The following is a 72,089-nucleotide window of genomic DNA, read 5'->3' as shown; positions in this document are numbered from 1 at the left end:
TTTTAAGCGATTGGATACAAAAAGAGAATGATTATAAGTGTTACTGCATAATTATATGTACAACTGCAAAAAATAGCCTAAACATACCTCTCGGAACAGTGGTTATAAGGATAAATGAAGAACAAGAAGAAGTATATAAAACAATAATGTCATTAATGATGTTTGGAACTGAATGCTCAAGACCTCTACATCTAACAGTGTCAATCATGCCACAGAAGACTTCGTCGTTCTTTGATACGATATGTCTAAGATGACTGTAAGTGACTAAAATCACGGTAGTAACACTCTATGAAATACCAAAGTGAGGAGAGCCTGAGAGAACAAAAATTCTAAGTTACCGCAATGCTGAAAATTGATTGAAGCTAATCAGTTAAATCAAACGCTGAAATACCATTAATACTTACAAGAACGAGGTTTGGAATTGAAAGAAGTCCTCAATCTCAACTCCCCTAGCCCCTAGGGGAGAATCTCTTTCACCTTTCCAGTTTACGGTCAGATTAAGTAGCTGGGATCCATTGGGTAGAATTTGGTACTTCTTCTTTGGGATACTCTCTTTTATACAAAAGTGGTACAAGGATGTCGTCGGCACATATATTTAAGAAGTGGAAAAGATGAGGTTTTACCATTTGATTTAACGGAATACCTTTGAAAAATATCAAAGGCAGTGATCCTCCTAGAATCATCACTTGCTTCACGTTTATGATCTACAACCGCCTTAATGAAAGCATATAAATTATGATTCATTTGACCGGGAGGGAAATCAACGAGTAAAAAATATTCAGGAATTATAGATGAAAGAGAAAGAAGAACAAAAGAAAGATGAGACTCAATGATAATAAGCTTTGAAACATTCTTTATTTCAGATATATTAGAAAGATATGGATAAGGACGACGAACTAGAAAAGAATTTTCTCTAAGAAAAGGATGGTTATCATATATAAGTGATTTATTGCGGGAATATCATATTCAATGATTTCCGTTTCTTCACGGAAGAGGGAACAAAATTTTAAAACTCTAAAAAAGTTATGGGAAGAAAAAGTATAGAGATCTGAAAGGTTTTTCCCTAAAATTTTACAGATCTTTTCTTGTAAGCTATGTAAAAGATAAAATAATAGGAAAGGGTAATAGTTGGTAAAACACCGAATAACTCCCGCGTCTCTCAACGCATCGAAGACAGGTGTAGTAGTAACCCACTACGACAAGTTAATAAAGTGCGCGACTAAGAAAGGGTGAAGAGAACTATTTAATTTACCAAAATAGTGGTATTCCGAAGAGGTGAACAACACTCCAATAAATTTAAAATTGTGCCAATAATTATCAACAATATAGAAGAATATTTGAATATCATGAGATTGATTAGCTCGATTACAGAGCAAAAACAACTCAATAGAGAGCAGTGCGGAAAGTAACTAAGTTTTTAAGGAGGTATACCACCCACTCTAACATGAGAAGATAAGACAAATATACTAGATGATTAATATGATCTGATTTGTAATATCTTTGAAAAGATACTTAACTTTTGGGAATGAAGAGGGGCGGGTGTATAACCCGGAAAAACCCATAATAGCCATAAATAATTAAGAGAAAAAAACATTCGAGTAAGACACTCATGTATCACGTTAAACGTCAACAAGGAATTAACTGACTGACTGGCTAGATCACGAAAAGAAGATTCGCTCACCGAAGCGAAAAAGCCAGTTTACAACCTATCACTAGGGTGGGTCGCTAAGATTGAATCCACGGTTATAATGGCCGACACAAATAAAGCTTATGAGCTATTAAAGAAAAAGAAAAATGAACTAAAATTAATAAAAAAAAGTATAAAGACTTACTTCAATTAAACTAGGGGATGTGTGTAGATGACAAAATATAACAATTACCCAAGAATTGACAGTTAAAGAATATAACTGAGACGTGAAATAAGACTCAAGGTAAAATGTCGAAGACCTGAACTAGATATTGAGGACCAGAACCACAAGTTGCCAAATAGATTAGAGATACGAATATAGACGCGGAAGACCAGAGCCCAATATCGGGAGTTGAGAAAAACCTCGATGCTGTCATCCAAGTGAATACCTAGATTACGAATAGTAATGAGGAAGAGCTATCACAGTTCCGAAAAATTTCAAGACATAAAATTTATTTAGGTCCCACGTTGCGTGTTTACTTAAGATGAAAGTCATTTATATGTAATCCCCATGTTCATATAATGTATAAATATCCATAAATGCTGATAATGCAAACAAAAATATTTCACTATATTAACCTGTAAAAAAATATTTTTTAAAGCCTCGCCTTAGGCACTAAGGTTTTATGATTTGAAGGAACTATACATATGATATATGCAGTATAATAAATACATAATATGTACGTTGGTGTTATAGGGTGAAGATTGGCGATACAAAATTTTAAAAGTAAAAAGATGAAATAGAGAATAATAATTTAGTGATGACGCGGCAAAATAAAATACAGATCTTATAGTTGGGTAATTCCCAAATACACATATAATTCGTTGTATACACATATTCTTGCAGCCAACCACGTGTCAAAGGAAGTACACGTCTGACGCATGAAGAACACAGATATCAAGCCTTGATGCCACAACACCACACTCAAGGTAGGGCCTTATCATCTCATGCCATGTGGACACCATTGTACAGATCTAACATCAACAATCCCAGGGACTACCTAACGTATAAGTACCTGAAAAGTACCATAGAGGATCCAAAGTCCACTTTTCCCCATCCCGAGATAGAACTGGAATGAACGAACGAGATGAATCACTCTGACAAGGAATTGACAGCTGCAGGGGCAGCTGTCTGAAGCGTGCATTCTGTCCCAACCACCCGCATTGAATGCTACACAGTTGGATTACGTGTCACCTTCTCTATGGGAGGAACATAGGTGGATCATCGAAAACAGGGGGATACCGCTGCATATCATCGGGACATGACGAAGATGATAAGATACAGCTGTATCTGAAAGAAGGGCCCCACAAGACGAGTCTATAAATACCCAACTTCACTATGAGAGAAGGGGTCGACCATTTTTAGGAAGAAAGAACAATAGTTCAAGAGAGAGAAATTGTAAGAGTAAGTATGAGTTTTGTTTGTAACCCCTCTAGCGTCGTTCCCTACTCAGACTCATTCGACTATCCATTGTAACCTCATATAATACATAGTGAAAAACCAACTCAGTGGATGTAGGCCTTAGTCCTGAACCACGTAAATCATCATCTTATTTACATTCCGCATTTATAATCTTCTAGTTTATTCGTTATGCAACGTATAATTCATCATAGATACTTCTATGATGCGAGACAAGGACGAGCCCGAAGGCTCGGAGTCTCCCGTGAATCTATTATATGTTGTTTTACATGTGTTCTAACCATTCCATTGATTTTACTCGTAACGCGAATATTTTTTGTGGACACGAAGATACCATCGTTATTTCGGTGTTCACAATCTAGCGCTAGAAACATGGACACTTAGGTCCCGGTAAAAATATTTATTTTCTCCTGTGAATCAATTTTATCACCCTACGCCATTTCTCCATATGGACGTTGGGTGGAAAACCAACAAGAAAAACCAGATTTAAAAGATTTTCAACGGACTCAAACCTTTTCATTGCAAAATTCGACAGATCTTTGGATTTGAGGTTCATACTTGGGGATCTTCGGATTTAACGCCTTTCGGATTTAGAGTGAAAAATCTTCATAAAAAGTTTTGACCCCATGAAAATCTTGGGATCCACACTTTTAAGTGGCTTCGAGCCCATGTTTTCATTAATAAAAACCTGTGGATCTGTTTCTTTTAGATTCAATTTTTATTTCAAAAACGGTCCTCAGATCTATCTCCGGATCTATGCTTTCCTCTTGAAAACCCTTTGGGTCTGTTTTATTTCAGTCCAAAATAATCTTCATCACGTCAGATCCATATTATCTTCGTTAAAAGTACACTTTCGGTTTTCTCTGCATCATGATTACACGTTTGACTAACGAAACTCCCTGGATTTCTTCTTCCTGCCAAACCTCCTATTTTTGAAGATCATGGGTAAATCGAAAGACGTTGGAAAAACTAAAGCATCGTCGAATGAAACACCAAGGACCACACCGGTTGTAACACGCAGTAAGAAAAAGGGTTAAAAACTGAAAGAGGCAAACCAAAAGCAAGATCCAGCGGAAATCACATCACCGCTGGATGCCAATACAATAGCAGTAGCGGCACTCAAAGCTGTAGCAGCCAAAGCCGATGCAGCAAAGGCAGCAACAACCGCCCGGACCCAGGAGCAGCGGGAAGGATTTGCGGAATCAACGATGCAACAACCAGCCTACGGGATGCCACCAACAAACGACCAAAACCAAGCCCTGCCAACCACCCAGCCCTTACTGACGATGAACCAGCCAGCACCCCTACATGGAGAACTGCAAGTTGTGACCACTAATCCGCCAATCCCTCTAATTCAAACAGTTGATGAAGATCATACTGTAGCTGTTGGGGGACAAGCGCGGATCGTAACTCCAAACCAAGGATCGAATTATTCCCCCCAATTAATGGCAGAACTTGAGGAATTGAGGAAGAACCAGAGGGTATATGCAGATGCAGTAGCATTACTAGCCCGAGAGAATCAAGAACTCAAAGATAATATCGCCCAAAGCATGGAAGCGAATCATCAGCATGACAAGGAAAATTCCAAAGCACCAGATCCAAATCATGACCGAAGGATGATCTTAAAAAACGCTAAAAATCCAGAACCTTTGAATTACCAAGCTACTGGAGGAAATAGATCAGAAGATCCCGAGTGTAGGCCCGAGGATTCAGACTATTTTGATAGTGATACCCGAAGATCAAGACGATCGGCCTTAAGAGACGAGCATTTCCTCGCAATTAAGAATCTTCATGCAGAAATGATGTCAGAAATCAAGCAATTGAATTCGAGGTAAGGAGGAGGAAGATTAGAAGAGGTGATGAGAGAATCCGCCACTACACCACTGACTGCGCATCTGGAAAGATCCCCCATCCCCCAAAAGTGTCCCATACCCAGCGTTCGAATGTTACGACGGATCCAGCGACCCCGCAGATCATCTTCGTTATTATAACCGAATCCTAGCATGGTGGGACCAAGACGATGTAGTCCTCTGCAGACATTTACCTTCAAGCTTGAAAGGATCTGCATTATCCTGGTTTGAAAATATACCGCCTAACTCCATCGACTCCTACAGTCAGCTCACTGAGAAATTCTTGAGAACGTACATGCACAACAAAACCGTCAACGCAGGAATTGACAAGCTCTTCTCGTTATCGGTCGCCTAAAAAGAAACGATCAGAGAGTATACCGATAGATGGCACAAGATGTGTCAAGCAATATGAAATGTAGACCCTGTGGTTAGCATCAATTGCTACAAGTGGGGACTAGATATGATGAGCCCATTATTCGTTGAGATTCACGGAAGTATTCTTACGACCGAAAGAGATCTTCAAGTAATCATTGAAAAGCACGCCAGGCTAGAGGAAATACAACCGACAACCCCAGGGAACAAGTTCAAAAATTTAATCGTACGAACTCAGTAGAGCAAACCAGCGGATCGAAGAGGACCAACTCGACCGAACACGTCAATGAATACAAAATAGGACGAAGAGATGATCATCGGCGCAATGATAAGAAGTTCGAAGATCAGGTCTACACAAAGCTTAACACCATCTACGTCCGCATGTTGAGGGAAATTAAAGACCGAACCAATATCGAGTGGCTATGGCCCAAGGGGAAGTAACCACCAAGATCTGAGAAATCAAGGGACTACTGCGAGTACCATTGCTTCAATGGCCACCAAACAGAGAAGTGTAAAAATCTCAAGATAATGATCTAGAAAATGATTGATGCCGGAGATCTCAAACAGTATGTTCAACAGGCAGAAACCAAAGATAGGGCTCGAAGAAGCAAACAAGTCTGACTTCCTGAGAACAACTGGACTATGAACACCATTTCCTGTTCAGAACCCAGCGGTCCCTCACTAACTGACTAAATAGGAAAGAGGTTGAGAAAGCAATTTGAAGACTACTGTGAGCTCTACAAGATCGACAGAGCCAAAGTAGATGAACACGAAAAATGGATGAACGCGCCCATGACATTCGACGCTGAGGATGTCGGAGAAGACATGGAGGACCACAACGACCCCTTGGTACTCACATTACCAATATCAGGGTGCAACATAAGGAAGGTTATGATCGATGAAGGAAGCTCAGTCAAAGTCCTATTCTATGACACGTTTAAACGAATGGACTTGAACGATGAACAACTAATGACTTCTTACTACACCATCTGCGGATTCAACGGTGCCCCAACGAAGCCGTTAGGAGACATCATCTTAGAAGTCAAGGCAGGACCGATGAAGGTCAGTCGTCGATTCAGTGTGGTGGACGCACCATCCCCTTATAACGCCATCATCGGACGAAGATGGGTGCACAAACTCAAAGGGGTAGCAGCAACATACCACCAATACCTGCGGTTCCCAACACCTGAAGGGGTAATGGAAATCAAGGGAGACCAAGTCACCGCACGAGAATGTCAGGATCTACAAAATCAACTCAACAGTGAACAAAAAGAGTAGCGCAAAGCCCAAAGGGGCAAAAACAAAGCTGCCGCCGAAGACAAGGCGATCGATCTATATCTCGAAGAAATCTCGGGGAAAAGTCTAACGAAGGGTAACACCTTTTTAACTACCGAAGATGGTGCCTCAGGGACAAAGGGGGTTGAAGAGCCTACCAAATAGAAATTAAAGAACGTTCCTCTAGGGGAACCCAAGCCTACGTTCACATCAGTTGAACCCACCAAAGAAATAAACATAGGATCAGAAAAGGATCCAAAGATGATCAAGATAGGAACTTTGATGGATGAAGATCGAGAAAGAGCACTGATAGAGCTACTCAAAGAGTATGCGTACATCTTCGCGTGGAAACTAGGTTATATGCCCGGGATCGATCCCAAGATCATACAACACAAGCTTCAGATAAAACAAGGTACAAGCCCTGTCAGGCAGAAGTTACGTAAAGTAGCACCATAGTATCACCGAGCGGTCGAGAATGAGCTAACCAAACTGCTTGGAAGCAGGATTCATAAAGGAAGTGAGATACCCCACGTGGATCTCGAACATGGTCATCGTACCCAAGAAGAACGACGGAGTAAGGATATGCATCGAGTTCACCAATCTCAACAAAGCGTGCCCGAAGGATAGCTACCCGCTCCCAAGCAACGATCAATTGGTGGAAGCCGTGGAAGGACATGAAGAAATTTTTATGGACGGATACTCCGGTTACAACCAGATAGCCCTGGAAGAAGAAGATCAACAACATACAATATTCTTCACCCCGCACGGCCTCTACTGTTACACCCGCATGCCCTTCGAACCGAGGAATGCAGGGGAAACATACCCGAGGATGGTTGATGCTGTCTTCAAACCATGGATAGGAAAAACCTTGGAAGTTTATGTCGATGATATGCTAGTCAAAAGCAAGTTGCGCAAGGACCACCATCAGAACTTGAGAGATATCTTCGGTGCAATGAGGAAATACAACATGAAAGTAAACCCGGAAAAGTGCACCTTCGGTGTCACATAAGGGAAGTTTCTCGGATATCTGGTAACGAAGAGGGGAATCAAAGTAGATCCCGTCAAAATCCAGGCCATCGTGGAAATGCCATCCCCAAGAAATTTGAAAGAAGTCCAGAAACTCAACGGCTCCATAGCGACATTAGGAAGGTTTATTGCCAGGTCATCAGACAAATGTAAACATTTCTTCAATATTCTCAAGAAGGGAACCAAGTTTGCATGGACCACAGAGTGCGAAGAAGCTTTCCAGAAGATTAAAGAATACTGGCAACGATCCCGATACTCCAGAAACCCGATCCCGATGAAGTGTTGGCCCTTTATATAGCAGCTACCGAAGATGCAGTCAGCGCAGTACTAGTCAATACCAATACGAAGGTTGAACAACCGATCTATTACGTCAGTAAGACCCTCAACACGGCAGAAAAAAACTACACGAAGATTGAACAACTCATATTGGCATTAGTTTGGTAAACCCAGAAGTTGAGAACTTACTTCCTGACTCATTATGTTCGTGTACCATGCAAAGCACCGCTAGAAGTTGTTCTCAAAAACGCCGAAAAAGTAGGAAGATTAGCAAAATGGAATACTCAATTGGAGCAATTCAACATTATCCACGAGATCCAAACTACACAAAATTCACAAGTCTTAGCAGATTTCTTGGCAGACTTACCTCTGGATAAAAACGAAGAAGTGAAGGACATACCAAGAGTTGAGGAAGATGGAAAGGATCTGAAGGATGTACTCGATCCCTCAAGCCAAAGGAGATGGGAAGTTTTCGTCGATGGGTACAGGAATAGGGAAGGTAAAAGCATAGGGATCGTAATCACGACACCCACCAGGTACAGAATCATGCATGCACTAAGATTGGAATTTGAGGGGAACACCAACAACATTGTGGAATATGAAGCCGTGATGCATGCTCATCGATTGATCATAGAAATGGGAATAACCGACATACGCCTAAGAAGCGACTCGCAGCTTGTCATTCGACAAATAGAGTTGGAGTATAACACCTACGACGAGACTCTATCAGTAGGGCTGGACAAAACCGAACCACAACCTGAACCGAAACCGACGTTTTAAAATCGAACCGAACCGAAATCATAAAACAATGGTTTGATTGTGGTTGTCAGTTCTAGAAAACCGACATGAGTGGTTTCGGTTTCGGTTGGTGCCAAAAACCGAACCGATAACCATAAGTTTTAACCGATTTGTATATGACGTAGATTTTAAGAAGTAAGAAGCGTCGGTTCTCTTTTCTCCTCAGTTCTTATTCTCAGTTTTCTCTCTTCACTTCTTCGGTTCTTTTCCATGACTCCATTAGCAGTCGAGCTCGAGCACCAGCGACACCAGTCACCACTCTAAAATTAACTAGTAACTAATAAAGACTGTAAAGTACCACAACTTCCTTTTATGCTCTTCTTCTTCAAGTTTAATCAAGCAAGAAACGAAGATTCGAAGTTACTTCAGGTATTGAATGTTTCATTCGATCTTATTTTCTTCAAAGATTATGATACTATGACTATGATCATTAGGTTTGAATAGATTTTGATATTATGAGGAAGATTTGATTTTACAAATTTGCAAATTATGGTTTTGTGATGTTAAATTCTTTTGGGGATGTTTCAAAATTAGGGTTCATTTTTGCTGATTTTACATAGCAATATGAACTGGGTTGTGCTTAATTGGGTCAATTTATTTAGTAAATACGCAACTAAGTCAATTTATTGGAATCAATTGGCTTCTGGGTTACTGAATCTAGGTAATTGATATTCGTATATTAATGGGCGTAACTTAACCTTTTTCTGCTCACAAACTTAAAATGGATAAATGCAAAACCCCGTACTGTTTCTTATGTGATTCGATATTCCAATATGAGTTGAGGAAGACACTAAGTCTCCTGTAAATAAGTAATTCAAGAAATATTGTGTGTCACAGAAATTAGTCTGCGAAGTGCTAACTTGAACATGCCAAGTCTTTAGATCATCCCAGTTGGAAGCATTGGTGATTCTTTCAGTGTTGCGTCATTGAAAGCTTACTTAGCTGAATTCATTGCCACCCTCCTTTATGTTTTTGCTGGTGTTGGTTCTGCCATCGCTTACAGTAAGTGTTGACCCTTTTTTTTTGAAGGCAGATATCTATATGCACACTCAAATTGTCAGATGAGAAATGATTTTCTTTTACTCAATCTTACCTATACATTTGAGAATACCCATATGAAGAGACAAATTTGGTTCCAAATTTGTGATCGATGTTCCACATGATACTGACTAATTAGTCGCTTTTGACTTTATCTATTTGGATGAGTGTATTTGTAAGGCGTACTTAATTTGATAGTTTACTGGCCATACTTTTTTTTTGTAGCATCACTATTCTGTTTCAAAATTTCTAGCTTCCGGGGTTACGTTTATGTTGTCTCCGTCCGCAGCTGTTTACAATTCCAGCAAAACTGCCCCTGTTGTCAGGTCATTTCCCTTATTGACCTGCAAATAACATAAGTTAGTGCCCCCGGGGCCAAATACCCTTTACTGCAAGATAATTACTTGACTAGAGCATAGGAGAAAGAGAGGAAGTGACGCTGTGACGGCATGTTAACCCTTCGCTTTCTAAAAAGAGAGACAATATTTTAGTTCTATGGATTTCCTTGATTTCTAAATCATAAGATTAGATACTAGATACATGTTAATCGCTGCTAAGCCAACCCCAAACAAGTTTGGCATTAGCCAATAGTTATGTATTCCTTTATAAATTAGTTTCCTCAGATTTGTTTCACAAACAATATTTGTTTCGGTATCTCTTAATGAAAATCAGATCAATACCAATTATATTTCTGATTTTTGTGCGTACATGTATGAAGTTTAAACTATGGGTTGCTAGATCTATGCTTTCTGTTTTAAGTGGTATAGTTTTGAACTCCACCATGACTGTAGGTTACATTATGTACCATTATATTGATTTGGTTGAGCAGTTCATATTTAACCCGAGTTTGCGTATGTGCAGGTACCATTACAACCTCCTACGGAATACAGAACAATCGATTTTTTGCTGACGCTCTCAGGAATGGTACCTCTAAGTTGATTGTCCATCTAAAGTCTAAAAATATGTAGCCACTTAAGAAGGAACAATCAGTTATAATTATGAATTTGAAACTAGACTCTTTAAAATTTAATGTTTCTGTTAATAGTTAATATGTATTGGGAGTTGAACATCTGATGTATTTGAAACTTTAATGGTAGGATCTGAAATTTGCATGTTAGTTTCTTGGGACTGACAGATATAAAAAAATTCATGTGACCTAAGGCGGTTAACCAAAAACTGAATGGTTTTATACAAAACCGAGTAGAAACCGAACCGAGTGAAACCGAATAAGGTTAATGGTTTCATTGGTTTTTAATATTGAAAAACCGAGTATTATGGTTTCGGTTTTGGTTTTACCAAAAACCGATAAATACCGAACCATGTGCAGCCCTATCTATCAGCGTACATGGCCCTGGTTCAAACTCTAGCATCACAAATACCAAACATCAAATTTCGACATCTATGCAAGAAAGATCTAAGACATGTCGACGCCTTAGCCTACACTTCGTCAATTTTGAAAGATGAGAACGTCAAAGCCATAAAGATAGCAAGAGTATATGAACCCGATCTCTCCACAGCTAGTCTTCGCTACGACCAATTGTGAAGACGATGTAGGAGAATACATAACAGAAGACGACGCATGAGAAGATATTGCCAAAGACTTTGCCGAAGATGACATCATGAAAAGAGCAAATGAAGACGAAGTCTTCAGCAACTAAGAAGATTAGAGAGCCGGAATTCATCTTTTTCTTAAGGAAGGAACGTTGCCTACCGACGTGAAGCAAGCCCGAAAAGTGCAATCGAAGGCAGGAAGATATGAGATTCGTGACGAAACCTTGTACAAAAAGTCTTTCCTAGGACCTCTGTTACGCTGTTTATCCAGACACGAGGGGCATCTTATCTTAAAGGACATCCACTACGGAGACGCCGACAACCACAGCGGAATGAGATCGTTGGCCGACAAGGCCAAAATACAAGGATACTACTGGCCGCAGATGATACATGACGCAGCTAAGATATCCCGGAGGTGCGAAGTATGTCAAAGGTTCGCTAAAAGAATTCATGCTCCAACAACAGAGTTAAATTCAGTAGGAAGCCCATGGCCATTCGCGAAATGGGGAGTGGACATCATTGGTCCGCTGATCGAAGGGACATGAAAGAGACGATTCTTGATAGTAGCTACTGATTACTTCAGCAAATGGGTGGAAGCAAAAGCTCTAGCAAGAATCAGAGATGTAGACGTATTCACTGCCATTTTTCAAAACATCATTTGCAGGTTTGGCATCCCCGCAGAAATTTTCTCTGACAACGACAGGCAATTGCAAGGAAAGAACATAGATATGCTCTTTGACACATTCAAGATCAGGAAAAACAAATCTACTCTCATCTATCCATGGAGAAATGGCCAAGCACAAGCCACAAATAAGACCCTCGCTCTTATCCTCAAGAAATCGCTGGATGAACATAAAGGCCGATGGTGCGAACAATTACACAATGCATTATGGTCATACCGAACCACCAGGAGATCATCGACCGGTGAGTCCCCGTTCCTCCTTACCTATGGGATCGAAGAAGTTATCCCTACAGAGATCATCATGCCTACTACAAAGACAGAAGCATGGGAGAAGAACCTCACAGCAGACATGATGCTAGAAAGGCTCGATGATCTAGAAGAAAGAAGGGAAGCAGCGTTACAAAGAATGGAAAACTACCAACGAAGATTAGCTAGGGAGTACAATAAAAATGTTAAGCTTAGAAACTTTGTAGAAGGACAGTATGTGCTAAGAATTATACCGCAATATCAACGAGAGAAGAAGTGGGGTAAACTAGCACCAACATCTGGAGGGCCATATGTGATAAACGACATCGCAGGAAATGGATCTTACTACCTGCGTAATTTAAAAGGGGAAATCCTCAGGCATCCCTGAAATGCAAAATACCTCAAGCCATACTATTCATGAAGCAACGCAGTTTTGCATATGCGTGAAGAGTACCAGAAGAAGAAGACGGCGTACCCGCTCGATATGTTTCTATCTCTGGTCGAGGAATAGCAGACCTCACCACATCAATCGAATAGGAATCTTCTGCCTTAATCTTGACCATCAGCGAATACCGAAGAATCTACAAACGATCCTTCGTGTACTTTAACATTGGGGAAAGTACCTGAGTACAATCTCTCCGGACTCCCCTATCAGTGTCTATGAGTGTATGACCATGGGGAAGGATTCCAGCAGAAAGAGATACCCAACCAAACTCAAAGCAGAGGTTCGACGGAATGGGTGCATGTAAATAATCTAATAAAGGTATCACATTATCGAGAACAATGCTTCGACCCCACCATTCGGTAATCCTCTGGCCCAGGATTGGACGACGGGGTGACAGGTCCAAAAAAATAAATAACGAAGGTACATGCCTTTGTTATTTCCCAAACACTTCCTCCTTTTCATTGTTACGTTTTACCAGATAAAGAACTAAAATGTGAAAAGTTGCATTGCAGAAAAACTACTACTGTACATAATGAAAACAAACGATGATCCATTTCATGAAAGTTGATTACAAGTCTGAAAAGGTAAGCAATAAATACAGAATATATACAAAAAATGGCCCGAAGCCAAGTAATCAACAAATATCAATTTTCTATTCTAATCACATAGGTATACTTCCCTCCTGAAGACTTTGTGCGGTCGACTGGATGCTTCTTTTGAGAAGAAGGGACACTTCCCCCGGAAGAAGGATCTGAAGTGTAAGTGAAAGGCTCAGGAACATGACGATGGTTGTATTTCTTAACAATGCCATGATGCTTCAGAAGGCCTTGCTCTATCCTGGTCAAGGTCTTGTTGATCTCCTCAGCAAGTTGACAACGAGCCTTATGCGCAATGACAGCGACCTTGAGCTCGGACTGTGATATGTTGTAGATAACATCTATACGGAGAGAATGGTATATAAATCATCCTCAGATTCCTTGTAGATTTCTCCAAGTTCGTCGTCTTGTACATGGCAGGGTAAAATCTCTTCAGATGAGCTTGCCGCAAAATGTGTTTCATGACTTTCACGCTATTTGTTCGTGTCTTGAGTGCATAATGATGATGTTGGACTGCTAGTATATTTTATTTTATGATCTCATTTGGTTTCCATGTTTAGATTGCTCTAACCTCATGTAATCTTCGTATTAGGTGCCGAATACTGAAGTTGAGGATACTGAAACCAATGAGGATAATTCAAGCAGCCTTGGAGTTAGTGATGAAGAGACAACCATCCCTGCACTTCAAGGCCATGAGAGAGTTGTCACTGAAGTTATGAAAACTTCAATTGTTGCCACTCTAGTAATAGAAGAAACCGAGCCACAAGCAGAGGAGACTGAAGAAACTGTTGCCATGACCGTAGAAGTTGCTCCAGTAATTGAGAATCGCATAGTGGTGCATGAATATCCAAGTTCAGGAGTTGATTTTGATCCTCCATTTGATGTATCACTCCCATATCATGAACTAGTTGGTGGATTCAGCGTTCCTATTGGATATGCAGGCTTGTACGAGAAGATGTGGAGAAAGTTTGGTCACATCATCGTTACTAGAGATCCTGGACGTGCTTATGCTTTAACAATGCAAGTAAGTGTCATCTTTCGTGCTGTAAGTGATATATGCGCTAGGGCCAGGAATACTGTGACTCCAGATGTACTCTTTGATTGGGAGTTCAACTTGGAGAATTCTGAAAGACTTGGCTTCAACGTGAAGTGGCTTCGTAAGAAAATAAATGCTATCAAGGACTCATGTGAGAATAACATACCCTTTCCCAATAATGATGTGATGGAGAAGGAGGAAAAGATTGCTAAGCTGACTAAGGCGCTGAACCTGGAGAAGGCGGCTTTGCAAATCTTGAAGGATGCAGAGGAGCAAAAGTCTTTTTTTGCTGACTTTCTTTGATTTCTTTTTCGTAATCTCTTGAAATTTTGAACTTCTAAGAGATGTGAGGTTTTATTTTGGTTTTGATATTGATTGGTTTTGGATTGGTAGATAATTGAGGATTTTCTTTTGGATTTGATGGAGATTTTCTTTAAGTAAAATGAACTGAATTTTGATAAATTGCTGAATTCAAATATTAAATGCAAGTATTACAAACGTTTTGGAGAGATTGAAATACAATGAAGGAAAATCCTAAATGCCAAATCCCAGACATCATAAATGCTCAAACGCCCAGTACCTCAAATGCCCAATAATTTCAAGCGTCGAACGCCTTAAGCCAATTCTCGTGGATCACTGGAAGGGTCATGCCATCTGTGTTGATCATCCTGTAGTATCCTCCGTTTATGGACTTAGCAACCATAAATGGTCCTTCACAATTAGAGTTCCTTGCGGAGTGGAGGTAGCACTGAGTTGCTTTGAGAACTAGATATCCTTCACAGAATTTGTTAGGATTGGTTGTCCGCGCCTTGAATATCTTCTGTTGATTCGGAATTCCTCGCATGATGGGATTCCATGGGTGCGGCACATATGGACACTCGTGCAGAGGGGATTATCCAGTGTACTGTCGGTCGTGCTTAGCCATGTCTTCAGCAATAAATTTTTTGATAGAATAATCAATTTGAAGAGGCTCTGTACTCAACCATTTGGTGTAATATTGTCGTGGTGAGGCTATCCACTCATAATACTTTGCGATGGCTGAGTTGTCAGTGGGAAGAAGTCCCCGAACCAGGGCAACATGATTAAACATTGGTAGTATAGGTGCATGAAGGGGAATCAAACTTGCCAGAGTACAAAACCTTTTGATGAAAGAGTGTGCACTTTCTCCAGGTTTCTGTGCTAATTCCACCAAGGATTTAACTTCTTCCAGATGCTTGAATGATGGGATATCTTCTATTTCTTCTGAGTTAGATCTTTCTTCAATCGAAGGCATTAGAGCCACTTTTCCAGCATGAATCTAAGGTCGTCCAAGAATCATGTTATATCCTGGATCTTCCCGGATTATATAAAACTTGGTCTCAGTGCAGACCGAGTTTTCACTGACCTTGATGGTGATGTGGCCGTATGCATCCCTGAGTGTCCCTTCGTGACCTCTGATTGACATGGAAGCATGTGTAGCTTCTTGTCGAGTAATGCCAGCGGCTCTGAGAGTTTTCAAAGGAATGATGTTGATGGCTGTGCCAACATCAACGAACACTCTTCTGAATTCATTTCCTTTGAGATGTACTGTGGTGAGCAGTCCCCCAGTCATACATTTCTTTGTCAGTGGCTGGAGGTTCAGGAGGCGCCTATGGGATCCGTAGACGTTTCCCAGATACTATGTGGTTCAAAGCCATGAACATGTCTCCCCTTTGAGCCTTCGACAGATAGAGCATTTCGCAGACATGCTCGATCAATGAATGAACTGCTTCTTTGACTGGTTGTTCAGAGATGGAGAAAGTCCTGACTGGGAGAGGGTCTCTGTGTAATCCTTCAGTCCCTAAGTTAAGCTCTCCTGATTCAACCTTTTTCCTGAATATACGCTTCAAAACTCTGCAGTCGCTTGTGGGATGATTGATGAACCTATGGAAGCGTCAATAACGAGGGATTTCCATGTCTTCCTCAGTTGGTTCTTTCTTTATATATGGCAACTTTATTGCACCATCTTGGATCCAGGCATCCAGGAGTTCGATCACCTCTTCAACGGAAAGGGTAAAGTCAGGTGCCTCTTGATCAGGGACTCATGTGCGTTGGTCAGGGGTTTGTGCATCTTGCTTATCCTTCATTTGTGCTTTCGAAGGAGCTAAGGTATGCTTGCGTGGAGGTTCAGATTTCCGTTTTCTCCCTTCTGCAACAGTGTTTGTGGAAGGCTGAAGGTTGTACTTCTTGTTGATCAGACGTCTGCTACCTCGAGTGTCTCGCGGTTCTTCAGCCTTTGTAGCTTTTGTTCTTTCCAGTAAAGCGGGTGCAGTAGTTGCCGATCTCTTCGCCGCTTCATGAAGCTCTGAGAAGGTATGGAAACGAAGATTTTCCAATAAAGCTCTGTAGACCGGGATCATGCCATTGATACACAAGTCTACCAGTTGTTGCTCCGTGACGTTTGGATCATGACAGTCTAGGGCATGGACTCTGAATCTTTTTATGTAGTCATTGGGGTGTTCATTGCTCCTCTGAAACATTCTTCCAAGATCAAAGAGAGTAATTTGCTCTGACACAAAGAAGTACTTTCTGTAGAAGGCATTAATCATTTCTCCCTAATTGTTGATAGTTCCTGGTGCGATGTTGTTGTACCAGGTGTATGCTCTGCCTTTCAAGGATTTTGAAAATTCTTTGAGGCGGACAACATGGTTATGTTCATGTTCACCCAAGGCTTCCAGGAACCGAGAAACATGTTCCCGAGCATTGCCTGTTCCGTCATACAAAGTGAAGGTTGGAGAGGTATAGCCTTTTGGAAGAGGAATCCTTTGAGTAGCAGCAGGGTACATAGGTTGGTGACGATGGAAATGTGATGTCTTGTCTTTTCCACGATTCTCCAAGAGGCGTTCCAAATCTTCCCGAGTAATGAAATTCGATGATTCCTTTGCTAATGGATCGTCTGCAGCTTTGCGGACTTCGCTGTTATCCACTGTATGAATTGGAATTACTTCGGGATCAGCATCTGAGGATGTTTCTTTTTCTTTTCCCTTTTCTTGAGTCTTATCTGACATTTTGTCAGTGAGAGTTTTGAGATAATTGCACAGCTCCTTCTGTGTTGCATCCATGTCAGTCTGATTATTGGCAAGAGTCTCTTGCACCTTCATGACATCAGCTATGATAGGTGGGTTTTCTATGATTTCCTCAGGCAAATGACCAAACAGGGGATGTGCTCCAGTATCGGTCTGATGAGGAGTGACGCCACCGCCATTGTTGGAAGCAGGAATAGTTTCTGGAATATCATCATTAGTGTCGTTGCTAGTGTTAGCATCATTTGTGTTAGGATCTGCGATCGTGCGTGACCTAAGATCAACCATCTTGTGAAAGCTTGAGATTACAACCGAGAGATTAATCTCCCACTGTGGTCGCCAATCTGTAGATGAGGAAAAACGATTTGCTGGTTTTTACGGGATTGAGGAGATGACCGTGCGGAGGAGTCTCCTTGAACCTAGCGAAATGTTTAACCTCACACAGATGCACTGCAAGAAGGGAGTGCTTTAAGTTCGAGAGATCAATCTGTAGGACTCCGGCCTAAACCAAGACAATGGCCGTTCCAGAGTCAATTCGGTCACAAGAGAGGATGGGTTGATCTGTAGGAGGGAAGCTGAGAAATGTGTGAGATCAATGGTGATCAGAGATTGTAGCTGTGTTGTGTATTCTGCGTGAAGAAAATAAAATAAGTTCTGATTGATTGAATTTGCTCTGTTGAGAGTAATTGCTCAGATGTTGAGTTATTAATCTCTTGTTGTCTGCTTGACGAGAGATTGTTCTTGTTTTTTCAATCATGATTCAGAGACTTATTTATATTCCCAGAATTGTAAACACCTTGATCCCATGAAGTGAGATAGTTGCTGGAGTCAAAGAGTGGGGAAGTGGGAAATCGTGTCAAAACCAGTTGCTCATCGTGCGGAGACTTGGTTAATTTTCCACCCACTACTTCGCTAACTCCTCCAACTGATTGCACGAATTGCTCACATTCTTATCGTGTGTATGAACACACATGCCGTAGACCGCCTGACCAAAACCCTAGTTAATATCCCCCCATATGACATGATTGACATCTCGTGATTGCGGAGTCAGTTGCTGACTTTATGGGACGATGAGTACTTGTATTGTTGAGTCGTGATTTGCACATGTTCCGAGACTCACGAATTGAACATGTCTGCTGAGACAAAGGTATAATTATGTTGATTGTTAAGGTGAGCAAATATTGCTCGTTTGATAAACTGTTGAATATTGATAGTCAATATTCATGGACTGAGCAAGTATTGCTCATCTGAGCAAATATTGCTCATTTGATGAATTATTGAATATTGATAGTCAAACCAATATTCATGGACTGAGAAAATGTTGCTCATTTGATGAATTATTGAATATTGATAGTTGAACCAATATTCATGGACTAATCAAATGTTGCTCATTTTATGAATTATTGAATATTGATAGTTGAACCAATATTCATGGTCTGAGCAAATATTGCTCATCTGAGCAAATGTTGCTCATTTGATGAATTATTGAATATTGATAGTTGAACCAATATTCATGGACTGAGAAAATGTTGCTTATTTGATGAATTATTGAATATTGATAGTTGAACCAATATTCATGGACTGAGCAAATGTTGTTCATTTGATGAATTATTTAATATTGATAGTTGAACCAATATTCATGGTCTGACCAAATATTGCTCATCTGATGAATTATTGAATATTGATAGTTAAACCAATATTCATGGACTGAGCAAATGTTGCTCATTTGATGACCCATTGAATATTGATAGTTGAACCAATATTCATGGTCTGAGAAAATATTGCTCATCTGAGAAAATGTTTCTCATTTGATGAATTATTGAATATTGATAGTTGAACCAATATTCGTGGTCTGAGCAAATGTTGCTCATTTGATGAATTATTGGTAGCAGGACCAAATAAAATATTAATTTAAGATAATGACAACTAGTCCAAGCATATTGATGGAAGTGTTGATCACGGGATCAGTATAAAATTATTGGTGTTTGAATCTGCTCAGGATTATGTTTCTGCAGAGCTCTGGATTCGAAACCCTAATTTTTGATTAATTGATGATTTATTGAAAATCAACCATAGAGTGAAGGAGGGACCGTCTAGGATGACGAGTCGACCATGTAACACCCAGATGCTCAAATAAGCAAAATACCAAAGTCTCCTGAAGACCAGTTGGTGAAAGGATGATTAAATGCTGGTTTAATCATTTATTAAAATAATGCTCGTGTGAGCGTTAGGTAGCTAGTAAAACCTGATTATGGAGAGATGAGGGACCGACCAAGGGGTCATGGTACCAGGCTCTTGGTGGTCATGGGACCAACTGATGGTCGTTTGAGCAAACTCCCAGTTGTTTGAGAAGAGTTTGGACCCAATATGAGCAATTGAGCAAATTATGTCAAAATTATTAAAACATGTGGGACCGGCTATTTGCAAGCCCTAGGGCCAGCCTTGGTCAGTCAAGGAGACATGCCCGCATCACCATAATGTCCGTGTCTTAGTCCTGTGAGTTTCAATATTTTCTGGTGTGTGTTTGAGCAACATTTTGAGAAAATATGAAGAAATCAGGGATTTTTGCTTAAATCGGGAAACCTTCATGAAATGAAGGAATAAATAATAAAATAATAAAGGAATCATGAAGTGTGGGATCGGCTATGGCCAAGGCATGGCCGTCCAGCCAAGGATCCCGGTCCCAAGGCACTTTTCCTAATTTATAATATTGTTCATGATTTAAGGAAATATCATAAAATCAAGGAGTTTGTTGAAACCAAGGAATTTGTTGAAATCAAGGAGTTTCCATGAGATGAGGGAAACATAAAAAATAATAATAATAAAATAAAGGGCGTGTGGGACCGGCTAGGGCATGACTGGCCGGCTAGGGCCCGGTCCCACGAGTTTCCCTAATTTTATATTATTTTTCATGACTTGAGGGAAAATTTCATGAATTCAAGGAGATTTTTCATGAAACGAAGGATATTTGCTCAAATGAAGAGATTTTCATGAGATCAAGAAAAATAATAAAATATGATAAAATATAAAATTGGGCATGGACTGGCCACGGCAGGACCGGCCGGACGGTGGGCCAAGTCCCCTAGCGCCTTGATTAATATTTTATTATTTATTATTTTCTTCCTATTTTGCATAGGTTCACCGTTCCTTCGTATTTTGGAATGCTCGTTCGTGCATTCAGGTGCTTGTTAGTGCATTATTGCTGAGTACACTTGCATCATTTTGGTCGGGGCTTACTCGATAGCTGCTCAGATGCTCGTACATCGAATATTTATTACTAACCCATGGAATTCTGCTAGGAAGAACCACGAATTGAAGTAACGAAATACTATAAATGATGTGGAATATTTTCCAGGGATCCAGTTAATGAATCTAATAATTTAGGAATAATTAATTGATAACTCTATACTAGTACGATTGTCTAGGAGAATTAATTATTCAGGTGATGTGAGCCTGTTGAAGCATCACATTTATATAGTCAGGGAAAACACTGTTACATCCTGAAGACATTATTGCTCTATACTAACAAGCATGCTGTCTAGGAACTGTCCAACCTTGTGATTCTACATAGAAGTGATTACTGAAATTGCTCAGTATTCATGAAATGTGTCGTTGCCTCAGCTGAGAGACTACACATCTACGTATACTCTGAGAGACAGTATTCTCAGTCAGAGATTCTTGTGGCATGAGCTTTCATGCTTCAATGAGAGACATGATCCTCAATACTCATCTGATTGCTGGATCAGGAGCATGCGTAATTATGGTTTTACGATTTTAACCCTTGTCGAAAATCCACCATCACAAGGTTAAGACCCTTGCACAAAATACTCAGTCAGAAAACAAAGAATAAACAGAGCCGCGGAGTAGGATCAACAACGAGGGAAGCGTGGCCATGCCATAGGCTAGACGGCGCCACTTGGCCACACCCCATGCTACCCAATCAAACCTTATTCCTTTGTCGACCAATCAGGTTGCCCTAAACTTGCCACATTCCCATGAGTTGTGGCCGGGTCCATACTTGTCGTCCCTATTTCCCTCGACCAATCAGGTTGCTCTAAAGTCTCCACACTCACACCAGAAGTGTAGCCACGCCCATGCTTGGCCGTCCCCTCTCCTTCCTACCGACCAATCAGGTCACTTTAAAATGCGCCACGAGCACTAGAGGTGTGGTCGCGCCTTATGTTTGGCCGACCCCTTTTCTTGACCAATCGAGTCGCTCTAAACTCGCCACCATACATTAAAGGCCAAACGCACCCTGCCGCGCCACCATACTAACTGGCAAGCCAAACGCGCCCTGCCACAATAACATATTAATCAGCATGCCAACATGCCACTCTGCCGCAGTAACATGCCAATGTGCCACAAATAACACCACTACGTGCTAATCCACTTTATGTTCGTGGCCAATGCCATAACGGACTCCAATTAGGATTTCATGATCGAAACAAGACTTTTGCTTCAGTAGCGTTAGCCGAAACCCTAATTTTTGGTCATAGTCCACAACATGCCACGAGCCACTTTAGCCTTGGCCATGTGATGTATTGTAGAAAGTGGTAGTAAAGTGATTCGTTTCTCGAACTTGTAAAGATTCGTTTTAGATTCAAATAAAACTAGAAAACTCAATTGAAGTTGTTATCAAGATTATAAAAAGCACCAAGACTCACGAATCCACCATTGACCAATTATGTGATTTAATCTAATCAATATTCATGCAATTATTTGCGTTTAAAGTGATTCTAATTTATTGCCTCTAGTAGATTTTTGAAGTAACAATTGTATACATCAAGCATGAAACATCAAAAGTCTTAAACTAAGCATGCTCCATCAAAACGGATCACAATTATTCAATAAAAATCAATTTCCCAATATTAGTTCCATGCAAATAGTCATAAAAGAAATTGCAAAAATTAATTAAAATAGAAATATACCACTTTTCATGGAACAATGGCTTCCTCCGTCGCCTCAACTAAGGGGTTTAGCTCCTCATATTATTCACGTGCTCAAAATAGGTGTTCATATCTCAAAAGGGTGAAAAACAAGAGAAAACTAATAAAGCAGACACTTCGCAACGTTTTATAGGCGTTACAAACTGACTTTTACAGAGAATTGTTGCAATAGGAACTGTTACAGGAAACGATAGAAGCTTTGTGTTGTAAAATAAAAGACTGTTCTAGTGAGTCTAATGTTCTTCGTGTTCTTCAGCAGCAGCAGAACCCGGGTTCCTGCAACTCCGATTTCTCGGCTCTATGGTGTTTTAAACTTCCTCTATCTTTCTCTAAACTTCAATACCCTCCCCCGGAACTCGACAACGCCTTTTATACAATTCAGAAACCTCAAAATCCCGATTAAATTTCTTCTTTTCTCTCCTTGGAAGTCACGGCAATAATTTCTTCCCTTACTTGTTTCACGCGTTTCTGAACTTTTTAACTCCTCCCAAACTCTTCCTTAGATAGATATGTACCTTTGGAAATAATATCTCGCCTTTAGTCTCCCTGGAATTCCAAAAATAAATCATGCAGGGACCCGTGTAAACTCACTCCCCTGTTTTGCTCCAAACCAATGATACAAACCAATTTGATCGAGTCTGATGGACCTAACAGCCCTGTTTAGGCTTAACATGCTTATATAAAGAAAATCCAATGATTGAATCTCCCTCTAATACGCCCAAACATCAAACCCTAACTCTGCTGGTCGTTGCTCAAAATTTCCCGCCAGAACACAAGGTTCAAAAGGTATAAGAGATGCCCATTATCCAGACCAAGGGTGCGAATAGCAGGTGGTCGCCCCTTAGCAGTGGGTGCCCCTTATCCAAATGGGAGTCCCTTTAGCAGATGTCCTCCGGAGGTGCCTTTAGCAACTTTTCGAGCCGAATTTTCCGAAAATGTTTATTTCCCGAAAATACCTACAAATACAAAAAAAAAACACCATAATAAGTATAAAAATGGGTACTAATAATATAGAAAATCGAAATGAAATAGACACATAAATGCTTCTATCACCATGCCGCCAAGCCTTAACTTTGTCCACGGCGCCAAATCCTAGCCTTGGCCATGCCGCCAAGCCCTAACTTTGGTCACGACGCCAAATCCTAGCCTTGGCCATGCCGCCAAGCCCTAACTTTGGCCACGACACCAAATCCTAGCCTTGGCCATGACCTAACTTTGGCCACGGCGCCAAATCCTAGCCTTGATCATGCCGCCAAGCCCTAACTTTGGCCACAACGCCAAATCCTAGCCTTTTCCATGCCGCCAAGCCACAGGCACGTCCATGCCACAACGCCACAAATGCCGCTATGCCATGGCCACATGCCGCATACCGCATACCATATGCGCTAATTAGGGTTTCGGCATGCCAAACCCTAATTTAGGCAAAGTTTCTACGCCAACTAAACCAAATAATATTCCACAAAGCATTGGGATTGATATGGCAACATGGCCAATGTTGCCAGAGCCATATTTGGGTCTAACACCAATATGCCAAAACAGCTGCCACGGCTACGCCACTGGCATGCCGCTATGCCATGGATACGCCAGACACCACTATTCCAATGGCGCCACTTTTCTATACAACAAGATATGTCCATAATCAATGGCCATCCTTTCTCATGAGATACAATCTCAGCCATCCAAGTTCGCCACCAAACTGACAGACTTGTGGCAAGTTTTAGGCGACCAACCGCTTAAATCTCGTGGCCATGGCTACGCCGGGCGCCACTTATACCACCGTGCCACTGGCATGCACGAGCTATGCCAGTCATGCCGCAGTGCCACCGGAATACACCAAAAACGCCAATGTGCCATTACCATGCGCTAACAGAAGGTAGCCATAATCAACGGCTACCCTTCCTCATGAGATGCAATCTCAGCCATCCAAGTTCGCCACCGAACTGATGGACTTGTGTCAAGTTTTAGGCGACTATCCAAGACGTTCCTAATAGCATCACATGCTATTTTACTGCGGCAAGACTCTTGACTTTGACTTGCCGCACATAGTAACCTTCTACACGTTTTCCACAAAAACATTTGAGACATCAAACATGTCACAAACTGGGGGATACTCATCAAGGTATTGGTCTGGCGGTTTACAACGTGCGGCGTGCAATACGCACGTTATAAGAAAGTGTCATGAAGCGGGACAATTAGTGGCGGAAAGAAGTAATGGGTGTAAACGGATCCACTTCCTTCATCATGGAAGCATGGGTTTCTGACGGTTATACGTTACTCCACTCTTCCATCACCCAATCGTTCCCACATCCTACAAGACCAGGGTACGTGTCAATATGACTTGTATAAATAGGCTTCACTTATTTCCACCAAACAACAAGTTTTGGGTCAGCAACAACATAGTATCCAGAAATCACCAAAGAACTGATAGCTTTTCATTCTGTAAGCCAGTTCCACTTTTTGATACAAGTCATAAAACAAGCCACACCTTAATTAACCATTCTGGTCTCAACACTCTCTTCGCTTCCCTCCCTAAGAACAACCCTTCTCCTTCACTTTGTGACCGAAACAAGCCTGGAACGGCCATTTCTTGGTTTAGGACAGGATTGTACAGATTGATCTCTCGAATCAAAAGTACTACCGTGTAGTGCATTGTTTAAGGTCTAGATTCGTTTCTCATCCACACACCCAAATTACCAAAACCAGAAGAAACAGTTTTCACCCACAAACAATTGGCGACCACAATGGGAGATTAAATCTCTCGGTTGCAAATTCAATTCTCGGTTGCAAATTCAATTCCCAATTTCATTTCCATCCCAATTGGTCTTAGGCCAAATTCAAACCCATTTTCAATTTCCTAAATTTCTCAAGATGGTTGGTCTTAGGAATGCTTCAGAAACCCTCAATCCCAATTTTACTTCTGCTAGCACCGAAAATACTCCGCATGTTATCCCTGAATCCGTTCTTTCATTCAAAACCATTGTCGAGGCTATGGAGTCTCGATATTTAACAACTATTCATGATTTAACAAAAATCCTGAATGATATTGTAGAGAATCAAGATACTATTGTCAAGATGCAGGACGGAGTATTTACGCTTCTGAAAGCACTCACGGATCAACTGTCAAAGGAACCAACACGTATTCATTATGGAGGAAACGCTATCAACCATTCATTTTGGATCAATGTTGATGGTGGTAGAACTTTTTCCAAGATTCATATTCCTACTCCTAGTGAGGAGGATGAAGCCTATGGTCACGCTGAATGGAAAGGTATCCACCAAGCTAACTTGTCTGCCCATGAAGATCAAAAGATGTTTCCTCAAGATTAGAAAGAAGACTCGTGGGATCTATCACGTTCTCATCAGAGTCCTCGCGATGAAAAGGTGATTTCATTATGTGCATCCTTCCTGGAAAATATCAATTCACATATCACATCAGAAGCTGCTAAGAAATTCGCAGCTGCTTTACTCAGTCGATCTGAACCGTTCCAGAATGAAGAAGCTCGTAAAGACGTTCAGGAAAGCAGGCGTATTTCTAATAAAATATCCAACCTCCAGTCAATCGCTAATGAAGGAAGAAAGAGAAAAACTCCAGCAGCGGAACAACAACCCAAACGTGTGGCACCAGCCATCAGACGGCTTCACCCCGGAAGGTCGCGGCTAAGATTCTTGTGCAACAACAAGAAACTGGAGATGTTGCTCCAAACTTCTCGTTCACGATCGAGAAAGTAATCGAACTCCTGGAAGTATGGATTCAAGATGATGCCATCAAACTACCTCCTGTTAGGCGCCTACCAACTGAAGAACAAATGGCAAATCCCAAGTATTGCCATTACCACAAGTTCGTCAATCATCCTACCAGTGAATGCAATGCTCTGAAGCGCATCGTCCAAGGAAAGATAGATTCAGGGGAATTGCGCCTGGGGACTGGAGATCCTCCGTCTTTTCGCAGATCGACATAAAGTTGTTACACAGACAATAAAGGACGACTGGGGACTTCTCGCGGCTAGGATTACGTCACACAATAAACTCGGATTTGCAATCCGAAAATTCATTTTGTGGAGAGACCCCTAAGCGAATAGAGTATGTGGCCGTATCGAATGAGAGCAAAAAGGAATAACCAACACCATGACATTACATCCTTTACCATCAACACGAGAAGCATCCCCTCTGACGTGACGCCTCTTATTACCAGAGCCAGAAGCCGCTCCGCTTAAACGTTTCGCTCCAAGAGTAGCTTCAACATTCTCTCCAGAAGCCGCTCCGCTTCAACATTCTCTCCAGAAGCCGCTCCGATTCAATGTTTCGCCCCAGAAGCCACTTCAACATTCTCTCGAAAATCCGCTCCGCTTCTAGAGCCAGAAGCCGCTCTGCTTCAACGTCTCGCTCCAGAAGCCGCTTCAACATTCTCCCGAGAAGTCGCTCCGCTTCAATGTTTCGCTCCAGAAACCACTTCAACATTCTCTCCAGAAGTCGCTACTCCTCCCTGTCGGGGATCGTGATCGCAACCAGCCAAAGTTCGTAGTTGTGGCCACTTTTTGATCCATCTCTCCAAAGCTCGTGGTCGTGGACAGTTTACTCGCTTACGTATACAACCAATCCCTTTTCTTCCATGGACTCCCATGCAATTCCCTGCCAACCTATTTTGTTTCCACGACAATGTAGTTTCTTCGGATCACGTCTACTGCCAAGAACTGTTGCTGCTCGTTTTTTGATACCAGCCAGAGGTTTACCATAACAACAACCACACTACAAAGGTAATCCATACTTCTCCATATTTTAGTTTCACATGGAAGAAGTATTAGAGTCGCCAGTATGGATGCAAGATGATATCTTTATCATGGTCAACTCACCGACCATACAAGATAGAAACGTGTAAATCAAACTTGGGGATTGAGGCTCTACACAGAATCCCTTCATTATCAAAGATCAGGAGACACGGTCAACCCAAAAGTCATAACCACGACAAGGTCATCCTCCCTTCAAAGGTGTAGCGTAAGAATATCATCACCTCTCTTTCTAGAAGGAGCCTGCAACACTTTACGAGGCCGCGGTGGATCCCAAGCCTACTCAGAGAAAACAACTTCAGTAACCAAAGAGAAGTGCGACTGGGGACTGCTCATCACGGTCCATCCCCGACAACAATCAAGCACTCATGAGATAACTCCAGAGACGCGGCTGAAACATTTTTCTTGAAGAGACATAGGGAGCCACGAATAAAGACATAACTCTCTCACTTCTACCTCTTCGTTATCCAGAATGTTTCGTTCATGTGATATTCCAAGCATCCCACCATCACATCCAGGGGTATGATAACATTGTGTTATGATCCACACAAGTTCAGTATGCATACTTGTAATTCTCTTAGCTACTAAGAGGGGTGTAACTAAACATTTAGTGGGTGTGTTTACCCTGGGTCATTTCCTCGAGTTATGTAATGAGTTTAGATTAGTTAGTAGCCGTTGATTTTGTAAGAGGGGATTGGTGTATTAAAGACCAATCATTCTTCTTCTGAAAAAATCATGTAATGAAAACCAATTTTAGCTTCAATTGAAGTCAGACTCTGATTATCAGAGAGAAGGTAGCTTGATACCATTTTTATCCAATCTCACCTTGTAGTTGTACTAGATACTCTACAATTGGTATCAGACTCCATCTTGGAACCTGTAACCATGGCCACCAAGGAAAAACTTCAAGAAATTTCTAATATAGTTACTCAACATACCGATTTAATCACTGAGATCAAAACTGAGATTCAATCTCTGGGTGATAAGATGAATCTTCTTATTAATTTGTTTCAATCGGTGCAATCTAATCATCCTGAAGTGTTTGGATCTGAGACTCAACAACCATATCCGGGAAACCCATTTACAGATCTTCATCAGGTGATTCATAATTTCTCCAATACTGAATCTCGTAAGTTCACTCGTACCCCCAAGGTTGATTTCCCACGTTTTAATGGTACTAATCCTCGTGGTTGGGCTCTTAAATATGACCGGTATTTTGGTTTACATAAATTTCCTGATGATGAACGTGTTGATATGGCTGCAATTCATTTCAATTCATCAGCCGATTCATGGTTTTTAAATTACCAACAGGGTAAAGAGTTTATTTCATGGGATACCTTTAAACATGATTTATGTGCTAGATTTGAGGATGTTGCTCAGGATAATTATGTTGGTAGTTTCAATAAACTAGCCCAAACCACCACTATAGAGGATTACTATGATCTTTGGGAGCACTATAAGAGCTTTATGATAGCTAATAGTCCTTACCTACCTAAGAGTTTGTATACATTGAGCTTCATTAGTGGGTTAAAAGAGGAGATACATACAGTTGTACAAATGTTCAAACCTGAAAATACTGCAACAAATTTTTATTTGGCTAGGCTGCAACAGGCTTCTTTACATCACCAGCCTAAACCAACTAAATCCTTCTCTAGACCATTTGTACCTTCACCACTTTCTGTTTCCCACCCACCATCTACAATCAAACCATTTTTCTCTCCATCCTCTACCCTTACCAAGCACAATACATCCTCATCAACTCCCATTGTAACTCACCCTCCTACACCTACTAAAACATCACCGGACAATTCTCTTCCTCCTGTTAAGAGACTCACTCATGCACAAATGCAGGTGAGGAAATATAAGGGGATTTGTTACAATTTTGATGAGTTCTATAGACAGAGTCACAGATGTAAAACTCAACAATTGTTCATGCTCATTGCTGATGAAGACTTAGAGGACCATGGATCCTTGTCTACTGAAGAAATCTCTGATACATATCCTTCGGCTTCTGATTCTACAATTGAGATTTCCTTACAGGCCTTGACAGGAAATATTGCTCATGACACTATTAGAATCTCTGGTCATCTCAACAAGCATCCTGTGGTTGTACTTATTGACACAGGAAGCACCCATAACTTCATTGATGCTGCCTTAACTTCCAAATTGGGTCTTCATGTTTCTCCCACTGGCCACATGCTTGTTACAGTTGCTAATGGAGACAGTACAATCAACATGGGTATTTTCCATCATCTCAACTGGGAAATGCAAGGACATCAATTCTCTTCAAACTTACAAGATCTTCCTCTTGGTGGTTGCGATATTGTTTTGGGAGCAGATTGGTTGCGACAACTTGGTGATGTTACCTTTAACTTCAATAAGATGAGCATTTCTTTTATACATCAAGGCAACCCAATCGCACTTCAGGGTACTACTTCTAAACCTTATCTGAGTCTCATTAGTGCTTCTTCCTTAAAGAAGTTTATTAAGAGTAATACCCCTACACTCATAGGTCAATTTTTCTATATTTATGTTACCCCTGTACTTCCACCACCACTTGCAGTCTCTGCTCTTCTAGATACTTTTTCAGATGTTTTTGCAGATGCTACTGGACTTCCTCCTTCTAGGTCGCTTGACCATCAAATCCCACTTAAAACAGGGCTAATCCAACTTCTCAAAGACCATATAAGTGGCCTTATGTCCATAAGCCTGTGGTCGAATCATTAGTCTCTGAAATGCTCTCTTCTGGTGTGATACAACCCAGCCATAGTCCATTTGCTGCTCCTATTCTCGTAGTTAAGAAGAAGGATGGAACTTGACGTTTTTGTGTAGATTATCGTAAACTTAATGGCATCACTGTTAAAGACAAATTCCCTATTCCACTTATAGAGGAATTACTTGATGAGTTGAATGGTTCTATGGTATTCACAAAGATAGATCTTCGTTCTGGATACTACCAAATAAGAGTTTACGCACCAAATATTCACAAGACTGCTTTTTGCACACATCATGGCCATTATGAATACAGAGTAATGCCATTTGGGCTTACTAACGCTCCTGCAACTTTTCAAGCCCTCATGAATGAGGTGTTTCAGCCATATTTGCGTAAGTTTTTGCTGGTATTCTTTGATGATATCTTAGTCTACAACCCACCATTTTCTGAAAGATCCTGGCTTTCGTGCTTTCCATGGAAGCTCACCTGAAGCATTTACAGCTTACATTAGCTATGTTAAGGAAGCACTCTCTGTTTGCCAAGTTATCCAAATGTGCATTTGCTCAGCCACAACTCGAATACCTTGGCCACATTATCACTGCCAATGGTGTTGCTGCAGACCCTGACAAAGTTACAGCCATGGTCAGTTGGCCACAACCTCAAACTCTGAAGCAGCTAAGGGGCTTCTTAGGACTTACTGCTACTACCGTAAGTTTATCATAAATTATGGCAATATTTGCAAACCTCTCACTTAGAGATGGCAAACGGGCGGGCCGGGGCTGGCTTGTCACGGGTTACACGGGTTCGGGTTAACACGGGTCCAAGCTTGCGGGTTTATATTCTTCACGGGTCGTCATTTCATCAACCCGCACCCGTAGCGGGTAAAACCTGCGGGCTTACGGGTTACCCGGCTTGTTTAATTAATATTAATCTAAAACCTAATGAAGTTAATTTGTGGTCTCGTTTAAGCTTTGAGCATCTTAAATCTCTATTCAACAAAAAAATCAAATAAGGATCCATTCAATTTCAACACAAAAATCAAATACAGATCCACTCAACACAAAAAATCATGAGCTACATCTGCATCTTCATCTTCACAACCCTATCTTAACATACATCTAAGTATGCACTTTCTCAAACAGCATCAAGAAACCACAGTTGCCACAATTCAATCCCCCTAAATCATTACATATAACTACTCCATCCATCGAACACAATCAACAACAATTTAGACCAAAACCAAAACCCGAAATCCCCAATTTCAATTGTTGTTTCTGTAATAGAAATTAGCCTCCGGTTCTTCACCGATTTCCTCCATTAACACCAGCTGCTTGGATGAGGCTACTTGAAATCTTCCATTGATCCATTCGATTAATCACTGAACTAGATATCTGCACCTAACCCCATTCATTTGTAGCTTTCCTTTTTTCAATTAATTTAACTGATTTCCTCTACCTTCAATTCAGATCCATTTCCACCTCTTCAGTAGCTTTTGTGTCACCTACACCTCAAACCAGTTTAAACCCTAACTAAATCATATAACAAAAACCCTAATTTCAGACCCCCATCGACAAACCCTTTTTACTCAATCTTCATCTGATTCTAGAAACTGAATCCACCCTGATCCCTAGACGTGTTCTCGATATGCTCTCATCCACAAGCAACAATCTTTAATCCCTATCCTAACTCAGGATTAAAACCATCAAGTAATTCTTCATAAACTCTCGATTTCTACTCAGAACGACTTCATCTTCTCAATTTCTCCCATGAGTTCTTCACGAATTGATCCCCTAACCCTAACTCTGAAATAAAAAGCATAACTTTGTTTGTCTGTACTCTGTATGGAGAGAAGAAGATGATTAGAAGAAGGAGGAGGAGAAAGAGGTGGTGAATTGATTGATAGTGGTGGTTCTCTGTATTGGATTAATGGCCGCAACTGTGAGAGAAAAAGAAGAAGGTCGAACATTTTAGTTTTTTAGGGTTATCAGATGGTAACGTTGTTTATATATGATACACACGGGTTTACGTGTTGTACCCGCGGTTTTGCGGGCCGGGACGGGTTAGCCCGTTTTCCCACAAGCTGGCATTTCTCCAACCCTAACCCGGCTTGTTTAGACACCAGCCGAGCCGGGTGCGGGATTTTTACGGGCCGGGCCGGATAAACCCGCGGGTTTTGGCTTGTTTGCCAGCTCTACTCTCACTGATATGCTCAAGAAGGATTCTTTCGCCTGGTCTGATGCTGCCACTCATGCCTTCTCATCCATCAAGCTTGCTATGACTTCAGCCCCTGTATTAGCCCTGCCAGATTTCTCTCAACCATTTACCTTAGAAACAGATGCATGTTCAAAAGGTGTTGGTGTTGTACTTATGCAGAATGGTAAACCCATTGCATTCCTCAACAAACCATTGGGTCCTAAGGCGTTGGCCTTGTCTACCTATGAGAAAGAATTTTTAGCCATTATCTTGTCTATTCAAAAGTGGAAGCACTATCTGTGCAGTCAACAATTCATCATACACACTGACCATCAGATTTTGAAGTATCTCATGGATCAAAAATTGTCAACTTCCTTGCAGCAAAAATGGTTGGTCAAATTAATGGGCCTTGACTATGTTATCAAATATAAAAAAGGATCAGAAAATCAGGCTGCTGATGCCTTATCTAGACTGCCTTCTGCTTCTTGTTCATCCTTGTCAGTATCTCAGCCACAATGGGTCCAAGATATTATCTCCAGTTATGAGTCAGATTGAGTTGCACTTCAACTCATTACTCAGCTTACTGTCACTCCAAAACAAGGGAACTATTCTTATGCATAGAGCATCTTGAGGTTCAAAGGGAGACTCTACATTGGCTCAGGCACTGCACTTAGATCTTCTATATTACATTCCTTACATGCCTCAGCTGTTGGAGGACGTTCTGGAATTAATGGTACTTATCACAGAGCTAGAACTTCTTTCTTTTGGCCCAATATGAAGACTGATATTATTAAGCTTGTCACATCTTGTGATGTTTGCCAATGCAACAAAGGAGACAATTCATTTCCAGGGGGCCTCCTCCAACCACTCCCAATACCTGATACTTCTTGGCAACACATCTCATTAGATTTTATAGAGGGACTTCCCATGTCTTTTAAGAAGAATGTCATTCTAGTAGTTGTGGATAGATTGACAAAATATAGTCACTTCATTCCTCTTGGCCATCCATTCACTGCTATAACAGTTTCTAAGGAGTTTCTTTCTCATGTGTTTAAACTTCATGGACTTCCTAGTTCAATTGTGAGTGACAGGGATAAGATTTTCACCAGCCAATTCTGGCAAGCTCTATTCAAGGCATTGGGCACCACTCTGAAGCTAAGTTCTGCATACCATCCCCAGACTGATAGGTAAACTGAAAGAACAAATGCATGTGTTGAACAGTATTTAAGGTGCATGACAAGCTCTGACCCTAAATAGTGGATTCAATGGTTGGCCTTAGCTGAGTGGTGGTTTAACACTAATTACCACTCCAGACTTAAAATGTCTCCCTTTCAAGCTTTGTATGGCTATGCTCCTCCTCATTTGGTTTTTCCTAGGGCTGTCAATGGGTACCCATTACCCGGAACCGGATCCGATCAAATAGGGTCCGGTTCCGGGTCCTAAAATTGGACCCAATAACAAGTTAAGACCCGGCGGGTAATTACCCGATTGGACCCGAATCTTAACGGGTCCAAACGGGCAATACCCGATGGGTACCCGCGGGTAATGGATACCCGGTTATTCAATTATTTTATTCCTCTTTTTAGTAAAATTACAAGTATTTTGCTATTTTTGGCTTTGATATTTTTTTCACTTTTCATAATTGGGTACCCGACCAAAATTAGTATGATGCCCTCACAATAGAGTATCCGTTAATAAATCTACACTGAATCATCATTTTTCGCCTCACAAACTTCCTGTGTTACTACGACATCGTATTTTTCTCTATTTATTAGGATTCGTTTTTCAATCCTATTAGTTTCATTCCGGAGAGATAGGAGATGTTTCTGCTTAAGCCTCACTAAATCAATTAACTAATGTGTGATACTTCAACTGTCGATGTTGTAACGCTAGTACTAAAAGCAGTATTGTTGTTGTTATGTCGTTAGTAATTTGGTGATACAATATTCCAAAACAACTCACCCTTTTGTAGTATTACGTACCAAATCTAATGTAACAACTATCACCTAGTTAATTAATGAGTTCTCTGTATCTAAGACTCTAAGCTCTACTTTCAAATGAGCATGATTTGTTAAAGCACTGGAAACCCATACTATTGCATTGATGCATATTTTTATTGTGCAGTAAAACTGAAAATGAAATACCCGTTTAATACCCGGAACCGGTGGGTACCCGGCTGTTTAATAGGGTCCGGTTCTGGGCCAACTAATTTAGGAACCGGATCCGGAACCGTGGGGACCCGGAACCGGAAAAAATAATAGGGTCCGGTTCCGGGTAGTATGATACCCGGGAGGAACCGGACCCGTTGACATCCCTAGTTTTTCCCATTCCTTCTTCTACATCTGTTGCTACTGTGGAAACCTACTTGCAGGAAAGAGACCTTATGTTGCAACAATTGAAGGAAGACCTCTCCAAGGCACAAAGCAGGATGAATTTTTTTGCAGATAAGAAGAGGACTGACAAACACTTTGAAGTGGGTGACTTAGTTTTCTTGAAGCTCCAACCTTATAGGCAAACATCCGTTGTTGTCAGAAAGAATTTCAAGCTCTCTGCAAAATACTTTGGCCCATTTGAAGTCATTCAAAAAGTTGGAGTTGTTGCCTATAAACTCAAGCTTCCTGTAGGGTCTAGAATCCACCCAGTATTCCATGTATCTCAATTGAAAAAGAAGATTGGCTTGCAGACTGTTCCCTCACCTCAACTTCCACTAGTGGACCATGCAGGTCAGTTTGTCATTGAACCAGTTGCTGTTTTGGACACTAGAACTACTGTCAGAGGAACATTTCAAATTCCACAGGTCTTGGTGAAGTGGTGTAATTCAGATCCATCAGATTCAACATGGGAGTATACTGCACACATCCAAGCTCAGTTTCCAGACTTCATCCTTGAGTACAAGGATCTCTAAGTGGGAGGGGCAGTGTTATGATCCACACAAGTTCAGTATGCATACTTGTAATTCTCTTAGCTATTAAGAGGGGTGTAACTAAACATTTAGTGGGTGTGTTTATCCTGGGTCATTTCCTCGAGTTATGTAATGAGTTTAGATTAGTTAGTAGTCGTTGATTGTGTTAAAGCGGATTGGTGTATTAAAGACCAATCATTCTTCTTCTGAAAACTCATGTAATGAAAACCAATTTTAGCTTCAATTGAAGTCAGGATCTGATTATCAGAGAGAAGGTAGCTTGCTACCATTTTTATCCAATCTCACCTTGTAGTTGTACTAGATACATTACAGATTGTATCAAATCCCATAGGCATGGATTCAAGGTGATGCAATTAAAGTAGGATACACAAGGGGACTGAAGTCTCCTTCATGTTTAGAAGCTTAAACGCAGTCACCACCTTACCAGTGAATGCAGCAGAAGCACATCTTCCACGAGAAAATAGGCTCAGGATAATTACACATGGGGTCTACCAGAATGAGATGCCTTCACTACCCTCAACCAGGTTATTCCCGATTTCAACATCATCATTGTCGAAGTTTCACGAGCCGCAAGAATTTCTCAACATGAAGCCGTACATGTGCATCGAAGACTCCAAAAGCACGCCACAAAGATGCATTCACATATCCGGCCACGCCATCGGATCTAACAGAAGTATAACTGGGGACTGCTCACCGCATCCCACTCCATACAATAGTCCAAGATTCAGAAGATGGTTCAAAGGATGTCGTTTGGAATGATGTCCTTGAATACTTGATAGCAGCACAAGGGCAGCGGAAAGTCTCTCAACTCATCTATTTCACCCAATGGCTCCGGAAGATTTCGACCATACAAGCATCCACAGCATATCATCATCGCAATATGAAAGTCTAAGTACCAAATAACCTAAAGTCAAGGATGAACCAACAACGCAACCACAATCTCCAAGATTATCCCTGACATTATTTCATCCATCCATCCCAAGAGTGCAATGGAGTTTGGTAAATTTTGAAATCCACTGGAGAGGTCAGATACTCAATCTTCTGGAGTCAGAACCTTATTACACATTCTGGAGAAGATCGATGGTATTGTTGGGTGGATACATGAGAGAGCACCTACTTTGAGTTCTCCTGGCTCGCCTTGCTGCGATTATAAATATTTGAGATTGCTTTGTTGCCTTTAGTGCTCGCTCTACCAATGCTAACAAATGACGAAGAGGATCCAGATACTGCAGATGAAAACACAGAGCCGGACGAACAACAAAAAACAGAAGAGGGTCGATACCTCTTTTCATACGAACGTAGTTTCTAGAGTTTGAACAGACTCATGCTCCACGAATGGGAATAGATGACTGGGAGTACCACACTCATGCTCCATAGCCGAACAAGTAGTGTGCCAATACCTCCGCTCCATGACCGAACCAGCAGCGCGCCAGCACGAGGAACACCAGTTGCTCAACCTGCAACGCTCCATTCCATGGATCCAGCACTCCGTGGTCAAGCCAATTCTTCATGTGTCCAGCACTCCGTGGTCAAGCCAACTCTCCATGGCTCCAGTACTCTGTGGTTAAGTTAGCGCCAACGCTCAGGCATTCCGTGATCCAGCCAGCAAGCCTTCCAAATGCCATTTCCACTGTTCCACGGACTGAAGCCATCAGCGCCATCATCACCGTTTGGTAGCCAAAGTTCCAGCGCCACCATCACCATTTGGTAGCCAAAGTTCCAGCACCATATTTCCACCATTCCCCGGACTGAAGCCAAGCACCATCTCCATACGTTACGTGACCTAGTGATAGGATCCGGAGATACCTATATGTAATAATAACCGCAATTTCACGGTGTCTAACTTGTAGACAGAGGCAAGTACGGGTCGTTCCCACAAGGAGCGGTGGAAATACTGTAACCAATATTCCTAATCGATTAACCAACAAAAGATGTTTTTGATATTTTTAGAACTGTAAAAACAAAGAAAATAAATTGAACTAATAAAGTAAATGCAATGGGAAACTTGGTAACCAGGGTTTATAGTATCCACCACAACTTCTATTCAATTAATGAAATGAAACATAATCCATGAATTATTTATCGTTCGTTCTATCGACAACACCTATTATGTGTATTAGAGTCGCAAATATCACTGGGACGCCCTAAGCATGGCACATCAAAATATTAAACCGAAGCATGCAACATCAAATTGCATTAGCGAGAAAGTTATACGAAACTAGAATATTGATTCACAACTATTATATGTCTCTTCGAAGCATAACCCATCAAAGATATTAACCCAAGCATGGAATTATCAAATAATGAGACAAAAATATATTATGAACCTAACAATTACGCACAAAGGTTATTGTAACCGGTGAAACAACAACTCATATCATCGTTAAATCAACAAATAAAATCATGGAATTAATTTATCCAAATCAAAATAGCCTCAAAACCATATGTGTTTCAAATCAAAGTGGTCTAATGCTCAATAGTGGTTTCAACATAAACCCTAGTTACGAGAAATCTAGCAATACATAACTATGGGTTTCTTAAAACTCATTAAAATGATAATCAAGAGAAAAGAGATTAAACCAATTGATTCGTATTCTTCCCTATCTATGCTCCAACGATCTTTACGAAATCCTCCAGGAAGAACTTAAAACTCCAGCCGCACCTCCCAGAAGAATTCCGGTATTCGGCCTCCTTGCTTTCGGCTTTGTAGCCCCAGCTACTTCTCCGTTCATCCAACCAATAACGACATGCAAAATCAACTCCACCAACACAACTTTCCTTTATCTCTTGAATCACTTTTCTTCATCGCCTGCTGTGTGTATTTCTCGGTCAAGAACTTCAGCTTATACACATTCAAATCACCGCCTGCAAGCACAAGACTTACTCCACTCGAACCAAACAACTTAATGTCTAGTGCATATGTTTGCTTCCATTTTCTTCCTCTCATTCGTTTCTTTTCTCTTAGGCCACTGCACCAATCACCTCATTCAGCTACATTCATATCTCGTTCCTTGCTGGTCACAGTTTCACTTTAGATCCAATCTCAGGCTGCAGATAAACCCTAAACACCATCTTTGTTATTGTTACGAGGAATAAATACCACACATAAATGCGGTAAAGAGTTGGCCACGTCTCCCATCTTTTTCATTGAGTTCAACTCAGGTGATTGGCTTTATAAAGATAAGTCTTTGTTTAACTACTCACTTGCTTGAGCATACCAGGCCAGCCACATTGAGGCTCTCTTGTCGTGAGTGATTTGGTACATTATTATGGCAAATGCTCATATAACTTTCCATTTAGTAGTTTATTTCGCGGGTGATCAGAATTCTCTTGTACTTTCTACAAAAGCACTAAAATAGAGTCATTAGCCAAAATATCGAGTCCTAGCTAATATAAATATGGGTATAAAACGTAGCACTTTTGTGCTTATCAACACCTCCACACTTATATTTTGCTATTCCTCGAGAAAAACAAAGAATTGACCCTCTACACAGCTGGTCATATCATAAGAGAGATTTAGACCCGCTACACAGCTGGTCGTAAGACGAAAATTTGAAATACCATACACAAGACCCGATACACCGCTGGTCATAAAAAAATACCATACAAAAGACCCGCTACACAGCTGGTCATGACAAATACCATACACAAGACCCTCTACATAACTGGTCATAACCCTAAAAATCATAATGATAATATTTTTATTTATTTTTAAGACCCTCTACACAGCTGATCATCTTTTTTTTTTATTTTTTTTATTTAGACCCGCTACACAGCTGGTCATGATATACCTGCAAACTTATAATAGACCTGCTCAACAGCTGGTCATATATTGCAAGAAAATTCCGGAAAAAGAAAAGCAAAAAGTTAACCACTCCCCCACACTTAAACATTACATTGTACTCAATGTAATTGAGTCATCCAACGTAAAAATTAAGATGGGAAATTCATAATATGCGAAAAGAAACAAATAAAAATAAAACAAGAAAATAGAAATACCTACTGGAATATACATAAAGGATCCCCTCATAAACTAATAACCTGAAAATTTGGGGATCAACCCAGAGCACCATATATACAACCAATGACAATCTCAGATCCTTGTTATAGCAATGTAAAGATATAGAGACTATCAACAGGTAAGAGCTACCCCGAAACCTGGTTTTTGCAAAGGATGTATCATTTTGATAAAAAATAACCGAGTCAAAGGGTTCGCTAGAGATATGAGCTGAAAAAATCTGAGAGACATGCACATACAAAGATAAGTCACGAGATGCAAAATAATCTAGTAATACTGGAGAAGCACGCAGTTCTAATCCAAAGTTAGGAATCTTCTGAAAAGTTTTGCTAACAATTCTAGGTATATTAACTTCTCCACTGGGTTTGTGACCATGTACTAAATTATTATCAAAATCATCATCAACCAAGGAACCAATAGAAGTATCACAATAAAGATGATTAAAAGAAACCTTATAGATAAAGTGTAATGTCTCTGAGTCGTTAGACTTAACTACGGTTTCTTCGGAATTAACACATTCTTCATAAGCATCATTGTTATAGCACTGATATGTCACACCGTCTAAAAGAATGATGTCTTCAATCCTAAACTCATCCTTTTGAATATGAGAGTGATCATTACCACGATCAAGAGTTGCACTAAATACACCACCTTCACTTGGTATGACAATGTCTCTATTCCTATGATCACAAATATCAAGTTAATCATCATTCTCCATATACATTGATTCATTAATTAAAGCAGTTTCATCATAAATATCAAGAGTATTAGAAAAATTGGAACTTGTCCCATTGGGAAGACCATAATGTTTTACCGACTTCGTTAGTTGGGCAATCAATAAATCAGTTTGTTCAGCAAGTTGAGCAATATAAGCATGGGTTTTACTCAGCTCAGCAAAAAATAACTCATTAGCTTTGGTCTGTTCAACAATGTCAATATTGAGGCGTTCTAGCAAAGATAGTTGTGGTGCAGATGGGTCACAGTAAGATTGATCATCTCTCTCATACTGTGACGGACAAATGTGTGAATAATATTTGGAATCAACAAATTGTGGCTCATAATCAGGGTAAGGTTGGTAATGATCATAAACTTCACAAGGTCCGGAATGATCATACCTATGAGAGTAATTCCAATCACTATTTACACACTCGGCAGGTTCTTGGTAATAAGAAGGTGCATATGCATACTCCTCAGGTGAAATATCAAATGAATCCTCTGTCTCAGCTCTTTTGGTAAGATTCCAAAAAGCTATAAAAGAAGCCAACTCGCTGGAAACCATTATACAAAGTAATTCTCAATAACTCACCTTGCAAAAGCTTTGCGAGAATATCAAGTACTTACTTTAGGCCAGTTGTTGACTCCAATCGCCGCTCTCCAGATTAAGGTACCTAAGAGAAATCAAATAGGCTACGAAAAAAGAACTGAAGAAAATAAAAAAATAAAAGGAAAAATTAGCTATGTACAGAAAATAAAAAATAAAAATGTACAAAATACCAACTACAATATTCCACAACCGCTCACCGGCAGCGGCGCCAAAAATTGATAGGATTCTGGAAGAACCCTATATGTAATAATAATTGCAATTGCACAGTGTCTAACTTGTAGACATAGGCAAGTACGGGTTGTTCCCACAAGGAGCGGTGAAAATATTGTAACCAATATTCCTAATCGATTAACCAACAAAAGATGTTTTTGATATTTTTAGAATTGTAAAAACAAAGAAAATAAATTGAACTAATAAAGTAAATGCAATGGGAAACTTGGTAACCAGGGTTTTGATCGGTTGTCAGCCGACGCAAAAATAATTTAAGTTCTTTCCCTTCACAATTATAAATAATAGTATAGTTATAAGAACAGATTCGTTCCATAGGGAGATATGGGTTGTTTAATTGTTTTTGAAAACTTTTATGTAAATCGGGGGATTTTGTTGTTCAAAAATAATTTAAATTAAAAACAAAAGTTAAAAATGTTTTAAGAAAATATCAGAGGAAAAAGATGGTTAAGGAATTCGCCATACATCACCACACATGTTAATCGATCAAGCATCATTCACACACTCATTTTGGTCGAGCACCAACACAGCCATCAGTTCATTCCCCCATTGCTTCCGTAGTCTGCAGCTCCGTCAATACTCCCGTGATCATCAGCAGCAACTCGAGTCTCGAGATATCCATGCAGAAGTATCAGTCGTGAAGAAGAAAAAATACGCGCGCCTGTTTTGAATTTGAAGATGGCAGCCCCGAGTACATCCGCGTCTGACTTTAGCAATATTTAAAATGTTGGTTTCCCCCTTTGTAACAGACTGGACTGTGCTTAGCATATCCCTTGAACCTGACTGCCCCTTAGCAGAGTGGATGCCTCTTAACTAACAATGGGTGGAAATAGCATTCACCACTAAAATGACCATCTTGCCCGTTTCTTTCAAATTTCTTGTTTTGCTCATAACTTTCTCATACGATGTCGGAATGAATCCATTCTTTCGCCATTAGCTTTGTCCTTTCGTCCTCTTCAAGATGAAAAGTAGAAATCTTGTACTTTAATGAGATCCAATTGGTATTTGGCCCTTCTCCACTTGTATCTAGCTTCTTTTATTGCACAATTAAGTGCCAATTCACTTCTTTTGGATGATTCACCTAATAAAACATAAATAAAAGAAAACAAGCGTAATATGCAATAATTTGCAAGAAAATCAACAATTACTAGCATGGAATTGACACCAAATATATGTAAAATATTCACTTATCAGGTTTATAGTATCCACCACAACTTCTATTCAATTACTGAAATGAAACATAATCCATGAATTATTTATCGTTCGTTCTATCGACATCACCTATTATATGTATTAGAGTCGCAAATATCACTGGGACGCCCTAAGCATGGCACATCAAAAGATTAAACCGAAGCATGCACCGTCAAATTGCATTAGCGAGAAAGTTATACGAAACTAAAATATTGATTCACAACTATTATATGGCTCTTCGAAGCATAACCCATTAAAGATATTAACCCAAACATGGAATTATCAAATAATGAGACAAAAATATATTATGAACCTAACAATTACGCACAAAGGTTATTGTAACCGGTGAAGCAACAACTCATATCATCGTTAAATCAACAAAAAAACATCATGGAATTAATTTATCCAAATCAAAATAGCCTCAAAACCATATGTGTTTCAAATCAAAGTGGTCTAATGCTCAATAGTGGTTTCAACATAAACCCTAGTTACGAGAAATCTAGCAATACATAACTATGGGTTTCTTAAAACTCATTAAAATGATAATCAAGAGAGAAGAGATTAAACCAATCGAGTCATCTTCTTCCCTATCTATGATCCAACGACCTTTACGAAATCCTCCAGGAAGAACTTAAAACTCCAGCCGCGCCTCCCAGAAGAATTCCAGTGTTCAGCCTCCTTGCTTTCGGCTTTGTAGCCACAGCTACTTCTCCGTTCATCCAACCAATAACGACATGCAAAATCAACTCCACCAACGCAACTTTCCTTTCTTTCTTGAATCACTTTTCTTCATCGCCTATTGTGTGTATTTCTCGGTCAAGAACTTCAGCTTATACACATTCAAATCACCGCCTGCAAGCACAAGACTTACTCCACTTGAACCAAACAACTTAATGTCCAGTGCATATGTTTGCTTCTATTTTCTTCCTCTCCTTCGTTTCTTTTCTCTCAGGCCACTGGACCGATCACCTCATTCATCTACGTTCATATCTCGTTCCTTGCTAGTCACAGTTTCACTTTAGATCCAATCTCAGGCTGCAGATAAACCCCAAACACCATCTTTGTTATTGTTACGAGGAATAAATACCACACAGAAATGCGGTAAAGAGTTGGCCACGTCTCCCATCTTTGTCCTTGAGTTCAGCTCAGGTGCTTGTCTTTATAAAGATAATTCTTTGCTTAACAACTCACTTGCTTGAGCATACCAGACCAACCACATTGAGGCTCTCTTTCCGTGAGTGATTTGGTACATTCTTGTGGCAAATGCTCATACAACTTTCCATTTAGCAGTTTATTTCCCGGGTGATCAGAATTCTCTTGTATTTTCTACAAAAGCACTAAAATAGAGTCATTAGCCAAAATATCGAGTCCTAGCTAATATAAATATGGGTATAAAACGTATCACTTTCGTGCTTATCACCTAGCCAGCTAGCGCCATCCACCGATCCGCGGACCAAGTTGCAGCGCATCTCTACCGATCAGTAGCCAAAATTCCAGCGCCAAAGCCGGAAGTACTCGAGACGCCAATGCAAGGATCACTGATTCCTCCGGCCTCCTGCCAAAGGTTAGTGGTAGAGATTTTAGATAACCAAAATTAATGATTAAATGAACCCAGTTATATCCGCAAACGCACATGTCAATAGTAATATAGATAGCAAATGCGGTTCGTTCCCACAGGGAGTGTGAAATGCTCTACCAACTAATACCAAAAACTAAGTAATCGTAATATGATGTTTTTGAGAGTTTTCAGAAATTCGGACAAAATGAAATAATAAATTACAAACACGTAACAAAAATGAGAAAGGGTTGTTAGGGTTTTCGATTTCCACCAATTCAATCATATAAAACTCTACTAATCTTTATTTATCACTCAAGACAAATTTCGAAATCAATCTCATGTCCCGGAAGATGTTATATTAAATTCTAAAATATAATTTCTCCGTTGTAACTTCCTTCGCTTCGTATATAGCGATCCTAAAGCATTACCTATCTATCCTTGCATACCTCGTCTAGGGATTTAACCGAAACACGAAATATCAATTCAAAAGCATAAATAATCTAGAAAATCACATGAACGATAAAACACCAAGCTATATGAAGAGAAATCACTAATCAATGAATCATTATTAGAAATATCATCGTAGAGTTTATAAAACTAAATTGGCTTCTATCTAAACCCTAATATGGATTAGCTAGCCACGGCTTTCTCCAAAAACCATAAACATATTAAGATCAAAAATCTAGCTAAACAAAAATGAAATCGAAGAAAAATAAAACTCCAAACCCTATTCTTCTCTTCCGCTGCGGCTGTGTAGCCTCCATCCGGCCTCCTCCTTTCTCCAAGATTTGAGTTCTCTTTTTATTTCTTTTCTTCCTCACGTCACAAATAAATTACCAACCAATGAAAGCATGCCACATCATCCTTTCCGGCACCACCGTATTCCAAATCAGATCATTGCCCAAGTCTGGCCATCGGCCATTCTGTCCGTCACACCTCCCTGCCTGGTCGAACGAACTCAACCATCTGAGCTCCAGTTTCTGACTTCTGACCCTAGCCATCACCACCGATCACAGCACTACTTGCTTCCTCCAATAAAACCTAACTTCGGTGTTGTGAATGAACAGAGTCATCACTGAAACACCAGGACTTTATACAACATCATAATCAACCCAAGTCTTCTTCTCCCTGGTCGTCGGTATCTCTGTGATCTCTCCATCTCGCTTCGACCAAACAACCAGCAAATTCGATCTTGCCCCATCAGCTCCTATCGTTTACAGCCATGAAACCAAGTCAGCTAACAACTTTCTTAGTCGACTGCAACAGCTCGTCTGATGTTGCTTCCCTGAACTCTCCACCTGATCCAATCGATGCCACAATTTGTCATTGCCACCACAATCAGCCAACACCATTTCGAGAACATTGAACCCATCCAGCAACCATCGACTATTAACCGGCTACAGCATTACCAGTTCCTTGTCTTGCTGCCAAATCTCGTCACAGTTCAGACCCAACACTACTAACACCAGCAACAACTATCGAGTGCAACAAAACCACCAGAAAATTTAGTCCGAGCCAAGAACTCCACCTTCACTCATCATCGACTACACAACATCCATCGTCAGCAGATTCATCCCGTTTTGGACCTTGCTGCTGCCTTTACTTCAATTCTAAACCTTCTGTAAAATCAACGTACTAGCACCAGTTTGAGAAGATAAAACCCAACACTGCCGTCTTGCTTTTCGAACTCCCTGATCGACTGCACTTTTATTCTGTCTAAGAGAACTCGCCTTTCAAGTCATCCGGCACGTCTCCAATATTCGCTCGCTTCCTATTCAGTCTAAATTCCTTATCGTTCACGGAAATATGCAGTGGCATCTCATAGACGGGATACATCACAACCCATCTTCCTTTGCTGCCTTGATTCATTTCTTAACTGCATAGCTGACTCCATAATCACAGCTCCATCTCAGTTCTCGGAACAAGTTGTTCTCAGCCAACACACAACTCAAGCAAACACGCATCCATCTTTCCATGCATCTTCTCTGAACTTCTTCTGAAGTGTGTGTCCATGCAACAACACCACCGACAATCCTCCCAGTTCACAGTCATACAACCATGGCAGCAGCATTAGTTCGTAGGTACGAGAGAATACCCACTGCTGCCTGCAAATCGATTAACCAAAGAACCCCATACAAATCTTGACTAGCCAGCACCAGTTATTCTTGTTCTTCTCATCTCTTCGTCTCATCACTGAATTCTATCTTTTCATGAGCAACAACATCTCTTGAGTCACACGAAAACAGTCACCTTCTCCTTCTTATCTGCATCAGTTCAACATTTGCAAGCAAACCCATTTGTTCAATTCTTCAATACAATCACCACCGAGAACCAGCTGCCTGAACTTCAATCCCCCGTTTACAACTGCAGCTGACTTACGGACCATTCACCACTGCCATGTATTCCAATTCAAGCTTCTTATAATCATTGCTTTTACTGCCATCATCGATTCACAGAAGAACTACCCGTCTTCGTTCACTTTGAGATATTCAGCTTCTGATTCTGGGAGGGTAGCTTGAACTCCATGAATGGCAGCCGCTTGAAATTCCAATAAAATACTGTCGATACTCTTTGTAACAAACCACAAAAGAAATGTGGTGTGGAGATAACACGTCTATTAGCCCACTGGTGGGGTTCTCATGCTTAATATCAACAAAGGAAGTCTTTGGTCCACTCACTGTCTTGACCGTGAGTCTAATAAAGTGGTGCAACTAAAAATGCAGCACAGTTAGCTCTTCATTTCAATGCCACCGATAATTTTGGTGCTGCTCATATATGAAAATACCAGGCCAGTCACATTCAGCTATTTTTGTCGCAAACACCAATTAAGCAGCAACTTAGGTGTTTATTTCTTGGATGATCGAAATACGCTTGTACTCTTTACAAAAGCACTAAAATAGTATCGTTAGCCAAAATATCGAATCTTAGCTAATATAAATATGGGTATAAAATGCAGCATTTACGTGCTTATCAGTTAGCCAAATTCTTCCTCGCAATCTCCTCATGACTTTCCCTTTTGATTTTTATCCTTGTCTGTCACCATCTTATGCTTACCCCGCAACAATGCCACTGTTACGAGGTAAGCATGGGACTTAATGTTAATGGTGGTTTTTAGTTCAGGGCTAAATTTGTAAAAGTCTATCTACCTGACCCGACATCAGATGTAGTAGACACAGATATGTCTATATTCCGCAGGGAATTTGGAGAATATATCAAAATCTGATGAGCACCTATGTCTCTCTTCATATTATATCGAGACTCAAGCTCCTAGATGAATTGTTCACTAGTATAGAGCCTAATGAGTGTATAAGCTCCTAGCTGCATTACTCACAAATGCCGAGCCTGCTGAGTACTTTCCTTGTGCTTATGTTCCCTGACAGAACCCTTAATATTGGTATGGCATGAAGGATTTGTGTTCACTCGCAGCAGAGTAGCACGGACCTCCAAGTACCAAGGTTAAGACCCTTGCACAAAATACTCAGTCAGAAAACAAAGAATAAACAGAGTCGCGGAGTAGGAGCAACAACGACGGAAGCGTGGCCATGACATAGGCTAGCCGGCGCCACTTGGCCACGCCCATGCTACCCAACCAACCCTTATTTACACTTCTATGTGGCTGGGCCCATACTTGTCGGCCCTATTTCCCTCGACCAATCAGGTTGCTCTAAAGACGCCACATTCACACCAGAAGTATAGCCACGCTCATGCTTTTCCGGACCCTCTCCTTCCTACCGACCAATCAGGTCACTTTAGAATGCGCCACGAGCACTAGAGTTGTGGTCGCGCCTTATGTTTGGCCGACTCCTTTTCTTGACCAATCAAGTCGCTCTAAACTCGCCATCATACATTAAAGGCCAAACGCACCCTGCCGCGCTACCATACTAACTGGCAAGCCAAACGCGCCCTGCCACAACAACATATTAATCGGCATGCCAACATGCCATTCTGCCGCAGTAACATGCCAATGTGCCACAAATGACGCCACTACGTGCTAATCCACTTTCTGTTCGTGGTCAATGTCATAACGGACTCCAATTAGGATTTCATGATCGAAACAAGACTTTTGCTTCAGTATCCTTAGCCGAAACCCTATTTTTTGGTCATACTCCACAACATGCCACGAGTCACTTTAGCCTTGGCCATGCCGCCAAGACTTAACTTTGGCCACGGCGCCAAATCCTAGCCTTGGCCATGCCGCCAAGCCCTAACTTTGGCCACAACGCCAAGCCCTAACTTTGGCCACGACGCCAAATCCTAGGCTTGGTCATGCCCTAACTTTGGCCACGGCGCCAAATCCTATCCCTGACCATGCCGTCGAGCCCTAACTTTGGCCACGACGCCAAATCCTACCCTTGTCCATGCCATAACGCCACAAACGCCGCTATGCTATTGCCACATGCCGCATGCCGCATACCATATGCGCTAATTAGGGTTTCGGCATACCAAACCCTAATTTAGGCAAAGTTGCTACGCCAACCGAGCCAAATAATATTCCACAAAGCATTGGGATTGATATGGCAACAGGGCCAATGTTGCCAGTGTCATATTTGGATCTAACACCAATATGCAAAAATAGCTGCCACGGCTACGCCACAGGCATGCCGCTATGCCATGGCTACGCCAGACGCCACTGTGCCAATGGCACCACTTTGCTATACAACAAGATATGTCCATAATCAATGGCCATCCTTTCTTATGAGATACAATCTCAACCATCCAAGTTCGCCATCGAACTGACAGACTTGTGGAAAGTTTTAGGAGACCAGTCGCTTAAATCTTGTGTCCATGGCTATGCCAGGCACCACTTATACCACCATGCCACTGGCATGCACGAGTTATGCTAGTCATGCCGCAGTGCCACTGGCATACACCAAAAACACCACTGTGCCATTACCATGCGCTAACAGAAGGTATCCATAATCAACGGCTACCTGATCGGTTGTCAATCATCAAAAGCCTAGAATATCAAGAGAGCAAGATAATCTATTAATTTCCTAAGTTATTCAACACACACATTAGAGCTGCGTATGTGAATTCTACCTAAATAATAACCTAACGCCTTGAGCTAATTAAGTGCAATTCCCAGGAGCATTAAGTATTAGAAATAGCTAATCAATGCAATTGTCATAATTTTGCATAACAATTCGGACAATGGTCAAACTCTACATATGATTACAAGAGTGTATCACTACAAACTGTAATCATATCATGCTACTAATATTTGGGGTTATCGCTTGATGAAAAACCCTAAAATAGCTATGGACAAGGATGCAAGTCCAATTAATTGGCCACTTAACTAATCAAACATCTAAGTCCTATCACAATACATCAATCATGTGATTAATAAAAACACTAGAGATGTGAACGATAATCAAGAGAGAAAACTAATCCATAAAACAAGCACAAGTTTTAGAAATAGGACTACATCCTTAACCAATAATTAAATATTTAGCTACTCATAGCTATGGAGTTCATCATAATCAATAATCAAATAAAGAAGAAGATGAAAACAAAGCAAACCCTAGTTGCGTAAACAAAAACGGCTCCCTCCTTAGCTCCAAGTAGAATACGTTATGCTCCAAAAAATTTAAGAAGTCTTCCTTTTTGTAGCTTTTCTTGTCTTCAATATTAGGTTAAGCTTCAAAGGTCCAATAGATAGAAGTCCTTCAATCCCATGTATGAGAAAAACTCATGAAGAATAGTCCAAAAAATGTCACCGGAAAACTGGTAAAACGTGGTCGGAAGTTGGCCGGGAACATCGCCGGGAACATCGCCGGGAACATCGCCGGCAAAGTCAAACTGGTCACCGTTCAAATCTCAGGTCAACTGAGTTAACTCGGGTCAAGCACCGAGTCACACCGAGTCATCTGTCTAACTTGGATGATTGGTCTCTAGGCCAGAGCTGCTGCACAGCCTGAGCCATCTTGCACAGGCCAAACCTTTGTGATGCCCTGTTGCTTCTCTGCTTCATTCAATTCAGCAGCTACAATCTCCATTCAATTACAACCATCTGCAAATATATCTCAAGCAAGCTCAGGCCACTTCATTTTAACAGCGTCAACAACCAAACTAAACAGCAACAACAACTCCATCATTTCCTTGTACACCCATAAAAAAAAAAAAAGCCTTTGCACCTTTTTGCCTTGTTTTTTCTTCTTTTGTTCCAAATGACTCCAAAGTACCTAAATACTCAAAAACAAACATAAGATACATAATTTACAAGAAAAGTAGCATCGAAAGCATAAATACGAGATATAAAATTAGGTGTTTTAGACACCTATCAAATTCCCCCACACTTAGACTTTGCTAGTACTCGAGCAAATCAAACAAAATAATTATAAAACATACATACAACTTCGTCTCGTCGAGCCTACGGTCACTTTTAGCATAAATAACAAGCCTTTGAACCCCTAGGTGTCCCTAGTGGATGAGTTATAGTCTCGTGAATGTTTACAAGAGGTTTGCCTACAAAACCTATTTTTTTCAACTCCAACTACCTGTGACAAATGTATGAATGAATCCAAAATGGTTGCAAGAGGAGGTACCTTGTTATGAATCCAAATTAATATATATAAATTAAGCTTTGTTAAGAAAGTGGAACAAGCCACAAATCTCGGAAAACTAACAAACCACAATCACATATGAATAGATTAAGAAGATGGAAATAGAAATAGATGGTTGCGATGTTGACTAAGTGATAGGTGTTTCCCATATCTGTCTAAAGGTCGCCGCCAATGATGAACCTATGAATCTTATTGGATTGAGCTACTGGGCTGAATTCTAATATCAACACACTGGCATATACAAGGGAACCAACAGTCAATAAACTTAAATCTAGATTGACTCACTGGCATATACAAGGGAACCAGGAATCGATTTTATTACACCATAACCATTTTTTTTTTGATTGATATCATGATTGGATCTCGTGTATCCAAGCGCATGTTCTTGTCAGCAGATTACATGATAGTTCCCTTGGATCCTTCACTCCATGCTTGCTTAGGCGACGGAGACAGGGAGAACACACACATATTGCTTTATTCAAGTGCCAATTTTATTCCGTTTGGTCAATTGGTCAGTCTCTTTTTTTTTTTTCTTTTTTTTTAGTAACTCAATCACACTATTTCATCATAGCAGCAATAACAAGTCGATGTTAGTGACCCACCAAATCACATACATATAACATAAAGGTCGCAAAAGTAAAAACAGAAAGTGATATGGTGATATTTCGAGACATGGTAACAACTTTCATATTATTTCTAACACTTGAAATTCTTTGTCCCTTGTAGTTAATGGGTTCCTCAACTCCCACAACCAAAACGGCTTCATCCACATAAATTGGTAGTATCATCCTAAAGGCACATATTTCTATGTTTTGGAGTGTGTAAAGCAAATTTATTTTCATTTTTCAGTTTTCTATTTTTTTTTTAACACTAAATAGCATCAAATTCTAAAAACATATAAATGCTCACCCACACTTAAACTTTACATTGTCCTTAATGTAAATTAAATCATCCAAACTGGAGTTCAAGGTGGGAAATTACGCAAATAATATGCAAAAACAAAGATAAAAATACTTAAAAATAAAAAGATAAAGGGAAAGATACAAAATCGGTGGGTTGCCTCCCACTAAGCGCTTGGTTTAAAGTCATCGGCCCGACTTTCTCCTTGCTTTCTAATGCTTCTCCAGAGGGAGTACTTCCACAAAATTGACTCCTTCCACGACTTCCGAAGAGAAGTTCTCATAATATGGTTTCAGCCGGTGCCCATTCACTTTAAGCTCATTTCCTGTAGCTAAACTACGAATTTCCACTGCACCATGAGAAAACACATTAGTCACAATAAAAGGTCCAATGCAACGTGACCTTAACTTACCCGAAAATAATTGTAAACGAGAATTAAACAAAAGCACTTTCTGCCCAATGCAAAATTGTTTTTTTGTAATCATATTATCATGAAATGCTTTCGTCTTTTCTTTGTAAATCCGTGAGCTTTAAAATGCATCATTGCGAATCTCTTCTAGCTCTTGAAGTTGCAACTTCCTTTGCTTTCCAGCACCATCCAACTCCATATTGCATTGCTTAATAGCCCAAAACGCCTTATGCTCAATTTCCACGGGTAACTGACAAGGTTTACCATACACAAGCCTAAAGGGAGATATCCCAATAGGTGTCTTGTATGCGGTTCTATAAGCCCACAAAGCATCATTGAGTCGCATACTCCAATCTTTCCTTGTTGGATTCACCGTATTTTCTAGAATGGATTTCACCTTCTGGTTGGAAACCTCGGCTTGTCCACTCGTTTGTGGATGGAAGGGTGTTGCAATCCTATGCGAGACATTGTACTTCCTTAACAAGCTTTGCAAGAACCTATTTTTGAAGTGTGAACCTCCATCGCTAATTATAGCCTTTTCCGAACCTTGCAAATATATTTGCTTGCACAAAATCTGAAACAACTTTAGAATCATTAGTTGGGGTGGCCTTAGCTTCCACCCATTTCGAGACATAATCAACAACAAGCAAGATATAATAATTCCCACTAGAATTGACAAAAGAGCCCATAAAATCAATTCCCCATACATCAAAAACCTCAACAAATTGAATAATAGTTTGTGGCATTTGATTTCGAGCACCTAGATTGTTGTTCTTTGGCACCTATCACATGTGGTACAAAATGCATGTGCATCCTTAAACAAAGTTGGCCAATAGAAACCACATTCTAGTACCTTGAGAGCGGTTTTCTTTCTCCAAAAGTGTCCTCCACAAGCATATGAGTGGCAAAAAGACAAGATAGAATTAAATTCTGATTCGGGAACGCACCTTCTTATTACTTGGTCACTACAATGTTTCCATAGGTATGGATCATCCCATATGTATTGGTTTCCTAACTTCTTAAGTTTGTCCCTCTCAGCAAGAGACAAGTTCTTTGGGATTTGTTTAGTGACTAAATAATTAACAATTGAGAATAGTTGCTCATCCGGGAAACTTTCACGCAACGAGATAGTTTCCTTATCCACAGCAAGAAGACTCAAGTGATCCGCAACGGTGTTCTCAATTCCTTTCTTGTCTTTGATCTCTATGTCAAATTCTTGCAAGAGTAAAATCCATCAAATGATCCTCGGTTTCGCCACTTTTTTTGTAAGCAAGTACCTAAGCGTTGCATGGTCAGAAAAGACAACAACTTTTGTACCAATTATATAAGAGCGAAACTTTTCCAAAGCAAAAACAATGGCTAACAACTCTTTTTCAGTGGTTATGTAGTTTTGTTGGGCCTCATTTAATTTTCTAGAAGCATAATAAGTGGCATGAGGTATCTTCCCCACACGCTGCCCAAGCACTGTACCAACCACATAGTCACTTGCATCACACATGAGCTCAAAAGGCTTGCTCCAATCCGGTGGTTTAATGATAGGGGCTGAAATCAAAAGTTCTTTCAAACGATTGAATGCCGCCACACACTTTTCATCAAAGTTAAAAACCACATATTTTTGCAATAAGTTGCAAAGTGGTGATGCTGTCTTGGAAAAGTCCTTGATGAATCTACGATAAAAACCTGCATGACCAAGAAAAGAGCGTATCTCCCTCACTGTAGTGGGAGGGGTTAAAGCAAGAATAAGGTCTATCTTAGATTTATCAACTTCCAAGCCTTTAGAAGATATTATATGGCCTAAAACTATGCCATGAGTTACCATGAAATGACACCTCTCCCAATTCAGCACACGGTTTGTTTCAACACATCGTTCAAGGATTAGTGACAAATTGTTCAAGTAAAGGTCAAATGAATCACCAAAGACACTAAAGTCGTCCATGAACACTTCGATTATGTTTTCAACATATTCTGAAAAGATACTAACCATACACCTTTGAAAATTAGCTGGAGAATTGCACAAGCCAAAAGTCATCCTTCTATAAGCAAAAGTACCGAAAGGACAAGTGAAAGTGGTTTTCTCTTGGTCCTCCGGTGCTATCACAATCTGATTGTAACCTGAATAGCCATCAAGGAAGCAATAGTAAGAATGTTCAGCTAAACGTTCAAGCATTTGATCAATAAAAGGTAATGGAAAGTGATCCTTCCTAGTGGTAGCATTCAATTTTCTATAATCAATACAAACCCTCCAACCGGTTTGCACACGAGTTGGGACAAGTTCGTTCTTATCATTTTCCACCACCGTTACACCTGATTTCTTTGGTACTACTTGTACCGGGATTACCCACTTGCTATCGGATATGGGGTAGATAACACCCACGTCCAAAAGCTTGAGTATCTCCTTTTTCACAACTTTCATCATGGGAGGGTTCAAACGACGTTGCGCCTCCCTTGTAGGCTTTGCATCATCCTCCAAACGTATCTTGTGCATACAAACGGCAGGGCTTATACCCTTGATATCGACGATTGTCCACCCTACGGCCGTCTTGTACTTCCTTAGCACCCTTAGAAGTTTTTGCTCCTGTAATTCACTAAGCTCATTAGAAACAATCACAAGTAAGTCTTCTTTGTCACCCAAGTACAAGTATTTTAAGTGACTTGGAAGAGGTTTCAATTCTAACTTTGGAGATTTAACAATTGAAGGCACAATTTTTTCATCATTGCAAGGTAAAGAAGCATAAGAAATATTCTTAAGTGCAGATTTCCGGTAATGAGTCAAGAGAATCAATGGTTTCTTTAATCTCATCACCATACTCCAAACCGTTATCAATAGGTGAAGTGAGCACGGTTTCCAACGTATCAACACCATTCAACTCAAACATTTGTTGCGCCAAAGTGTCCATCACATCAATGGAGAAACAAGAGTGGACATCACTAGGATATCTCATCATCTCGAAAATGTTGAAACATATTGTTTCTCCATCAAACTCCATAATGATTTTCGCTGTTTTCATGAAGAGACGCCCAAGCAGCAATGTAAGAGATGAGTCCGGTGAACCTTCATCCATCTCTAACACGCAAAAGTCAGCTAGAAATACTAGTTGATTAACCTGCACAAGGGCATCCTCAACAATACCCATTGGGTAGACATTAGAGCGATCGGCTAATTGCAACACAATTCCAGACTTTTTAAGAGGACCTAAATCAAGTGAATTATATATTGATGCAGGCATAACATTAACGGATGCACCTAAATCCAACATTGCTTTGTTAAATGTAGTGTTACCAATTGTGACGGGAATGTCAAAGCTACCCGGATCCTTGCATTTCAGTGGGAGTTTGTGTTGTAAGATTGTCGAAGCATTCTCCCCCACACTTAGCACTTCATTACCTTGGAGCTTTTTGTTATTGGTACACAAGTCCTTCAACACCCTTGCATACTTTGGCATTTTCTTGATAGCATCTATGAGCGGTATGTTCACATGAATCTTCCTTAGAACGTCCAAAATCTCCTTTTCTAGTTCCTCCATCTTGGACTTTGCAAATCTGCGAGGGAAAGGTAAAAGAGGAACATAAGTAGGAATAAGAGTTTTAGAGTTAGGAATCGGTACCTCGAGTGTTTGGGGAATTTCATCCCCCTTTTCCTCCAACACCGGCTCCATTGGTGTTTCCACCTTACCCGAATCAGTAACTTCGGGTTGCACAAGTTGTGTACCACTTCTCAACGTAATTGCATTGACACCCTCTTTTGGATTAATAGGTTGAGAAGGGAGTTTCCCACTATTTTGTGCTTTCAACTTGTTCAACTCAATAACCATGGAACCCATTTGTGTCTGCAACTCCTTGATAACACTCTTAGTTTCTTGTTGACTTTCTTTAAACATGGTTCCAATTCCTTGCATCATAGTTTGAAGCTTTGCATCAATACCAGAATCTTGACATTGTTGTTGTGGTTGCTGAAATTGTTGTTGTTACGGCTGGAATTGCTGTTGTTGTGGTCGAAATCCACTTGGACGGTTGAAAGTAGGTTGTTGAACCGCTCCTTGCTTGTTGGCATAGCTAAAATTGGAGTGATCTCTCCATCCCAGATTGTAAGTGTTGGAGTAGGGATCATACCGTCTTTTTTGATTTGGAAAGACCGCATTATCTTGCTCATCTTCATAAACTTGAGGAGACATTGGTATCACCGCGGCTGCAACTTGTTGCATAATTGTTGTCATGTTACCCATTTGTTGACGAATTTCCTCTACTTCGCTCACTTCATTTACTCTCCTTAGAAGCACATCCGAACCATGACTCAAGAATTGTTGGGAGTTCGCTGCCATGTTCTCAATCAACTCTCTAGCTTGTGCCACCGTTTTGTTCACTAGTGCACCACCACCTGCAGCGTCAATAAGATTCCTATCACTTGAATTGAGTCCTTCATAGAAGTATTGGATGATCATTGCATCGCTGAATTGATGGTGAGGACAGCTTGCCACCAATCTCTTGTATCGTTCCCAACATTCATATAAGGATTCTCCCACATTTTGCTTCACACCACAAATCTCCTTGCGAATTTGAGTAGCCTTGGACGCAGGAAAATACCTCTCCAAAAAGAGTTTCTTCAATCCATTCCATGTTGTGATACTTTCAGGAGGTAAATAACACAACCAATCCTTAGCACTATCCATCAACGAGAATCTAAAAACTTTCAACATTGCACCATCCGCTGGAAGCATGGCCGTGACAATGGTGTGGAAGTCCATAAGATGCTTGTTTGGATCTTCATTCACCATGCCAAGGAACTTAGGTAGTTCTCTAAGCAACCCCGGCTTGATATCGAAAGTAGAATTTGATTGAATACACCCTTGTTGTGTATCCAACTTGTGAGAAGCAAAGTCCTTGAGTATACGATTTGCATCACCCATTTCTTCTTCTTCTTATTCTTCTTCTTCAAAAGGTGGTTCTTGTTCAACCGGTTCCTCTTGTTCTACAACTTCTTGTTGCAACTCTTCTACCACTGCTAACTCTTGTTCTTCCGTTGTACCTTGACTTGATTGGAGTATTGTGCCTCTTCGAGTGGCTATACTGCACCTTGGATAATTCCAATCTTTAGAAGTCAGGGATTAGGTACCTGAAAACAATTCTCACAAACAAGTAAGAAACAAGACAAGAAACAAAAAAAAAATATGGAAGCAAAAATGATGATAAGAAACTAAAAACTTAATAACAAGCCGTATGCCTCCCCGGCAACGGCGCCAAAATTTGATCGGTTGCCAATCGTCAAAAATAATTTTCACTTTCTTGCACACTAAATATAAATATAGTATATGGTAGGAAAGATTTCGTTTCCACAGAGAGGCAATTGTAGTTATTATGTAGTCAATTTCTTAAATAAAACCAGGGGGATTTTCGGATTTTTGTAAAGTCAATAAAACTAAATTAAAAACAAAGTGAATAATAAAAGGTAATCAATGAGTTGAGAATATTGGTCAAGGAATTCATCTTCAATCTTAGACAAGTGCTTGCATATATGGTTAGAATTACAATTTAATCTCTTTATCATCAAAAGCCTAGAATATCAAGAGACCAAGATAATCTATTAATTTCCTAAGTTATTCAACACACACATTAGAGATGCGTATGTGAATTCTACCTAAAGAATAACCTAACACCTTGCGCTAATTAAGTCAATTCCCAGGAGCATTAAGTATTGGAAATAGCTAATCAATGCAATTGTCATACATTGCGCATAACAATTCGGACAATGGTTAAACTCTACATATGATTACAAGAGTGTATCACTACAAACTGTAATCATATCATGCTACTAATATTTGGGGTTATCGCTTGATGAAAAACCCTAAAATAGCTATGGACAAGGATGCAAGTTCAATTAATTGGCCACTTAACTAATCAAACATCTAAGTCCTATCACAATACATCAATCATGTGATTAATAAAAACAGTAGAGATGTGAACGATAATCAAGAGAGAAAACTAATCCATAAAACAAGCACACGTTTTAGAAATAGGACTACATCCTTAACCAATAATTAAATATTTAGCTACTCATAGCTATGGGGTTAATCATAATCAATAATCAAATAAAGAAGAAGATGAAAGCAAAGCAAACCCTAGTTGCGTAAACAAAAACGGCTCCCTCCTTAGCTCCAAGTAGAATACGTTATGCTCCAAAAAATTTAAGAAGTCTTCCTTTTTGTAGCTTTTCTTGTCTTCGATATTAGGTCAAGCTTCAAAGGTCCAATAGATAGAAGTCCTCCAATCCCATGTGTGAGAAAAACCCATGAAGAATTATCCAAAAAATGTCACCGGAAAACTGGTAAAACGTGGCCGGAAGTTGGCCGGGAACATCGTCGGGAAAGTAACTCAGGTGACCAGCAAAGTCAAACTGGTCACCGGTCAAATCTCAGGTCAACTGACTCGGGTCAAGCACCGAGTCACACCGAGTCATCTATCTAACTTGGCTGATTGGTCTCTAGGCCAGAGCTGTTGCACAACCGGAGCCATCTTGCACATGCCAAACCTTTGTGATGCCATGTTGCTTCTCTGCTTCATTCAATTCAGCAGCTACAATCTCCATTCAATTACAACCATCTGCAGATACATCTCAAGCAAGCTCAGGCCACTTCATTTTAACAGCGTCAACAACCAAACTAAACAACAACAACTCCATCATTTCCTTGTACACCCATAAAAAAAATAAAAGCCTTTGCACCTTTTTGCCTTGTTTCTTCTTCTTTTGTTCCAAATGACTCCAAAGTACCTAAATACTCAAAAACAAACATAAGATACATAATTTACAAGAAAAGTAGCAAAGAAAGCATAAATACTAGATATAAAATTAGGTGTTTTAGACACCTATCACTACCCTTCCTCATGAGATCCAATCTCAGCCATCCAAGTTCGCCACTGAACTGACGGACTTGTGGCAAGTTTTAGGCGACCAGCCAAGACGTGCCTAATAGCATCACATGCTATTTTTCTGCGGCAAGACTCTTGACTTTGACTTGACGCATATAGCAACCTGCTAAACGTTTTCCACGAAAACACTCGAGACATCAAACATGTCACAAACTGGGGGATACTCATCAGGGTATTGGTCTGGCGGTTTACAACGTGCGGCGTGCAATACGCCCGTTATAAGAAAGTGTCATGAAACGGGACAGTTAGTGGCGGAAAGAAGTAACGTGTATGAACGGATCCACTTCCTTCATCATGGAAGCATGGGTTTCTGACGGTTATACGTTACTCCACTCTTCCATCACCCAATCGTTCCCACTTCCTACGAGACCAGGGTACATTTCAATATGACTTGTATAAATAGGCTTCACCTATTTCCACCAAAACTACAGGTTTTGGGTCAGCAACAACATAGTATCCAGAAATCACCAAAGAACTGATAGCTTTTCATTCTGCAAGCTAGTTCCACTTTCTGATACAAGTCATAAAAAAAGCCACACCTTCAGATTTAACCATTCTGGTCTCAACATTCTCTTCGCTTCCCTCCCTAAGACCAACCCTTCTCCTTCACTTTGTGACCGAAGCAAGCCTGGAACAGCCATTTCTTGGTTTAGGCCAGGATTGTACATATTGATCTCTCGAATCAAAAGTACTCCCGTGCAGTGCAGTGTTTAGGGTCTAGATTCGTTTCTCATCCACACACCCAAATTACCAAAACCAGCAGAAACAGTTTTCACCCACAAACACAAGGCTAAGATTCCCTCGATCTCTGAAACAAAACTGTAAGGATCGCAAGCACGTCAACGCTATTAGACCGGTCAAGATACGAATTAACGGTTAATGACTCGATTAGTTAACGTAGATTTTAATTAATAGAAGTTAATCTAACAACGATTTAGATAAGAAACTAGTATCGTTAGATAGATCTCGAAAGGTTACGCGGAATGGACTACTCGAACGTGTCATTTGGATATCAGAAGAAGAAGATTTCATCCGATTAGTATGAAGGGAAAATTAGTTATTTTGTTTTAAACCGCCTTGGCTGCCCTTATCCGTTTCCGGGCGCCTTGGTAATTTTCTTTGGTTTTATGCAAACCATGCGTAAGAGAAAATCAATTTCTCTTCTTCTTTCTCTTTCTTTTTCTTCTTTCTTCTTCTCTGTTCTTCTCCTCAGTTCTTCGCCTGTTGATGCAGTAGGAATCTGAAATAGAGATTCTTGAGTTTGAGATAAGCAGAGTTTGATCAAGGAATATCTGTTGGAGGTGGTGTTGATGCGATTATCGTATTCAGAATTCACAGAAGAGGTAAATCGAAGATTAAATTTAGGGTTTTCTTATTTATTGAAATTTCTTGATGAAAGTGTTTTGAATTGATAGATTATAGGTGGTTTCGTTCTTAATTGAACTAAAGATGATTGTATGAAGTTTAATTTTAGATTCTCTAGGATTTTAGTTTCACAAGTTAGGGTTTCTTTGTTTTGGTGATTCGGATTAGATGAGGGAACCGAGTCTAATGATGGGTTCGAAGAAGAGTTGGGTTTTGATAATGTGTGAAACTTAATCACAGAGTTGAAGGAATTATAATTCAAGGAATTAGGAATACAATGGTTGTCTGATAAGAATGGGGTTGTTGTTTATTTGGATTTCTGGAGGGAAGATGAATTGGTGATTTAGAGTTAGGGTTTTTATTGGTGTTCTGAAATTGGAAGAAGAACAAGATAATCAAGAGAACTGTTGTTGGTGAAGTTCAGGTGGCAGGGGAAGCTGTTAGTTAGTGGTTTTGAATTATGAGGTTGCTGACTTGAGAAGTAGAGATGTCATGGCTAGTTAACCAGAGATGGGTTGTTTGTGTGTTGTGACTGCAAGTGTTGGGAGTTTGTTTTACTGGTGAACTGTATTTTAGTGATGGTGTTGTATTTGGAGATGGAATTGCCGAAGTGATAAAGAAGATGATGCAGTTAGAGGAAGGTGTATGATTAGTAATTTACTTGAGTTGCAGATGAAGCTATTGATTTGCTAGGAACTCAACTGGGTTGATTGTTGGAGCTGAACTTAGTGGTGGTGGTTGCCTAGGAATGGAATTGCAAGTGATGATATTGGTCTATGAATGGGTTAGTAGCTGTGGTGATGCTGCTCAGTTGGTTGTGGTGGTGGTCTTAATGCAATAAGGGTGCAGTTGAACTACATATATTACTCAAGGAAGAGGAGATAATAACCTCATAATAGAGAATAAGTTGTTAGTGTTACCAATGGGTTGTTGCAATGGTGGCAGAACTGGAATTGCAAGGATGTAGAGTTGAAGCTAAGCTATTACTACATATGGAGATGAAATATATGTGGAGGTTGAGTTACATGATGGTACTGGGTTTGTATGTAATTGCAGATGAGGTGATGTGAAGACATGGAGCAGAACTGAATGTCAGTGTAGCTTGAGAAGATGTGTTGAATGTTTGGTGGTACTGGATTAAAGTTAGAGATGGAAATATAGTGTTTGGGTTGTATCCATGGGAGTTTTAGATGTTGTTTAGATTGAACTGAATTGTTGAAGGAATAGGGGTTGTTTGTGTTTGGCTTGTTATGTATTGCATCATTTTGGTCTTGGCAGGTTGGATGTTGCACCTTGTTTGTGCATTAGAGTTCTCTGGCCTGAGCAAAGGCTTTGGCCTATTAGTCATCCTAGTCAGATTGTCTGACTGACTATGTTCTTAGCTGACTTAGTTAATCTGACTGAGTTGAATCGGCGTTGACTCACCGAGTTCCATACCTTGACCTGAGCCGACTCAGTTGACCCGACATTGACCAGTTGACCGTTGATTTGACCCTTGACTTGACTGTTGACCTAGCATTGGATGTAGACTGTTAATTGACCCTTTGACCGTCAGTGACCGTTAGTTGCACCAGTTGGGCCAGACCTTGTGCTAATGGGCCGAGTTAGTGGATTTAGGCCTAGTTTTCTTACTTTATAGTTGGACTCTCATTGTCTGAATTAGCCTTTAGTTAAAGATAGATAATGAAAGAATGATCTTTTAGGGACCATGGTTTTTTTGAGGAGACCATGGTTTTATTAGGCCACCTTTCCTACTAGTGGAAAATGGAAGTTAAACCACTGACATGACATGAGGTAATATCGGAAAAAACGACTGTGTTCATTAGCTCTAATTTTGAAGTGGTTTTTTCCGAAACGACTGTTTCTCACATACGTTTAATTCTTTAAAAAAACTACTTTGTTTCACAGTTAATTGATAACTTTGATGAACACAGTAATTTTTTTTTTATTATATTCTATAAAAAAAAGGATTTGATTCAGCTAAATCTAGAGCTGATTCAACTGAATCTTAAGCTACAATCAACAGTAAGATCAATACTAAAATTAAAGAGGAAAGGAATACCAAATAAAGATTTATATTGAAAGATAAATTTAATGTACAAATTCAATAAATTAAAATCATCCAAGTTTAAAATAGGAAAATTTCAACACTAAGAGCAATATTAAACCTCCCTTTCTTTTACAAACTTAACCAAAATTTTCAACAATCTTCAATAATTTTTGCGTTTAACCCTCAAGACTGCGCCATCTATACCAAACAACATGGGAGAAATAAAACTGCAGAAAGGTACCCAATAAAAATGTGAAATTGGATAATTGAAAGCTCCCCTTTGAAGCTAACCACACCATGACTAGCTTGTCTTGCTGCAAGCTTTGACTGTTGTAGCTGTGGTTATGGTTCAACAATTGCTACAACTCCTCTTACCCCTTTCTGTTACATTCTACATAGCAAGCTTTGCATTATAATTCTTCAAGTGGTTGCTGAAAATAACCGTCAACCAGACTACTGGATGCGTTAGTCAGCCAAGCTACAGATCATGATGCAGTTACGTTGGTTACCACATTTAATATACCTATTCTTACCCTGAATAACCTTAGACAAGTCCCATAATCACGTATACCTATTAAAATCCACAACATTTGGCATAGGAAAAGCATTCTTCTTCAAGCCCTAAATAAGCAAGCAATGGCTCATTAATATACATATCAATTCATGTGATCACCAAATTAAATAAATAAAAGGAAAAACAAACTGAGAAGTAAGCATTCATGATAATTCACCTGTTTAACAATGTATCCAATTCCTCATGATTGAAACGCTTAGTTGGCTAGCTTAATACAAGATAAACGAGATTACTGCAGTCAACAACTACAAGTTACTCAAAATTTATGCCAAGTAGATGGAATAAATCCATTAATAAAGATTCATGAAACACTTACAAGCCAGCTTATATATACAATCCTCAAATAAGGATCCTCACATACATTTGCCTGATCCAGCAAGTGAGAAGCATACGTCATTATATGACTTATACATACACTAAAAAAATCAAGCTAATTACATTTGGCTTTCATCTTACGATATACCTTCTAGTCATACATATGATATACCTCACACATTATATTGCCAGGCTCTATGATGTTCTTTCAGTTAATTTGTTCAAGTAGGAAGAAATTGAATTCTGGGTTTTGCTCAAAATCATACCGAAATCATGAAACTTAATAAAAATTCGAAGACTGGGGTTTTCATAAATTACCCAGACCCAGTTAATCACATGATAATTTTAGGTTACCTGAAACTGAATCCCCTTTTATCGCACTCGAAACTCTGTGCTTGGTTTTGAATCAATAAGAAGAAAATTGAAACTCCTTGTGTGTACAAGTTGAGACAAGTAAATCCAGTTATAACTACCGCGGTGCTGTAAATAGTCACACTTAGCTTTGACATCCCTGAAAGAGACTCTATCCAACCTATGCACTTCATTTCCATTATTGTACATCTCCTGTAGCCACCTCGCATACATCTTGCACAGATAAATAAATAAATAATTGGTGTGTTACGAAAATATTGAAAACAAATAAACCAGACACTACTCTATTGTAGCAACTAATTACATCCCTACTAGGGAACTTACCCGACTCCTTTCAAACAACTATTACTCCTTTCAAGCAACTAATTGCTCCTTACATCCCTGCATAATCAGGGATAGACCAGAAAATACTATGCCCTGGTCAACATACGTCTAATTGAACCTCATGGTGACTAGTAGTACTAAACTCAAACGTTCACCATAAAAAAACAAAGAGATAAATGACTTAAGGTAGAGATAGAGTGACGATATACTCGACTTCAGCAAAATAAATAAAAGGAATTAGTACAAGCTTTTTTACCAGTTAATCCATAACCTGCTACCATTTGTTCTTCCTCTTCCGTTTCTTTTTCTCCTGCACATCATCACGTAACTGAATTTAAATCTCTAACCATCACATCTACGTAAAATTGAAAACATATGTAAGCAAAACTTCATGCATATAATCGCCTCTTCTTCTAGTAACATGTCTTGAAGAGTTCGAACAAAGAGTCTCATAAATCATATACAGTCTAGGTAATCATTTGAGAGCAAACATTAAACCATTACAACTGAATCATAAGCCAATACAGAACCTACGGTAGCTGCACAATAAGAAACAACAAAAAATATTGGTCTCTTTTGATGTTGTGAAGAACTTGGCCATGAAATGATAACATTAGCTTATCCTGAAGCAGCAGCAACAACAACAACAAAACCCAAATCAAATCAGAACCTTTCATTCAAAAACATAATTAAAAAACCCAAGAAACTCAAGTCTACAAAACAAGATCGCCAACAAGATTTGCTCGATCTTCAGAACTCAAAGCTTCAGTAAAACAAATCTAGATCAAGATTTTCAAATGCTAAAACAAAACTCAAACAATCAAATAGAGTAAAGGGATTTCAAGATTATTATTACTAGCAACACAAAAATATTCAATAGTAGATTTAGGGGTTTTATTTCTTACACTAGGAGAAGAGATCTTCAACCCACTTGACTGCTTGAGGAGTTTAGGTAAAAAAGAAAAGGAAACACCTTATTGCAAAACAAAAACGAGAGAAAATAAAGTGAAATTAAATCGTTAGTAACACAAATTTTTTATCAAATTTATCAAAGAAGAACAAGATTGATTTACCATGATGATTTCAAGAGCAAAAAGACCAGATCCAAGGTTACAATGTTTGATTTCTGTTGATACAAGCGTTCTGATTTTGAGATAGGGTTTTAATGAAGCTATGATTTGTGACAGTGAACTTCCAGAATAGAGATTTGTCTTCAATTTCTAACTTTGATTTTGAACTTAATTATTGAGAACAAACTGGATTTTTGTTCTAGGGTTCTTCAAGGTTTTGTTGAATTTGAGGATGCGAACAAAATAATGATAAACTTTGTTAAAATTGAATTGCTGATAAAACAAAAGAGTTTATGATTTGGGGATATATGTTTTGTGATGATAAATGAAGAACGGGATATTATATGTGGAACAAGAAGGGGACCTTGGTCTGTGAATGAACGAGATCGAGATACGAAACTGAAGAGATAAGGTAGGTAAGGATATTATTGCCTGAAACCGGGGCCACGGAAACTAGTTCCTCCAACAGTAGTACTTATACTCCATCGGAGAGTATAGTTATTTACAAAAATATCTCCTAATATAACGACTGTGGCTGAAACAAGTTTAATTTTTATTAAAAATACAACTGTGCTTCACAGCTCGTTTAGTTACTACAAGCCCAGGGGAGTCGTTTTATTGAAGCCTAGGAAGTGGTTAAAAATTCATTTTCCACTAGTGCCCTATAGTGATAAGGGGTGTCCTAAAACGTTGAAATGACTAACCTACCCTTAACCTAATTTAATTTATAACCAACCTAATAACCACCTATATATATATAACCACGACCACCTCCTCCCACCGCCACCACCCACCACCGCCTATTACTACCATCACCACCTCTGATTATCAATACCACCAACCACTGATTACCACCACCACCACCACCGCCCACCACCGTCGATTACCACCACCACCACCTCCGATTATCACCACCACCAACCACCGATTACCACCACCTCCTCCCACCACCACCATCACCACCTATTTAAGAAATGTAACAACATCAATGCAATCACAATTAAGTTCAGTTACATAATAATTTTATTGAGTATAAAAGACGCCAGCCGCAACCTGATTCTGCCATGGGACCACTCCGGAGGTATTTTCCAACAAACCCTTCGCTTTAATTTGATTTTGATTGCTTCAATCGAATAGAAATCATCAAAATAGGGTTTTAATAGGAGTTACAGAGCCATGTTCGGTTAGGTCGATTTTCCAAAAAACCCTAGTTTACTAACCGAACTTCTTGAAAATGAAGAACACGAAGAACAATTCGGTTCTATTGGATTTAAAACTAAGTCACCGAACTCTCTGTTCATTTGTTTCGCAAAAAAATTTAAAATTACAAAGTAACCGAACTCCACCCTTAGAACCGAAAAAAACAAACAAATCCAGTCTAACCGAACTGTGTTGTTGTGGCCACTATGTTGAGTTCCAAAATAACAGAACTTAGCCAATAGAATTCGGTTTGTTCGCAAAAAATTTTAAAACTACAAAGTAACCGAACTTAGCCAATAGATGCTGGAACTTCACATTTTTGTTTGTTTGTTAAGTTCGGTAACTTCACAATTTTATCGCCGAAACCGAACTCAGAGTTCGGTTGGTTAGCTGTTAGGTTCAAGTTTGCGAAAGAACCGAACTTTGTAAACTTATATACTCTTATATTACGTAAAGTTCAGTTAGATCAAAAGTGCATGCAATTTGCGAACCAACCGAACATAACGCTGTAACTCCTAGAAATTATTAGAGAGTTCGGTAACCTGCGTGTTTGGAACAAGTAACCGAACTACACTTTCAGATGAGTTCGGTTACTTGTTCATCTCACAAGGCAACCGAACTACAACTTCAGATGAGTTCGGTTACTTGTTCTTCATGTAAAGTAACCGAACTGTTCAAAATCCAGCTCAAATCCAGATCATTTTGAAGATTAACAAATATTCTAGGAGAGGATGGAGATGAAGAATCAGATGAGTTTTCATCATTTGAATACTCAAACTTAGTGAATTGGATTTTTTTGTTAATTTCCATGTTTTTCTCCTTCATCTTCTCTAACTCTACTTTCTCAATAATTCTACTCAACTAATAATAAACCCATCTTTTAATTTAATCTCACTAATTGTTTTTAATTAATCATTCACTAATCATAACCTAAAATTAATTAAGAGGGTAGATTAGGTATTAAATAAATAACTAGATATGGGGTGACCTAGAATTACTTTTAATGCCTTTACCCAAAAAAAAACCATGGCCCTCCCAAAAAAACCATGGTCCCCAAAAAATCGTTCTAATGAAAAGGTGTAGAATCACGAATGGGCTTAAAACCATTAGATAGTTCACTTAGCCTATAACTAGAGAAATGTATGAGATTATGTTATGAGCCTTTTGGCTAATTCCTAAGAGTGCTTGTATGATTAACAATTAATCTTTATTAACAATGATCGATTCAAATGATGAACCAGTGGATTGAGGATCTAGAGGTAGGCATGGCTTGTCATCAAATCAGGTGAGAATTTTGTAACCTTCTTGTAATCATTAAGCATTCTTTATATTGCGAGCATGATGAGTTTTTATTACTTTTGGCATGTATGTGTGTTTTACTATCTATGTAAATGCTTGTATGTGCCTTGTTGTACGTGTAATATGCGTTGTATGATTTCCCCGCAAGGAGTGCCTGTGATTCCCCACGGCTCTTTGCTAAGTTAATTATGGCGGCTTCTTCCCCGTTTTAATATTACTTAGTAGGCGGCTTCTTCCCCGTTTCGATGGTATATACATAATATATAATAGGGCGGCTTTTTCCCCGTTATAATATTACCTAGTAGGGCGGGTTTTTCCCGTTTCAATATATTAGCAGGGCGGCTTTTTTCCCGTTTCGATAGTATATACATAATATATAGTAGGGCGGATTCTTCCCCGTTATAATATTACCTAGTAGGGCGGCTTCTTCCCCGTTTCATTATTATATATACTATTTTATTTTGGGGAAATCACTCGTGTGCATATTATACTTGTTTGTCTAACTTCCTGATCTTGATAGTAATATTCTGAATCATGGTTTGTTTGGGCAATCTGTGTGGACGATGTTATTATTAATGATTAGGGTTTCTCTCGCGTCGTCTTCTCCAATGAGTTTGGATAGGTTAGAGCGACACTTGCTTAATGATGCATAAACAGTTCGAATGATTAATTTTCTTCTTGTTTATTTCGATTTATATTCTTTTAGAACTGTGAAGCATGTTAGTGATTACTTGAGAGTTGCATGTTTTCATTGAACCCCCTTTTCGGGATGATGTGCTCATTCGTTCCCACTTCAGTTTCAGTATTCATAAGAAAAGGCACTCGTGATTATATTCGTCTCCGTAGCGTAAAGTTTCAGCGAATTGAAGATGTTTAATTATATTTTATATATGTATACTTTCTCTGTAAACAACACATGGATTTTATTCATATCACATGAGAGATCTTCATTTCTACTGTATCAGACTGTATGGGTTTGATTTTGGGCTTAGCTTATGTAGTCCAGATTCTTAAGATCGTTAATCTAGATTTTATGCTTCAATTAGTTTGTAATCCTATTAGCTAAGCAGGTTTAGGGTTTGGGGTGTCACAAAAACGAAAACTAAGCATTATATAAAGGGAATGATACAACTATCCACGACCAAACGAAGTTATTCCTTCGACATCAGCCGAAGCTATCTCATATTCATTTACTACTGCATCCCTGGCTTCATCGAGAAAATCGTATTCACCAGAAAGTTTCTTATAGTCAAACCGAAGATTCTCGAGAGCATACTGACACTCATCTAACTCTACCTGCTTCATGGAATCTAAGTGTTGGAGGCGATTGACCTCATTACTCATCCCTTCAATCCCTTTGGTAAGCCTGTACGTATTAACCTCTAGATCATTTTCAGATTCCACCAGGCGAGCGACGTCGGCCCGAGAAGCAGTCAAAGATTTACCAAGAGCATGGGCCTCTGCCCTAGCATCGTCCCTCTCCCGAACGAGCCGTTGTATATAATCCCAAAATTTAGGATCATAGGACGAACGGGCTTGGAGAAGCTCCTCCTCTAAAGGCTAGTTTGGTATTGCTGTGAATTTTAGAAAATCGCTTTTTTGTTGTGCTGTGCTGTGCCTTGTTGTGCTGTGCTGTGGAAATAAATCGGCACGACGTTTGGTTAAACTATAATTTAAAAAGCACTGTGCAATTAACAAACTGTAAATTCTGTTTGGTAAACTGGTATTTAAAAGTGCTGGTGATGTAGTTAATGACGAAAATACATATTTCAAAAATTAGTTTTAAATACAATTTTATTATAATAAATTATATTTCTAATTTTAACATATTTAATAAAATATAAGTAATATTTATTTTATTTTTTTATTATTTAATAAAAGAGTTATGATTATGGTTTGCTTAGAAAATATCATTATTTTAATATTTATTAGATTTTTTATTATTTTAAATAATAATTTTTAATTATTATTGTATTTATTATTTTAAATAAAAAATGAAAAAAATAGAGAAATAAAATAAAAGTTAGAAATATAATTGTTAAATGTACAATATTTGAGGGTAAAACTTGTCTTTATAATAAATTAATAAGGTTAAAATAGAGAATTAATTAAATCGAATTATGTGGGTCCACAACTTTTGCTTTTCCATCTTTTAAAAGCTAGTGCTGAGTAGCTTTTAAAAGCATGCCTAAAATGAAAGTGCTTCTGTCCAAAAGCACTTTGAAAAAAAAATTACCAAACACATTTTTTTGTAAAAGTTTGTTACAAGTTTGTTACAAAGTGCTTTTGGTTGAAAAAAAGCAATCCCAAACGGGGCTTAAATCTGCCACTTTGGTTTCTAACCGAGAGATATCATCGCGAACCTCACGAAGATTTTCACGAGTCCACAATAAGGCATCATTGAACTGACGACGATCAACATTCAAAGTATTCTGCATCTCAACCATCTGCTCTCGTCTTTCCCGATACCGAGCTGCCGACTGATTATGCTAATCGGCTCGAGAATTCCACTTATCGGCTTCCTCCTTAATCTTCGACACCAACTCTCTAATCCGAGAAGCTTGACGAGTCCTCTCACCACGAAGCCATATTAATTCTTTGGCATCGTCCGCTAGAGACAGGGCCGGGTAACTCAGACAACACACTAAGAAAACGAAAGGGGAATAAAAGGAAGGGAGACAAACCCTTAGAGGACGAAGCCTCAACACGAGCCTTCTCCAATTCACCACGAAGAGAGGCAACCTCCAGACGAAGCTGTTCTTCGGTAACACCAACCTGCTCCTTTCCCTTCAACTGGTTCTTCAGTTCTAATATTTCTCTATCCTTAGATCCAAGAGATTCTTGAGCGACAAATAGCTCATCATCTCTTTGAAGAAGCTTTACCTCCAGCTTCAGTGCCTTATCCCTGAAGAATTGGTACAAGGTGTGGTTGCAATGCTCGCTAGTCGCCAACTATAACAACAGAAGGTAAATGAACCATTAAAGAAGGAACATAGAACTAATCAGTCATGGCAAGCATAACACATTACCTCGATGATGTGTTGCTGAGGAAAGCCATACGGAAACCCGTCAGCCACGACCATCATGTCAGAAATGGATGAAGGAAGTTTAACCGAGAGATTTGAAATAAAAGGACTCAAATCCCGTTCCCAGACCTCAGCAACTCTTTCACGAGACGATAGTTTCATCCTTTGGCGAGTAAAAGCATCGGAGTCTCTCTCCCAGGCACCACATGGGCAGGATGGGGCACGTTCATTATCCCCTTCTTCTTCAACCAATCAAAGGTCCCGTCGTCAACTTCACGCATCACAGCGTCGACAAAACCTTCAGAAGACATACCAGCATTGGCCTCTCTGCCAGCATTGGACCCTTCACCAGCCTCAATCTCTTTACCAACATCGGCCTCGTTACTAGTGTTGGTCTCCATCAATAGATTTTCTCCCTTCGGCTTTCTTAGCGGCACGAAGTTCGGCATCTTCACCCTCGAAACCTTCTTCCTCATCAATCGCTTTTTCGTCCTCAACAACAACCTCTCAGTCATTATTAGGAGATAACAAAGAAAAATTTGACGCCATCCCCATAGCAGCGTCAATGTCGATTTGACCACCAGCAAATATATATTACCAAATGAAAATTCCTGGTTTGGGTCCGAAGGATGTATCGGCTCAGGAACAGTCGATTGAAGATCAACATCTTCGTTTCTCTTCTCAGAGGGAGGATTAGGATCGGCATCGACCATAAGGTCATCCCTTGACCTCCAAAAGCAACCTTCCCTCCAATACCTTCGTCAACATCATCCTCAATATCCCCATGATTATGGGGGGAGGTATCAGTATGCTCCTCTTCATTGGTATCGTCATCTTCTTCTTCATTAAGATCTTCTTCGTCATTTGATGGACTGGTGACCTCAGGAACCTCGGTTTCCCCAACCTCCACGGTAGAGGACTAAACATGACCAATCTTCTTCTTCCTCGAATCCTGAAAGTAAACATATGATCAATGTATGATCCAAGGGGCAAAAATACGTACACTACACATTATAACATTGAATCATACCTTGACATAGCAGTATACTTTGAAGGAAGACCAGCCTCAGAACTTTCTTCATCATCAGCATCAGCGGGTTCAACGGTATAGTCAAACCTCATCCCCGCAAAATTCAAGGCCCAAGGACAAAAATCACCATAGCGGGCTGGGCCACCATCACAAGGAATACTTTCAGCAGTAGGTCTCCACCCTTGATCACCATAAATCCATCCATAAGCCCAAGGGTCGATAATCTCAATAGGCGTAGCATGCCACACATATTCATGATCTCGACGAAGACGCTCCGTGAGAGGAAAAAGCTCCGGATTACTAGTTCTTTCAGTACTGGGAACGAAGCGTAACTTTGTATCACTCACCTTACTTAAAAGACGAACCTCACCATGAGGGGCAACCATCGTGCGAATACCGACGCTCCATCGCTTTCGATTCCTACCATTAACGTAGTCACCAAAGGAAGCATTAAAGTTCTCAGGGGTATACCAGCTTCTCTTCTCAGGATTAGGAGTATAGCAAGTTATCGTTGTCTCACCCTTGCTCCGAAAGTAGCACTCATGAAGGGTCCGCAAGTAGTTACCACTCAATTGGACCACCGAACGACAATATGTATGACGAGTAGAGCCCTCACGATGTGCCAACACGTCGTAGTAGAAAGAGTCTCCATGCTTGTACAATGGAAGCATCAAACCCGCCTCAAAGGTCCCCACAGTCATCAACAGATGTTGAGAATCATATTTGTAATTCTTTATCATATCGTATGTGAGATCATCTCCTTGGCCATAGAAACGAACATCAAAATGATGAAGATCATGCTTCGTCTTAAATTCTTCAAGATCGATGTGCTTAAAGGAAACAACCTTCTTCTTCTTCTTCTTTGTCGTTGGAGTAGTTCGTTCAGTAGGAGCAACCCAGAGGACGCAACTTTGCCTGATGTTGACTTCTTTGGCAGACTTATATCGGAATCCTTTCTATTCATTGGTGGATTTCTCGTCAAATCAACATTCTTCGGCAAAGGATTCTTCGATGAAGGTTCTTTTGACGAAACAACTTTTAGTAAATTCTTAGGGTTTTGAAGGGGCATAAATCCATAAGGACCAAGGGAACGTATGTGCTGGATATTTAAAGGTTCTGAACGCTGAGGTGAAGGATTAACAATGGGACGATCAACTGCATATCGTGAACCCCTTGGATGATCCCCCCTCTTCTGTGGAAAAACTTTGGGATCGGAAGACGAAACCCTGTTAGGTCGAATATCTGACTGAGATGTTCTGGGCGGTCCACCCTTCAGCGGAGATATATCACGACTTATATTGGGAGGATACCTATAAGGACTTGTCGGAGGAGATTTGTAAGGGACACGTCTTCGTTCATTACCTGACATTATCACCTAAAAAGGACAACAACCGGTATTCAATATGAGGATCAGAATCACAATCATTACCTGACATCTCAAGAACAATATAATA

At 39.9% G+C, this 72,089-nt stretch overlaps 2 protein-coding genes across 2 annotated transcripts; both read left to right on the top strand.

The window, feature by feature from the left end:
* The first annotated feature begins 27,954 nt into the window (after positions 1 to 27,954).
* LOC113278891 lies at positions 27,955 to 29,796 on the top strand. The gene has a single exon (XM_026527616.1). It carries the CDS (start codon positions 27,955 to 27,957, stop codon positions 29,794 to 29,796), a length of 1,842 nt encoding a protein of 613 aa, XP_026383401.1.
* A 460-nt stretch (positions 29,797 to 30,256) lies between these two features.
* On the top strand, positions 30,257 to 34,880 carry LOC113278890. The gene is made up of 4 exons (XM_026527615.1): positions 30,257 to 30,490; positions 32,000 to 32,476; positions 32,597 to 33,055; positions 34,347 to 34,880. Exons 1-4 carry the CDS (start codon positions 30,257 to 30,259, stop codon positions 34,878 to 34,880), a joined length of 1,704 nt encoding a protein of 567 aa, XP_026383400.1.
* Positions 34,881 to 72,089: the final 37,209 nt, after the last annotated feature.

The sequence above is a fragment of the Papaver somniferum genome, chromosome 5, assembly GCF_003573695.1.
Source record: "Papaver somniferum cultivar HN1 chromosome 5, ASM357369v1, whole genome shotgun sequence".
NCBI lineage: Eukaryota > Viridiplantae > Streptophyta > Magnoliopsida > Ranunculales > Papaveraceae > Papaver > Papaver somniferum.
Note: the sequence above shows the minus strand (reverse complement) of the source record. Positions and strands in the feature narration are given on the sequence as shown.

Bases quoted from the DNA above. Each gene is read 5' to 3' on its own strand.
- LOC113278891 (XM_026527616.1), top strand. From the start codon at position 27,955: ATGGCCACCAAGGAAAAACTTCAAGAAATTTCTAATATAGTTACTCAA.
- LOC113278890 (XM_026527615.1), top strand. From the start codon at position 30,257: ATGGAAGCTCACCTGAAGCATTTACAGCTTACATTAGCTATGTTAAGG. The intron at 30,491-31,999 runs GTAAGTTTATCA...ATGCTCAAGAAG, and splicing joins TAGGACTTACTGCTACTACC to GATTCTTTCGCCTGGTCTGA. The intron at 33,056-34,346 runs GTGAGTGACAGG...ACCTACTTGCAG, and splicing joins ATGGACTTCCTAGTTCAATT to GAAAGAGACCTTATGTTGCA.